The 59,864-nt window shown below is 48.6% G+C and overlaps 5 protein-coding genes and 1 pseudogene across 9 annotated transcripts; 2 read left to right on the forward strand and 4 right to left on the reverse strand.

The window, feature by feature from the left end:
* The first annotated feature begins 4,761 nt into the window (after positions 1–4,761).
* On the forward strand, positions 4,762–6,074 carry SFN (stratifin). The gene has a single exon (XM_002750474.5). The coding sequence runs from the start codon at positions 4,825–4,827 to the stop codon at positions 5,569–5,571; it is 747 nt and encodes a 248-aa protein (XP_002750520.5). The 5' UTR covers positions 4,762–4,824; the 3' UTR covers positions 5,572–6,074.
* A 773-nt stretch (positions 6,075–6,847) lies between these two features.
* LOC118155372 (uncharacterized) lies at positions 6,848–28,496 on the forward strand. Of its 4 annotated transcripts, none has more exons than XR_013519885.1 (4): positions 6,848–6,962; positions 12,936–13,059; positions 19,114–19,156; positions 26,343–28,496. XR_013519885.1 is itself a non-coding variant. In XM_078330832.1 (4 exons), exons 1-4 carry the CDS (start codon positions 7,098–7,100, stop codon positions 21,395–21,397), a joined length of 321 nt encoding a protein of 106 aa, XP_078186958.1. In that variant the 5' UTR covers positions 6,996–7,097; the 3' UTR covers positions 21,398–23,025. The 4 variants fall into 4 exon arrangements, 2 of the variants coding, with proteins under 2 accessions (XP_078186958.1, XP_078186959.1); XM_078330832.1 differs by lacking the exons at positions 6,848–6,962; positions 26,343–28,496 and adding exons at positions 6,996–7,105; positions 21,252–23,025; XR_013519886.1 differs by lacking the exons at positions 19,114–19,156; positions 26,343–28,496 and adding an exon at positions 18,523–19,105.
* On the reverse strand, positions 20,444–36,274 carry GPN2 (GPN-loop GTPase 2). Of its 2 annotated transcripts, none has more exons than XM_035308294.3 (5): positions 35,655–36,274; positions 34,935–35,091; positions 32,971–33,131; positions 31,498–31,628; positions 20,444–24,798 (listed from the first exon to the last, which is right to left on the reverse strand). In XM_035308294.3, the coding sequence occupies exons 1-5, from the start codon at positions 36,063–36,065 to the stop codon at positions 24,726–24,728; spliced, it is 933 nt and encodes a 310-aa protein (XP_035164185.3). In that variant the 5' UTR covers positions 36,066–36,274; the 3' UTR covers positions 20,444–24,725. The 2 variants fall into 2 exon arrangements, with proteins under 2 accessions (XP_035164185.3, XP_035164184.3); XM_035308293.3 differs by having other exon boundaries at positions 34,935–35,121.
* A 487-nt stretch (positions 36,275–36,761) lies between these two features.
* On the reverse strand, positions 36,762–45,244 carry GPATCH3 (G-patch domain containing 3). The gene is made up of 7 exons (XM_009000716.5): positions 44,774–45,244; positions 41,556–41,980; positions 40,068–40,242; positions 39,516–39,575; positions 38,819–38,940; positions 38,560–38,687; positions 36,762–37,519 (listed from the first exon to the last, which is right to left on the reverse strand). Exons 1-7 carry the CDS (start codon positions 45,222–45,224, stop codon positions 37,330–37,332), a joined length of 1,551 nt encoding a protein of 516 aa, XP_008998964.1. The 5' UTR covers positions 45,225–45,244; the 3' UTR covers positions 36,762–37,329.
* Positions 45,245–49,179: 3,935 nt separating this feature from the next.
* Positions 49,180–50,817, reverse strand: LOC144576958 (keratin, type I cytoskeletal 18 pseudogene; annotated as a pseudogene).
* Positions 50,818–56,699: 5,882 nt separating this feature from the next.
* Positions 56,700–59,572, reverse strand: NR0B2 (nuclear receptor subfamily 0 group B member 2). Its single transcript, XM_002750476.4, has 2 exons — positions 59,004–59,572; positions 56,700–57,267 (listed from the first exon to the last, which is right to left on the reverse strand). The coding sequence occupies exons 1-2, from the start codon at positions 59,533–59,535 to the stop codon at positions 57,026–57,028; spliced, it is 774 nt and encodes a 257-aa protein (XP_002750522.1). The 5' UTR covers positions 59,536–59,572; the 3' UTR covers positions 56,700–57,025.
* Positions 59,573–59,864: the final 292 nt, after the last annotated feature.

Consider the following 59,864-nt stretch of genomic DNA (forward strand, 5'->3'; position numbering starts at 1 on the left):
GGGAAATTGAAGCCCAGAGGCAGGAAGGGACCTGCCCAAGGCCTTATAACAGAGCTGGGATGCAGTCCCACACCTGACCTCATTCCATTCTCTCTCCATAAATTCCACACTGTCTCCTAGACTGGACGGGTTTAGGAGACTTGGGATACTCTGAACAGCAGTGCCTTGAGGAGAAAAAGACTCAGAACCACTGAATCACTCAAAAGTAATGTAGGCTACCCTGGGGACACTGCCTGTGGGGTCACCCTGCTCTACAAGGAGCAATTTTTAAAAATCATTTAATATCCCTTCCCAAAGGTAACTAGTAGAGTGAGCTCTTGGCTAGGTAACTGGACTCTTGTTCACAACTATCCAGTGGAAAAAGGTGCTAGAGCTTCCTCTGGCCACCTGTTCAATTTGATCATTCCAAGACAGAAATGTTTCTTAGGAAGTTCTTTCTAGAGTCTACCTGGAGTCCCTCCCACTGCTACCAGGGCCCTGTCCTCTGTCCCCAGTGGCGGTAGATAGCAAGTGCTTGCTGCCTTCTTCATCACAACTGCTCAAAGCCTATTGCCAGCTAAGAAGGATTGGTTGACTATGGGGCCAGAGCCCGTGAGATGCTGTGCTGACCCATTCTGGTAGGATGGATGCTCACTCTTCGGGAGGGTGAGGAAGTAGCAGGCGGGATGAGGAAAGCCCCTTTGGGCTGCAACCCCAGCTCCTGTCCTGCTGACTCAGACAGCTGACTGTGGAGCTCTGTGCCCTGCCAGGGCCTGCTGTCTCCTACCCGTCTGAGCTCCTGAACTTGGGAAATGGAGGCCCGGAGGCAAAGGGAGGTATCTGAGACAGGAACTGAGTCAGGATCAACAGGCCAGAGCGGGCAGGAGGTGTCAGGCAGCCTGGCTCCCAGATGCACCCCTGAGCTCCAGCAGGTGAGGAGTAGGAATGACGGGGCTTCCTTGCCCTTGCTCATGGCTATGCTGGGGGCGTGAACTACCACCTGGCTTAAGTGGCAGGAAACAAATGCTCCCTCCCTGGATTCAGAAGCTCCGAAGTTCCTGGACCTGCCAGGCCCTGCCTTCCATGTTCCCAGTGTCCTGGGATTTCCAGCTTTCCCCCAGGACTTGGGGAAGCCCTGGCTGGATGACGAGAACAAAGGAAGGCCCCTGAGGCTCCAGGGTCTGCTGAGGTCACAGGAATGTCCCAGATCAAGCTTGTCCAACCCATAGCCCACAGGCGGCATGCGGCTTTGAATGCAGCCCAACACAAATTAGTAAACTTTTTAAAACATGAGATTTTTTTTGCAATATATATGTTTTTTTAGCTCATCAGCTATATACAGTGTTAGTGTATTTTATGTATGGCCCAAGACAATTCTTCCGACGTGGCCCAGGGAAGCCAAAAAATTGGACACCCCTGTTCTAGATGGAGAGGAAGGAGGCAGTGCTGAGCACATCTGACCATCCATCTGGAGAAGGCTATAGGCAAACTGCCTCCTCTCCGCTGTAGACACCCAGCTGGGAAGGTCTGGCCTTTGACTAAGTCCTGGCTTAGGGTACTTCCTCATTTCACAGAACCTAGCTCTGTGTTAGTGCTCTGTGAGTACATGATTATCATAATAAAGTTGATGAGATTTTTTCACATGGTAATAATCGTTGCCATCTGGCCAGGCGCGGTAGCTCAAATATGTAATTCCAGCACTTTGGGAGGCTGAGACAGGGTGATCACTTGAACTCAGGAGTTCGAGACCAGTCTGGGCAACATGATGAAATCCTGTCTCTGCTTAAAAAAAAAAAAATCAAAATTAGCTGGGTGTGGTGCACGCCTGTAATCCCAGCTACTCGGGGAGGCTGAGGCAGGAAAATTGCTTCAACTCGGGAGGTAGAGGTTGCAGTGACCCAAGATCATGCCACTGCACTCCAGTCTGGGTGACAAGAGTGAAACTCTGTATCAAAAAAAAAAAAAAAAAAAAGGAAAAAAATAGTTGCCATCCATTCTACTGTGCTTTCCATTAACTCATGTAATTCTCACAAGTCCCATTTTATACATCCAGGAACTAAGGCTCACAGAGCTTAAATCATTTGGCCAAGGCCACAAACAGCTAAGAATTACATTTAGGCAGTCTGATTCCGTAGATACTATGCTACTCTATATCTCATAGAAAAATAATACATATTCACTATTTATAAATTGGAGAGAATAAGAAAATCAAAAGGGCCAGGTGTAGTGACTCACACCTGTAATCGCAGCACTTTGGGAAGCCAAGGAGGGAGGATTGCTTGAACCCAGGAGTTTGAGACTGGCCTGGGCAACATGGTGAGATCCTGTCTCTACAAAAAGTACAGAAATTAGCTGGGCGTGGTGGTGAGCACCTGTAGTCCCAGCTACTTAGGAGGCTGAGGCGGGAGGATCACCTGAGCCCAAGGAGGTTGAGACTGCAGTGAGCCATGATCATATCACTGTACTCTAGCCTGGGTGACAAAGTGAGACCTTATCTCAGAAAAAAAAGAAAAAGAAAAAGAAAAAAATAGAAAAGAAAGAAAATCAAAGGGAAGCAAAATCACTGTCTCACTACCTAAAGATACCCTATAAGTTGGTATTTTAGTTCGTTCCCATCGTTTTCAGCGTCAGTTCTCCGATTTCAGCAAAATCTTTGGGATGTCAAACCTGAAATCCCCTTTACTTCCTTAGAAACCCTGTGTTATTAGCCCAGACATGTCCCTACTCCTTGTGGCAAAGAGAAGGATTTCATCTTTGGTCCTCAGAGTTCTGGCCTAAGCCTCCCTCCAGGAGGGAACATGAGTGTTCAGGCACTCAGGGTACCTGGGGGAGACACAGGCCTGTGAAATTATCCTGGCTCAACTATTAGGCTGGCAGAATCCCAGCAAACGGAGCCCTACCCCTGGGCCCTATCTAAGCTTTGGCTAGGGGTGGGGCAGATAAGCAGGAATCCATCCCTGTAGGCTCAATGCCAACATCCTTAAGTGAAACTCATGATGAAACTTGAGGCCAGGGCCCCAGCAAGCAGGGAAAGAAGGTTGGCAACAGAGGTCTCCATCTCTGAGGACTCTGCCAGGGGTCAGAGGTGGGGCTATGGTCAAAAGGAAGGGACAGGCCGGGCACAGTGGCTCATGCCTATAATCTCAGCACTTTGGGAGGCTGAGGCAGGAGGATCGCTTGAGCCCAGGCAATGTAGTGAGATCCTGTCTCTATTAAAAAAAAAAAAAAAGCCCACGTGCAGTGGTTCACGCCTGTAATCCCAGCACTTTGGGAGGCTGAGGCAGGCAGATTGCCTGAGGTCAGAAATCTGTGACCAGTCTGGCCAACCTGGTGGAACCCTGCCTTTACTAAAAATACAAAAAATTAGCTGGGCATGGTGGTGTGCCTGTAATCCCAGCTCCTCGGGAGGCTGGGGCAGAAGAATTGCTTGAACTGGGAGGGGTGGAGGTTGCAGGGAGCCAAGATTTTGCCACCGCACTCCAGCCTGGGCGACAGAGCGAGACTCCTTCTCAAAAAAAAAGAGAAGGAACAGGGAAACTTCTGAGACAGGCTGGGGGAGGCATCACGTAGCTGGGATTGCTGCCCCATAAAACAGAATGATATGTGTCACTGCCACCTACCTTCCTCAGTCCTCTCCCTCCCCAGGTTGCTAGCGTCCCCCCTGGGGGATCAAACTGGACTGCTTCCCAGCCTCAGACAAGAGGGCAGTCTGAGTCAGGCAGGAAAGTGGGACAGCTGGGGAGCTGGACCCCACCCTCTGGAAGCCCCGCTGGTACCTGATGGCATATGGCTTGGAGAGGGCAGGTGACCTGGCATGGAGGGCCAGAGGGTAAGTCCTCAAACAAGTGGCAACAGGCCACCAACTTGAAAGGGAAAATTGTGTAGTGATGGGAAATGTGTTCAACAAACCTACTGGGTGACTAATTACAAAGGCTGGGCTGGAGCGTCAGAGGCTGCTTGTTAAACACTTTATTAAGTGGCACTCCGAAAGCTGCCACCTGTGCATTCTGGGAGCTCAGAGGGGACCCATCTGGGGGATGGAACTGTCTTCAGGTAGACTGAGGAAGCAGCCTGGATCTCATTTCCAAACACAGCCTGGAGCTCATAGGTCAGAGGCCTCATGGGAGAAAATCTAAAGGAGGTAGGGTGCAGAAAAGAGTTTCAGGGAATTGGTGGCTATGTGACTTTGAGCAAATCTCACCCCTCTCTGAAACTTAGTGTACCCATCTCTATGGTCCTGTGTATGTCACAGAGACATGGAGGGGATTAAAGTTGATCATGAATATAAAAGTGCTTGAGAAACTGTATAGCCCTACCTATACATGAATTATTCTCCCCTGAACCAAGCGGGGGAAGTTACCTCTCCGGATTAGGAACCCCATCCTCCTGAACCTTTATGAGCTCTATCAAGGCTGAAGCAGCCAGGGGCTAAAGCCATCCTTAGCCCCTGGAAGGGCACTGTGAAAGAGGATCTGATATGAGAAGCCAGGCAGCTTCCTGATGTGGGCAGTCATGTAATGCCAGTCCTGAACAAGAGGGGGCAGCGTGGAGCCCAGAAAGGCACCTGTGCAGGTGGGGCCAACGCCCAGATTTCTCCTGCTGACTGTCCTGATGACTCACTCCCACATCCCAACCCTTTTACCTTTCATGCAGAGCCGGAAAGGGTGTGGGGAGGAGAGGAGAGGGAGGCAGGTCTTGGGCCCTGGTCCTGCCCCCTGCTCCTCCCCACCCTTCTCAGGGCCTGGCCACCCAGCCAAAAGGCAGGCCGAAAGCAGGAGAGGCACAGAGTCCGGGATTGGTCCCAGGCAGCAGTTACCCGCCGCCCTCCTGTCTGTTCCCAGAGCCATGGAGAGAGCCAGTCTGATCCAGAAGGCCAAGCTGGCAGAGCAGGCCGAACGCTATGAGGACATGGCAGCCTTCATGAAGGGCGCCGTGGAGAAGGGCGAGGAGCTCTCCTGCGAAGAGCGAAACCTGCTCTCTGTGGCCTACAAGAACGTGGTGGGTGGCCAGAGGGCTGCCTGGAGGGTCCTGTCCAGCATTGAGCAGAAAAGCAATGAGGAGGGCTCGGAGGAGAAGGGCCCCGAGGTGCATGAGTACCGAGAGAAGGTGGAGACTGAGCTCCGGGGCGTGTGCGACACTGTGCTGGGCCTGCTGGACAGACACCTCATCCAGGAGTCTGGGGACGCCGAGAGCCGGGTCTTCTACCTGAAGATGAAGGGCGACTACTACCGCTACCTGGCTGAGGTGGCCACCGGTGACGACAAGAAGCGCATCATTGACTCGGCCCGGTCAGCCTACCAGGAGGCCATGGACATCAGCAAGAAGGAGATGCCGCCCACCAACCCCATCCGCCTGGGCCTGGCCCTGAACTTTTCCGTCTTCCACTACGAGATCGCCAACAGCCCCGAGGAGGCCATCTCGCTGGCCAAGACCACCTTCGACGAGGCCATGGCTGATCTGCACACCCTCAGCGAGGACTCCTACAAAGACAGCACCCTCATCATGCAGCTGCTGCGAGACAACCTGACCCTGTGGACGGCTGACAACGCCGGGGAAGAGGGGGGCGAGGCGCCCCAGGAGCCCCAGAGCTGAGTGTTGCCCGCCACCAGCCGGCCCTGCCCTGCCCCCTCCAGTACCCCACCCTGCCAAGAGGACTAGTATGGGGTGAGAGGCCCCACCCTTCTCCCCCAGGCGCTGTTCTTGCTCCAAAAGGTTCCATGGAAAGGGACTGGCAGAGCCGAGGCCACCTGGGGCTGGGGATCCCACTCTTCTCGCAGCTGTTGAGCACACCTAATCACTGGTCATGCCCCACCCCTGCTCTCTGCACCCGCTTCCTGCCGACCCCACGACCAGGCTACTTCTCCCCGATCTTGCCTCCCTCCTGCCCCTGCTGCCTGATGTTAGGAATTGAGGAGTAAGTGTCCCGCCTTGTGCCTGAGAACTGCACAGTGGTAGGGGCTAGAGATTGTGTGTGTGTGTGTGTGTGTGTGTGTGTGTGTGTGCGTGCGCTTGCCAGTGCAAGATCGAGATTGAGGGAAAGCATGTCGGCTGGGTGTGATCATGTTTCCTCTCAATAAAGTTCCCCTGTAACACTCCTCCTGTCTCTTCCAGTTCTTGGCGATGGGCTGGGAGTGGGACTGGAATCTGATTTAGAGACCCTGAACTTGGACCTGAGTTAGGACCCTGACCTCCCTGGGTGCTCAGTGACCCGCACGCAAGACTTTGAGTCCAGGTGAGGCCGGGGTCCAGCTCTGTCCTTCAGGGAGGCCCCACACTGGACGGGCCCGGAAGGGGCCGGTGAACCCACAGGAGGCGCCAAGGCTCCTCTGCCGGGCTGAGGGGAGGTGAGTGGGAGCCGCGAGGTTGACGAGCTCAGGTGGGGCGGGGCAGGAAACAGTGAAGTCTCCGGCGTGAGATCTAAGGACAGCGCCGCAGTAGCGAGCGGCACTGAGCACCCGATTTGCAAGCAGGTCACAGTCTCATCACGGGCTCCGATCTCAGCGGAGGGGAATACCATCTGAGTGAGGCAGAGGTATAGCGCAACCCTAAAACCCCAGATCTCAGGAGAGAGTCGTGTCCCACAGAGTTCGGAGATGCAGACAAAAGGAAACCGACTGGCGGGGAGGAAGGACAACCTGGGTGAGAAGGGCTGCGGGGAGCACTGCCTGCCGAGCTCGCCGCCTCCGCTCTCGGCAACCAGCAACACGCCAGAACCTGCGAACGCCTTGCTCTGTCCCGCCTTCACAGCCCGGGACTGGAGGCGGGGCCCGGTGCCGATGCCGCCCAATCACAGGAGTGAGCTGCCTCAGGGTGCCGCCCTGGAGGCCCGACTGGCCAATGGAGAAGTGAGCAGCCGAACGCTCGCGGCGAGTCTTCCCGCGGCCAGCCAGGCCTAGCTGACGCATCGACTAGCTGAACTGTCTGAGCAGCGCCGCAGCAGCCCGCTGAGCGCCTAGGGGCGGCGCTTTGCCGGTTTCACTTAGGCAAGTTACCACCCGTCCGGCGCGAGAGCGGGACTCCCTCTAGAGCAGCGGGATGGGGCAGGATCGGAAAACTCAGTGCCCGCCCGTTGAGTCAGCTCACCCAGCTGGGCCTGGGCGGGGTCTGCTGGAAAAAGGATGCCAAGGTATCCTCATCACACTCCGGAGTCCAGACAGCCCTGGACCGGTCTCCGAGAGGTTTGGCTGGCTGTGCGACCTTGGAAAAGCCGTTATACTTACCTGGGCCTCAGTTTCCCTCTTGAATCATAAGGGGATTGGATTTGGCTAACACAAGAGTGAACATTTGGGGTTCTGGATTCAAACCGCCCGGGTTTGACTCCCAGCCTGCCTTGGCCAAGACTCTTTGCTTACCTTTGTGCCCTCATTTATAAACAGGGGGAGTGTTTAGTTGCTGTTAAGTAACCCATAGGACAGGCTCAACAAATGAAGAAATGTTAGCTTTTTTTTTTTTTGAGACACAGTCTCCCTCTGTTGCCCAGGCTGGAGTTCAAGTGATTTTCCTGCCTTAGCTTCCCGAGTAGCTGGGATTACAGGTGCTGGCCACCACACCCAGCTAATATTTTTGTATTTTTAATAGAGACGGGGTTTCACCATATTGGTCAGGCTGGTCTTGAACTACTGACCTCAGATGATCTGCCCGCCTAGACCTCCCAAAGTGCTGGATTACAGGAGTGAGCTACGTTGCCTGGCTTTTTTTTTTTTTTAGACAGGGTCTGGCTCTGTTGCCCAGGAATGACAGTGGCACAATCTCAGCTCACAGCAACCTCGAGCTAGAAGCCAGCCGCCACACCCAGCTAATTTTTTATTTTATTTTTAGTAGATATGAGGTTTCACCATGTTGGGCATGCTGGTCTCAAACTCCTGGGCTCAAGTGATCCCCCTGCCTCGCCTCCCAGAGTGCTAGGGTTACAGGCTTGAGCCACTGCACCCAGCCTCAAATGTCAGCTGTTAAAGAATTCTTCCAGCATCAGTAAGTCTAGGATTTGGCCAGCATTTTATGTACAAAGTAGAATCATAAGGTGGGCCCAGTCCTGAGGGGCTGGAGTGCAGTGGTGCGATTTCAGTTCACTGCAACCTCCTCCTCCTGGGTTCAAGCAATTCTCCGGCCTCAGCCTCTAGAGTAGCCGGGATTACAGGCGCCTGCCACCACACCCAGCTAATGTTTTTGTATTTTTAGTAGAGACAAGGTTTCACCATATTGGCCAGGCTGGTTTTGAACTCGTGACCTCAGGTGATCCACCCACCTCGGCCTCCAAAGTGCTGGGATTACAGGAGTGAGCCTCCTTTTACAGGAATGTGTACTGCCAAAGCTGACCTGCACAGCTGCTGAGCCCCCGGAGAATGCTGAACTTACATCAGGTGGTCACTCCTCCACCTGGCAAGATGGAGGGAGCTGAGTCCAGCCTCATCAGGTCCCCAGGGTCCAAGCTTGGGACTCAGAATGAAAGGGCTTTGTCAGAACTGCTTCTACAGGGGAAGCTGGCAGGACCACTCTGATGCCTTCTGGGTCCCGTTTTCTCCCTTCCTTTCCTGGAGGTGTGTCAGGTTTCAAGGCTCCAAACCAGAGACTCTAAGCAGGGCAAGTAACTCTACTCAGCTCTGGAGGTGACCTGATTTCTCCCACCAGACAGGTCTGGTGACTCTCTATTAATGGGCTAGGTCCTGAGAAAGGAACTTCTTTCTTTTCTCTCAGCCTCTGACTTTAGCCTGTTAGCTCTGGACCACTCATGGTTGCCCCTTATGGGGAGAAGTGAGCTGCCCTAAGGTAGTGTGTTGGTGTTGAAGGATTTTAAACCAGATGCTGATTTAGATCTCTAATTAGACATTTACTAGGGCTAAATGTGAGCTGGTTTAGGCACCAGCTTCTTTTTTTTTTTTTTTTTTTTTTTTAGAGACAGGGTCTTACTTTGTTACCCAGGCTGGAGTGCAGTGCCATGATCTCGGTTTACTGCAGCCTCGACTTCCCAGATTCAAGCTATCCTCCCACCTCAGCCCCTCAAGTAGCTGGCACTGCAGGTGTGTACCATCATGCTTGGCTAATTGTTATATTTTTTGTAGAGACAGAATTTCACCATGTTGCCCAGGTGGATCTTTTTTTTTTTTTTTTTTTGAGACGGAGTTTCGCTCTTGTAACCCAGGCTGGAGTGCAATGGCACGATCTCGGCTCACCGCAACCTCTGCCTTCTGGGTTCAGGCAATTCTCCTGCCTCAGCCTCCTGAGTAGCTGGGATTACAGGCACGCGCCACCATGCCCAGCTAATTTTTTTTTGTATTATTAGTAGAGACGGGGTTTCACCATGTTGACCAGAATGGTCTTGATCTCTTGACCTTGTGATCCACCCGCCTCGGCCTCCCAAAGTGCTGGGATTACAGGCTTGAGCCAGCCCAGGTGGATCTTGAACTCCTCAGCTCAAACAATCCACCCACCTCAGCCTCCCAAACTGCTGAGATTACAGGCATGAGCCACCATGTCTAGGCTCTTTTCCTTTTTAATGTTTAGTTTTTAATGGTATATAATAGTTGTACACAGTAGGTACATAGGGACCACAAGGATCCCAAACCTTTTTGTCCATGACTTTTTTTTTTTTAATCTCTTGGTGAGCATTTCTTGCCATCTTTTCCTGGCCTAGATTTGATATTTGAAAATTTTCAAGGCCAGATGCAGTGGCTCACATCTGTAATCCTAGCACTTTGCAGGGTGAGGCAGGCAGATCACTTGATGCCAGGAGTTTGAGACCAGCCTGGCCAACATGGCAAAACCCCATTGCTACTAAAAATACAAAAATTAGCTGGACATGGCCGCAGTTGCCTGTAGCCCCAGCTACTCTGGAGGCTGAGGTAGAAGAATTGCTTGAACCTGGGAGGCAGAGGTTGCAGTGAGCCAAGATTGTGCCACTGCCACTCCAGCCTGGATGACAGAGTGATCCAAAAAAAAGAAAAGGCACTGGGTGAGGTAACTCACGCCTGTAATCCCAGCACTTTGGGAGGCTGAGGCGGGCGGATCACCTGATGTCGGGATTTTGAGACCAGCCTGACCAAGATGAAGAAACCCTGTCTCTACTAAAAATACAAAATTAGCTGGGTGTGTTGGCACATGCCTGTAATCCCAGCTACTCAGGAGGCTGAGGCAGGAGAATCACTTGAACCTGGGAGGCGGAGATTGCTGTGAGCTGAGATTGCACCATTGCATTCTAGCATGGGCAACAAGAGCAAAACTCTGTGTCAAAAAAAAAAAAAGGCTGGGCAAGGTGGCTCACGCCTGTAATCCCAGCACTTTGGGAGGCTGAGGCAGGTGGATCACCTGAGGTCAGGAGTTCAAGACCATCCTGGCCAACATGGGGAAACTCTGTCTCTACTAACAGTACAAAAAATAGCGAGGTGTGGTGGTGGGCACCTGTAATCCCAGCTACTCAGGAGGCTGAGGCTGGAGAACCACTTGAACCTGGGAGGCGGAGGTTGCAGTGAGCCATGATCCCGCCACTGCACTCCAGCCTAGGCAATGGAATGAGATGGTGTCTCAAAAAAAAAAAAAAGTTTCCATCCCACTGCTAATGGGTACAGAGTTTATTTCGGGGTAATGAAATGTTCTAGATTTTAAATAGATATTGCACAACTTTGTGAATATACTAAAAAGACTGAATTTTACACTTTAAAAGTATGAACTTAAAAAAAAGGCTGGGCGTGGTGGCTCACGCCTGTAATCCCAGCACTTTGGGAGGCAGAGGCAGTCGGATCAACTGAGGTCAGGAGTTCAAGACCAGTCTGATCAACATGGTGAAATTCCATCTTTTTTTTTTTTAAAGGGTGAACTTTATGGTACATGAATTATATCTTAATTTAAAAATCTGTCCCAGAAGAAAAAGCAGGTAAGAATGCTGTTCCACTGGAAATTTCTTCCCTTCCCATTGCCCCTCCACTTGATCACGTTCTTTTAACCTTTTCCAAATTTCTTTCTTTTTTTTTTTTTTTGAGATGGAGTCTCGCTGTTTCCCAGGCTGGAGTGCAGTGGCACGATCTAGGCTCACTGCAACCTCCGCCTCCCAGGTTCAAGTGATTCTGTGTCTCAGCCTCCCAAATAGCTGGGATCATAGGCGCCCACCACCACCCTCAGCGAATTTTTTTTTTTTTTGTATTTTTAGTAGAGATGGGGGTTTCACCATGTTGGCAAGGCTGGTCTTGAACTCCTGACCTCAAGTGATTCGCCTGCCTTGGCCTCCCAAAGTCCTGGGATTACAGGCATGAGCCACTGTGGCTGGCCCCTTCTCCAAATTTCAAAGCCTGTCTCCAGGGCACAACTAGGCTAGCCGCTCCCTTTAACACATGAACAGAGCTTTGGATATGCTGTTTTACAAACACTTTCCATTATGTAGGTACATTTTTTCAGTTCTGATTTCATATCTACTTTTTTATTTTTATTTTTTTTGAGATGGAGTTTTGCTCTTGTCACCCAGGCTGGAGTGCAATGGCACAATCTCAGCTCACCGCAACCTCCGCCTCCTGGGTTCAGGCAATTCTCCTCCCTCAGCCTCCTGAGTAGCTGGGACTACAGGCACGAGCCACCATGCCCAGCTAATTTTTTGTATTTTTAGTAGAGATGGGGTTTCACCATGTTGACCAGGATGGTCTCGATCTCTTGACCTTGTGATTCGCCCGCCTTGGCCTCCCAAAGTGCTGGGATTACAGGCGTGAGCCACCGTGCCCGGTGATTTCATATCTACTTGATCCTACCTCTGGGTTTGCAGCTATCCTGGATTTAATTCTCATCTCCTCAGAGAGCTCCTGGAGGATGGTACCTTTGTCCCATTATTCCTCCTTTTTTCCCACAGTGACTCCCGCAGGAAAGTGCTCAAAACTTGGAGACACACACACACACACACACACTAGAATAGAAAAAAATCATTAAATCATTAAATTGTACAAATTACAAATCTGTTCAAATATATACTTACATTAAATAAAATAAGCATTTCAATAAGAGATCTACAGTGAATGACTATGCATTCTGGGAAGCTTCGCAACATCTAGGCAGGGCCAACATTCGTGAAAGAAGCTAAGAGATTTTGCATCCAATCACAGCTTGTAGCAGGTATCTTACTGGAATCTTCGAATTACACTGAACACATCATTAGCGTCCCTTGTGCAGAAACCAGTTTTGTTTGGGAAAAGGGAAAGCAAGCTCTGGCCTCAATTTTGAGTTCATTACAATTTTTTAAAGAATTTTACCAATAGCCTATACAGTACAAGTTCAAAAAGTAAACATGTTAAGGTAAGCAGACAACTCTTCAGAAGCCCAAACATTTTTTCTTCCTGTATTTATGTTGAATTCTCCAACCACAATGAGCAGACATGAAGATGGTCGTCTTCAGGGCAACATGGTAACAGGACTGAGGCAATCCAGAGGACTGAGAGGGAGCATGAGGACGGGAGACGGGGCTACCTCTTGCCGTTTCACGTTAGCGACAAACTGTAACACAGTCCATGGGCCTGCAATCGTCCCCTTTTATCGCCTGGAAGGCTTGATGTAGTCGTCCACTTTATTCCAGAAGTCCTTCTTGTCCTGCAAATGATGTTCTGCAGCTTCAATACTCAGTGGATCATCAAAATTCAAAAGATCAGTAAACACAGAGTTTAATCCCCAAACAACATCCTTTAATGTTCTTGTGGGAGCCTAGCCAGTGCCGTCAATCGAATGTACTCTCAGTAAACTCAGACGTATTTCCCCTGTCTCTGTGATGCTGGAGTACCAGATCTTGGTCAGGCATTTCACTTTGGGAGGCACCATGTTGTACGCATTTTCAAACTGAAATTTTCCACCCTGGTAGTAACTCTCTTCTGGGGTTACTGTTAGCTGGAAACAATGAAGCTTGTTTGGATCAGGAAAATGCACTTTACATGTACAAGGTAAATTAGCTTCAAGTTCTGCAACCTCTTTAACAAGCAATTTGTCTCTTGCAGAAACCTTCCGAGTGGAGCCGGATGCTGTGGCTGCCATCCGGGACCATTTGAGACCATCGTCACGTTTCAGTTTGCTGCTAGCGTTAGCATTACTGCTGCCTTTACCCTGGGCTCCCCGAGACAGGTGAGGCAGGCCGGGCGCCCAATACCACGCCCGGCCGGGGAGGCTGCTGCGAGATGCTGTCCCTCACAGCGGCACCGGCTCCCGGCGGCGGGACCGGAAGTGGCGGGGGCGGGGACTCGGCCGCTCTCGCCCGCGGCTCAACTTGTATATATTTTTTATTTTTATCTTTGAGACAGGGTCTCGCTCTGTTACCCAAGCTGGAGTGCACTGGCATGATCACAGCTCACTGGAGCCTCAAACTGTGCTCAAGCAATCCCCTGGCCTCAGTCTCCCGAGTAGCTGGGACTATAGATGTGTGCCACTGTGTCTGGCTAATTTTTAAAAACTTTTTTGTAGAGCCAGGGTCTCGCTATATTGTCCAAACTGGTCCACCCTCAGTCTCCTAAAGTGTTGGGATTACAGGTGTGAGCCACTGCACCTGGCCAGAACTTGGGTTTAAAGCTACCCTTTCAAATGTCTCGTAACCAGGTTTAGTTCCAGATCGTTATGGAAATGGAAATACAAGCTGGTCCTGGGATGAAGAAGGACTGTCCACAGATTGGGCAGACACAGGTTCAAGTGACCGTAGCCCTGTCTTTTCTCTTCTTTTCCTTTTTTTTTGAGACGGAGTTTTGCTCTTGTTGCCCAGACTGGAGTACAATGGTGCAGTCTCAGCCTCCCCGGTTGAAGCGATTCTCCTGCCTCAGCTTCCCGAGTAGCCGGGATTACAGGCATACACCACCATGCCTGGCTAATTTTGTATTTTTTAGTAGAGACGGGGTTTCTCCATGTTGGTCAGGCTGGTCTTGAACTCTTGACCTCAGGTGATCCACCTGCCTTGGATCACCTGAGGTCAAGAGTTCAAGACCAGCCTGACCAAAGTGCTGGGACTACTGGCATGAGCCACTGTGCCCAGCCAGCTCTATCTTTTCTATATTGCCAGATTACCTCCCAGTGCTGGCAAATATCTTTTCGCAAGATTTTGAGTGGTATGGAGAAAATGTGCAACCTAAAGTTATCTAGTACAGCTATCTACTCTTCCCTCTGTTATGTATAGTTCAGAAGGCCAAATCCAAATGCCTCTGTAGAATCCACAGGAGTAGGTGATGGAGGCCAAGACTACTTTCTCAGAACCAGCCAGGAACCCCAGCAAAGCCAAGGCCACTGTGCCTCCTTCCAGAAAAGCAAGGTATTCTTCCTTGCCTCCATCTCTCTCTCTCTCTCTCTCTCTCTCTCTCTCTCTCTCTCTCTCTCTCTCTCTCTCTCCTCTCTCTCTCTCACACACACACACACACACACACTCACACACACGATATCCAGAGGCTTGCATCAAGGCTAGTTCTGTGGCTCCTTCCAGAAAAGCAAGGTACATTCCCCCGTCTCCATTTTACACACACACACAGCGTCCAGATGTCCAGAGGCTTGCATCAAGGTTTGCTCTTCTGACCAACAGTATCCCATTTCTGCTTCTTCCTAGAGAACAGACTACAGTATCAGCAGATCAGCAGGGGCAAGATGACAAGCATGTGCCGGGCACTTTCATACCTTAATCCTCAGAGTAATACATGTTATTACTTTTGTTTTACAAATGAAGACTGAAGCTCAGAGCAGCCAAATAACCTAATAATCAAGGTTATATAACTACTCATGTGCTGGGAGTGGAACAGGGTCTGACTCTAAGCCCCACGATTTTTTTTTTTTTTTTTGAGACAGAGTTGCTCTGTCACTGAGGCTGGAGTGCAGTGGCGAGATCTTGGCTCACTGCAACCTTCACCTCCAAGGTTCAAGTGATTCTCTTGTCTCAGCCTCCCAAGTACCTGGGATTATAGGCATGTGCCACCATGCCCGGCTAATTTTTGTGTGAGAGATATAGACACGTGTGTGTGTGTGTGTGTGTGTGTGTGTGTGTGTGGTTTTTTTTTTTTTGGTAGATATGGGGTTTCACCATATTGGTCAGGCTGGTCTCAAACTCCTGACCTTAGGTGATCCAGCCACCTCGGCCTCCCGAAGTGCTGGGATTACAGGTGTGAGCCACTGTGCCCAGCCAGTCTCATGATTTTTAAACTACAATAGTTGTTTTCAAACTGCGTTCAGAAGGTTTCCCAGAAGCTGCCATGGGGCAGGAGCCAAGGGGTCAAAATTTCCTCTTTCCATATATCTTGCCTAAAACAGCCACACGTGTCAGTTTTGTATATCAGAGTTCTACAAGTTTAAAAATATTACATTTGGCCAGGTTCAGTGGCTCACGCCTGTAATCCCAGAACTTTGGGAGGCCAAGGCTGGTGGATCACCTGAGGTCAATCAGTTTGAGACCAGCTTGGCCAGCATGGTGAAACTCCATCTTTACTAAAAAATACAAAAAATGCCTGCCAGATGCAGTGGCTTACACTGGTAATCCCAGCACTTTGGGAGGCTGAGGTGGGTGGATCACCTGAGGTCAAGAGTTCAAGACCAGCCTGACCAACATGGAGAAACCCTGTCTCTACTAAAAATACAAAATTAGCCAGGTGTGGTGGCACATGCCTGTAGTCCCAGCTACTCAGGAGACTAAGGCAGGAGAATCCCTTGACCCTGGGAGGCAGAGCATTGTGGTGAGCCGAGATCACGCCATTGCACTCTAGCCTAGGCAACAAGAGTGAAACTCCGTCTCAAAAAAGTGGTGGTGGGTGCCTATAATCCCAGCTACTTAGGAGGCTGAGACAGGAGAACTACTTGAACCCGAGAGGTGGAGGTTGCAGTTAGCTGAGATTGTGCCATTGCACTCCAGCCTCGGCAACAAGAGCAAGACTATGTATAAAAAAAAAAAAGAATGAAAGGGGAAAAAAAAGTGCTACATTATCCTATGCTGCCCTGCTACTATCTTAGACTTTGTGAGAATCAAGAAAGTCTTCTTCTGGCTGGGTGTGGTGGCTTATGCCTGTAATCGCAGCACTTTGGGAGGCCAAGGTGGGCGTATCACTTGAGATCAGGAGTTTGAGACCAGCCTAGCCACATGGTAAAACCTTGTCTCTACTAAAAATACAAAAATTAGCAAGGTGTCGTGGTGCACACCTATAGTGCCAGCTACTCAGGAAGCTGAGACAGGGGACTCACTTGAACCAGGAGGCGGAGGTTGCAGTGAGCTGAGATTGCACCACTGCACTCCAGCCTGGGCAACAGAGCAAGACTCTGTCTCCAAAAAATAAATAAATACAATTAAAATTTAAAAAAAGCCTTCTTCTTACTCTCCTCTAACTCCACCCTAGTTCTGGCAGAAAATAATTGTCTTAAGAAAAGACTGAACTGGACCGATTTCCAGGCTCACTCACCAAGTTTAGGTTTTCTTTACCTGATTCCACTCTTAGTTCCTTTAAATTCTTCACCCTGTTCACAGGGTCCACCCCATCCCTGCTATGTGGGGAGTGGAAAAGGCAGGTTTCTGCAAGGAAGGTCCTCCACCCCTCAGAACCCCCTAGACCCACCTACCCTCTGAGTCAGGAGCCAGGAATGTCTGTGGGGGCAGCAGACAGGTATGTCACCCTGGGGGTGTCAGAGGCTGACTCATCTCTTATTTCCACCCGATCTTCTCCTCACAGCTCTCTGGAAAATTTAATCCTTTGTCTAGAAATAAAAGAGTGAAATCCAGGACTGAAAAGCATCAAGTCTTCAAATCAGTGGCTAGGTACAGCATTGAATACATATTATGGTATTCAATAAATATTTATTGAAAGAAAAAAGGCAGGGAGACATTTTCTACCTTTTCTCCTCTAGAGTAAAGCTAATCTGAGATTTCCAGTGACTTTTAGCTCCAAAAAATATTATGTAACCAGGTGAGGTGGGTCACACCTGTAATCCCAGCACTTTGGGAGGCCGAGGTAGGCAGTTGCTAGAGCCCAGGAATTTGAGACCAGCCTGGGTAACATAGCGAGACCCCACCTCTATTAAAAAAACAAAAAAATGCTGGGCACTGTGGTTTACACCTGTAATCCCAGCACTTTGGGAGGCTGAGGAGGGCAGATCACGAGGTCAGGAGATCGAGACCATCCTGGCCAACATAGTGAAACCCTGTCTCTACTAAAATACTAAAAATTAGCCAGGCGTGGTGGTGCATGCCTGTAGTCCCAGCTACTCAGGAGGCTGAGGCAGGGAATTGCTCGAACCCAGGTGGTAGAGATTGCAGTGAGCCGAGATCACATCACTGCATTCCAGCCTGGCAACAGAGTGAGACTTCATCTTGGAAAAAAAAAATTATGTGACCTCTGAGATTACTGAGATTGTATGATTTATGAGTTGAGAAATTTTTATTTATTTATTTATTTGAGATAAAGTCTTGCTCTGTCACCCATGCTATAGTGCAGTGGCACGATCTCGGCTCAAGGCATCCTCTGCCTCCCAGGTTCAAGCGATTCCCCTGCCTCAGCCTCCTGAGTAGCTGGGACTACAGGTGCACGCCACCATGCTCGGCTAATTTTTTTGTATTTTAGTAGAGATGGGGTTTCACCATGTTGACCAGGATGGTCTCAATCTCCTGACCTCGTGATCCACCCGCCTCAGCCTCCCAAAGTACTGGGATTACAGGCCTGAGCCACCATGCCTGGCTAAAGTTGAGAAAAATCTTAACCCATGTCCCAATCTCCATTCTTTGCTGCTTCTGACTCCACAAAGCAATGTGGGCTCCGGGATTAATATACAGGAAGAACTTGGAGGTGACAATTCAGTGCAAAGGGAGGCACTAGAGGACATTCCAGGAAGCTAAATTTACATGGCAAGCACACTGTGTTAGACTTCACATTTGGCCGGGTGCCCATGCTTATAATTCCAGCACTCTGGGAGGCCAAGGCAGGAGGATAGCTTGAGCTCAAAAATTCGAGACCAGCCTGGGCAAGACAGCGAAACCCCATCTCTACAAAAAATACAAAAATTAGCCAGGCATGGTGGCATGGGCCTATAGTCCCAGCTACTCAGCAGGCTGAGGTGGGAAATGGCTTGAGTCCAGAAGGTGAAGGTTGCAGTGAGCCTGGGTGAGACTGTGAGATCCTATCTCAACATTTTTTTTTTTTTTCTTTTTTAAGACGGAGTTTCACCATGTTGGTCAGGCTGGTCTTGAACTCCCGACCTCAGATGATCCACCCGCCTTGGCCTCCAAAGTGCTTGGATTACAGGCGTGAGCCACCACGCTCGGCAAAAAAAAAAAGATTTCATGTTTATTTGGCATGGCTGTGATGGCTGTGAAGGGGCCTCTCATGTTCCTCCTCCACAACTGCTTCAGAGTTTTAGAATGAGGAGAAAAAAAAAAAAGACCCTTGCTGTGTATTCTCATCCAGAGCATTTTACACCAATAGTGTCCTTTTCCACCTCAATTGGCTTCTAAATCCCCACCCCATCCCTTCATGGCCCCTGTCTTAGCCCACCTGGGCTTCTCGGGCTGCCTGGATTTAGATCCCTAGCCAGACAAGGTCACAGTGGGCTTGAAATGAGGCACATGGCTTTCCCTGTCTTTGGCAGGCCTGATGCAATGGAGGTATGTGCTGCACCTCCTTCTAAATGGGACAAGAAAAGAGAGTGAACAGCCCAGATCAGGCTGGGTAAGTAAAGGCTCAAAAGCCAGAGACAAGAGAAGAGAGAGAGGAGGGGACTAGTGTTTTGCTAGAGAATTTCCCGGCTGGGCGCGGTGGCTCACGCCTGTAATCCCAGCACTTTGAGAGGCCGAGGTGGGCAGATTATGAGGTCAAGAGATTGAGACTATCCTGGCCAACATGGTGAAACCCCGTCTCTACTAAAAATACAAAAATTAGCCAGGCATGGTGGCACTCGCCTGTGGTCCCAGCTACTCAGGAGGCTGAGGTGGAAGAATCACTTGAACCCAGGAGGTGGATGTTGCCGTGAGCCGAGATTGCTCAAGACTCTGTCTCAAAAAAAAAAAAAAAAATTCCCTCCAGGATTCTGGGATAATTGGGCCTTTTCACTACTTTCAAAATTGGCGTGGGTCTTAATAGTGCTTGGGTGGGTCTGAAGCCACTCCCCTCCCGACTAGGGATTCTTGAGACAAGGGACAGATAATTCTTCAAATCAACCTTCCCTTTCTCTTTCCCACAGCTCCTAATGGGACCATACTTCCTATATTCTCAGCCACCAGCGGGTGAGTGTTTTGCTAATCCAGGCAGACTGGATGAGCTTCAGCTCTGTGGGCTTTAGGGACTCACCCTCACTCCTAAGCCTCTGTCAGGCTGGAAACCTTTCCAATTACCTATGGTCCCTGCTAAGTTCTCTCAATTCTACACTATCTTATAATTGTTGAGGTCCCCAATTCACAGCCAAGAAATGCATATAACCTATGTCGGTGGTTAGTAAGGAGGACCAGGAAGGTCCCTTCTAAGGCATTCAGAGGGGGTTTCCTCCCTCCAGGTGTTGCATAGAATTGTCAAGAAAAAAAAAGTTGTCAAGTGAGGTCTGGAGATGAGAACGATTTCAGTGAGATGTAAAGTGGAACCGTTTTTGGAAAGCATTTTGGCCACATGAATCCAGAACCTGGAACGTGTCAGTTATTTCACTTCTAGGACTATCTCCTAAGTTAAATTCAGACTCAGACAATGATTTGGGTACGAGGATGTTAATCACCACACTATTTACAAAAGTGCAAATTGGTGACGACTTGTAGCCTAGTAGTAGGCTAATCATGGGAGTATGGATAGGTGAACAATGTTATAGCCGAACCATGGACTATTACCATGGTAACATTAGAAAGGTTATTTACTTCCCCTGCCTGTTAAAATTAAAAAAAAAAAGAGGAAAAATAATAAATAAAAGGTTATTTACTTGATTGAGACAGGGTCTCACCCTGTTGCCCAGGCTAGAGTGCAGTGGCACAATCATAGCTTACTGCAGCCTCCAACTCCTGGCTCGAGCAATCCTCCCACTTCAGCCTCCCAATGTGCTGAAATTATAGGAATTCTATTTATTACATGGAATGGTATAAACTGAAAAGGGCAGGATACGACACAATTATAAAATATTTCACTTATATAAATGCAATATCCACCCCTAGGTACACAAAAATAAGACTGGGCCGGGTGTGGTGGCTCAAGCCTGTAATCCCAGCACTTTGGGAGGCCCAGGTGGGTGGATCACGAGGTCAAGAGATCGAGACCATCCTGGTCAACATGGTGAAACCCCGTCTCTACTAAAAATACAAAAAATTAGTTGGACATGGTGGTGTGTGCCTGTAATCCCAGCTACTCAGGAGGCTGAGGCGGGAGAATTGCCTGAACCCAGGAGGCGGAGGATGTGGTGAGCCGAGATCGCACCATTGCACTCCAGCCTGGGTAACAAGAGTGAAACTCTGTCTCAAAAAAAAAGAAAAAGACTGAAAGAATACACAAAATATCTCCAGGTGTCTACAGAAGTGAGACAAAAAATACACAAAATATACATTTGAATATAAATTTTATTTTTCTTTTAAACAGATGACTGCATAAAAGTTTCTGTTATGGGATTCTGGGTGACTCATTTTCTCATTTTTTTTTTTTTTTTGATTTGAGACAGACTTTCATTCTTGTTGCCCAGGCTGCAGTGCAATGAATGGCACAATCTCAGCTCATTGAAACCTCCCACTTCCCGGGTTCAAGTGATTCTCCTGCCTCAGCCTCCTGAGTAGCCAGAATTATAGGTGTGTGCCACCATGCTCTGCTAACTTTTTTGTATTTTTAGTAGAGACGGGTTTTTGCCATGTTGGCCAAGCTTGTCTTGAACCCCTGACCTCAGGTGATCTGCCCACCTTGGCCACCCAAAGCCCCAAGATTACAGGCGTGAGTGACAGTGCCTGGCCTTCTCTTTTCATTTTCTAAGTTTTTTACTTTCCTATATTTATTAGGAAATGAAAAAATAGGCTGGGTGCAATGGCTCACGCCTGTAATCCCAGCACTTTGGGAGGCTGAAGTGGGTGGATCATGAGGTCAAGAGTTTGAAACCATCCTGACCAACACGGGGAAACCCCGTCTCTACTAAAAATACAAAAAATTAGCCAGATGTGGTGGCACATGACTGTAATCTCAGCTATCTAGAAGGCTGAGACAGGAGAATTGCTTGAACCCAGGAGGCGGAGGTTGCGGTGTGTTGAGAATGTGCCATTGCACTACAGCCTGGGCAACAAGAGCAAAACTCCATCTCAAAATAAAAATCTTCAGATGACTGCCACATGCCAGCCATACTGGAGAATGGTCTTTCTTCTACCTTAGACATTTCACACCGAACAGGCCTCAGTTGGAGCCCAGACATCTTCCTTCCTGCATTGTGCTGTCTCTTCTCCATCCCCTCAGGATATGCAGAGAACAGAAAATCATTTTGCTGCCAGTGGAAGGTAGAAAGAAGCTACATTTATTAGGGAAGAAAATACCCTTGGTGTCAAACCATGGCCTGAAAATAAAGGCTTTGGATTATTTCCACCCATCTCTACTCCATGGCTGCAGAAAATAAATGCTGAAGGTGTTTGTGTATGAGGTCATAAAGTTGTAAAGGATGCCTTCAGTGTCTGGCTTGTTTTGGTGATAGCCGGGGCCTCCGTGATGGGCAAGCGTTAAAACCCATGGCCATAGCCATTGGTACTGTTTTCAAAAGCACAGCACCCACCCTCATGCCCTGATGAAGGATTTGTCCAGTAGCCTGGGCGTCAGGATTCCTGGGCTCCAGGACCCACAGGTGATTCACAGCTAGCCCCAGGCTATGCCTCCTGGCCTCAGTTTCCCTGGCATGCTCTACTAGTACTTCCTACCTACTCTGTGGGGTGTTAATAGGGGTGAGGTACTTTGAACTTCTCAGATGAAAGAGGCTGGGAAGCAGCACCCAGTTATTAGATCCTACGGAGCCAGGCGTGGGAGTTGAGGTTGCTTTCATACTGTTCCAGCCAAAGTAGCCTCCTCAAAGTCTTTCATTCATCTGCCTTTGGCTCTGGCTGCCAAAAGCAGAAAGCAAAGCACAGTCCTATTTCAATGCTGTTTCAGAACAGATGTCACTAAAATGAATTTGCCAGCTGCCCATACCACCGGTGAACTATGATTGAGTAGTACTTTATAGGTGCCTTGTTTCCTTCTCCTGATTGGTTGCAAAACCTGTGGGACAAGGGCTGTGACTTTTCACCAATAAGTATACCAAAGGAGGGACACTCACAATGTAGTCAGCAAATGGGTTATGAGAGAGCCAGGCTGACCGAAGTTCAAACCCCTCATCTTTCTACTTTCTCACTGTAGCGTGGGTAATGGCTTATTAATTTTCCCCATCTTGTCCATCTCTAATGAGGATTATGTATGTGGAAGCACTCCAAAAAACCAACAACTTCATATGTGTTAAAAAGTCCAGGCTGGACATGCTGGCTCATGCCTATAATCCCAGCACTTTAGGAGGCCGAGGCGGACGGATCACCTGTGGTCGGGAATTCAAGACCAGCCTGACCAACATGGAGAAACCCCAACTCTACTAAAAATACAAAATTAGCAGGGCATGGTGGCACATGCCTGTAATCCCAGCTACTCTGGAGATTGAGGCAGGAGAATCACTTGAAGCTGGGAGGCGGAGGGTGTGGTGAGCCGAGATCATGCCATTGTACTCCAGCCTGGGAAAGAAGAGTGAAACTCCATCTCAAAAAAAAAGTCCAGCTGGGGCGGTGGCTCATGTCTGTAATCCCAGCACTTTGGGAGGCTGAGGCAGGGAGATCATGAGGTCAAGAGATGGAGACCATCCTGGCCAAGATGGTGAAACCCTGTCTCTACTAAAAATACAGAAATTAGCTGGGTGTGGTGGCAGGCACCTATAATCCCAGCTACTTGGGAGGCTGAGGCAGAAGAATTGCTTGAACCTGGGAGGCAAAGATTGTGGTGAGCCAAGATTGTGCTGTTGAGCCCCAGCCTGGGAGACAGAGTGAGACTCCATCTCAAAAAAAAAAAAAAAAGTCCAAATGCAGGCTGGGCATGGTGGTTTATGCCTGTAATCCCAGCATTTTGGAAAGCAGAGGCTGGCAGATCATGACGTCAGGAGATCAAGACCATCCTGGCTAACATGGTGAAACCCTATCTCTACTAAAAGTACAAAAAATTAGACGGGTATGGTAGTATGCACCTGTAGTCCCAGCTACTCAGGAGGCTGAAGCAGGAGAATCGCTTGAACCCTGGAGGCGGAGGTTGCAGTGAGCCAAGACTGTGCTACTGCACTCTGGCCTGGACGACAGAGTGAGACTGTCTCAAAAACAAAAAACTTCAAATGTATGCATATAAGACTTGGCGTAACAGTCTTTCCCAGGCCATCAGTCCTGCTCCTTCTGCCAAGTGACAACTGCAAAAAATAAGGCTGGGGCGCCACCTACTGGTTGAAATATAAACAGACTCCAACCAGCTGCAAGAAGAGCAAAGAAAACTTCAATCCCTCTTAATTTTTGCCATACTTCCATAGCAACTGCCAAATTATATTAACATTTTTCTTTACAGAACTTATTTTTTTTGAGACGGAGTCTTGCTCCATCGCCCAGGCTGAAGTATAGGGGCACAGTTTGGCTCACTGCAACCTCCACCTCACAGATTCAAGCAATTCTCCTGACTCAGCCTCCCTAGTAGCTGGGATTCTAGGCGTGCACCACTACGCCCAGCTAATTTTGCTTTTTTAGTAGAGGTGTGGATTTCACTATGTTGGCCAGGCTGGTCTTGATCTCCTCACTTCAGGTGGTCCGCCTACCGGGTTCAAGTGATGCTCCTGTCTTAGCCTCCCGAGTAGCTAGTACTGCAGGTACTGCACCCAGCTAATTTTTGTATTTTTTGATAGAGATGGGTTTCACCACGTTGGTCAGGCTGGTCTCGAACTCCTGGCCTCAAGTAATCTGCCTGCCTTGGCCTCCCAAAGTGTTGGGCTTACAGGCGTGAGTCAGTGCAGCCAGCCTTGTATTTCATTTTTGTAAACTTTTAGTCACTACTGTAAATGGAAAACTAGTTAACACTTGCCAAAAATAGAATAAAACCCTAAAACAAATACAATGAATATAAAACATTAATAAAGGTCTAGCTGGGAAGTGTTGTCTGTGAAAGCTGAAACTTGAGACTCTGATAAAACTGAAGATTTGGGGACCTGGTGGCTTGCATCTGTAGTCCCAGCTACTAAGGAGGCTGAGGTGGGAGGATCACTTGAGCCCAGGAGTTTGAGTCTGTCCTGGGCCATATAGCGAGACCCCATCTTTTAAAAAACAAACAAACCTCAAAGCCAAAAACTGAAGATCAATAAAAACACATGACTGGAGACTGAATGTGAATCCTCTACTATGATGAATCCTATGCTTTGGGGAAATACTGATTATTCCAAGGGAAGGTAACATTCCCTCATTCTTACCCAAGGGCCTGGAGGATTCAAGAAAAGTTTGGAAGTCACAAAAAGTAGAAAAGACTCCTGTATTATAGCGCATTCCATCACAGCCTGAGTTGGACCAGTGCTCAACTTTCTGGTGGCAGGTCCCAGAGCTCACGGACACCACTGACAGCAAGGTGGGTGTTCTGCTTGGTCCCATGTCTGGCTTTTGGCCAGAAGTCCTTTGCAGAGCTGAGCGTCCCCTTGCCAACCCGCCAGCTCTGGCTGGGAGGACTTGCTCTTGGGTCTGCAGCCTGTACTTTCTGCAGCCAGGAGCTTCCACTTTCCCAGTGCTGGGTTATGCATCCTGCTCTCCAGAGTCCACCTTGTTGCTATAGCTGCATGGCTTCCTGCTCCACCGACTGGTCCGAGGGTGCCAGGTACTTCTCCTGGATGCCCAGTGTGCTGAGGAAGGGTGTGTCAAGGCTGATAGCATAGGCAGAGGATGGGGAGCTGGTCTGGGCAGGATCTGACCTCCGCTAATGCCTACCCTCCAACCATGTCCATCCCTCTCTTCCACATAATTACAGGGATTGAGTATGAGAAGCCTCCAGAAACATCCAGACTCAAATGCTCCGCTATTTTCCTCTTCCACACACTGCTGAGGATCAAAGGACTGGACAGTGCTAATCTTCCAATGCTGTGTTATGGCACATGCTCTGGATCCAGACCCAGGGGTTCAAATCTTGACAATGTCTGGGTCTGGGGTTTGACAAGTAGACAAGGGTTGCCCATGGCTAGGTTGGCTATGTTAGGAAGCCATGGCTGTTCAAAATGACTCCAAAGTCAGAAATTGAGATTCTACACCAGCAAAACCAAGGTTTGAACACTTCTTCCAACCCATCCCGGGAGAAGGACCTTGGGCCTGTCACTCTCAGAGCCCCTGTTGCCTGGCCTTGAGTGATCCTCCTTTGGGACCCACCTTTGCCTCCCAAAGTGTTGGAATTACAGGCGTGAAGCCATTACACTTGGCCCATGCCATCTTATTTGCAACCCTCGAAACCTGTGACAACTCTGAATCCCTACGCCTTTGCATATAATTCTCTTTAACCTGAATTCCCTTTCCTTCTTCATTACACTGGCTAACCCTCACTTTAAAATGATGCAACTCGCTGGGCGCGGTGGCTCAAGCCTGTAATCCCAGCACTTTGGGAGGCTGAGGTGGGTGGATCACGAGGTCAAGAGATGGAGACCATCCTGGTCAACATGGTGAAACCCCGTCTCTACTAAAAATACAAAAAATTAGCTGCACATGGTGGCACGTGCCTGTAATCCCAGCTACTCAAGAGGCTGAGGCAGGAGAATTGCCTGAACCCAGGAGGCGGAGGTTGCGGTGAGCCGAGATCATGCCATTGCACTCCAGCCTGGGTAACAAGAGCGAAACTCCGTCTCAAAAAAAAAAAAAAAGAAATAAGATGCAATTCACATGCCATGCCTCCATGAAGCTTTTCTTTTTTTTTATTGAGACAGAGAGTCTTGCTCAGTTGCCTAGGCTGTAGTGCAGCAGAACAATCTCAGTTCACGGCATCCTCTACACCTGGGTTCAAGCGATTCCCCTGCCTCAGCCTCCTAAGTAGCTGGGACTACAGGCGCACACCACCACACCCAGCTAATTGTTTTGTATTTTAGTAGAGATGGGGTTTCACCATGTTGACCAGGATGGTCTCGATCTTGACCTCGTGATCTGCCCGCCGCAGCCTCCCAAAGTGCTGGGATTACAGGGGTGAGCCACTGCACCCGGCCTCCATGAAGCTTTTCTTACCCATCTCCCCTTCAGCAGAGCTGACCACTCCCTTCTTTATATCAGTCCCTACTCTCTTACAGAGAGCAGTTGAACCTTAAGGGGGTCAGGCAGAACCTAAAATCAGCACAAATGTATATGGTTAAAAATATGCCTGAAAATTCCTTAAATTATTTGTTAAATGAAGCATGCATGGTTTTGTGAATAGAGAATCCTGTATATAGAGAACGATCCAAGATGGCCGATCGCTAACATCCCAGGATTGCAGCTCTCAGGGAAGGCGCGGAGAACTAGAGGATGCCACACTTTCAGACAAAGTCTGGTCGCTCACGGAGCAGAAGATCCCCCAGTAGTGGAAACACACGAGTCGCCAGCGCGACCCTCGTGGTCGGTGCAGCGGTTCTGCCGGCACCTCGGCACGGCAGCGCTCGGCGCAGAGTAAACGAGACCGGTTCCCCTTCTGACCGAGGTTTGGAGCCCCGGGAAGGCAGAGTCGCCTACTACGGACACAGAAAGGAAGCCCGACAGGAGAATCCTGGGCAGAAAAGCACCATCAGTTTTAACGCCGCTGCTCTGGCCCTGGGAACTAACAACCTGGACGTCCACTCAAGAGACCTAATCTGAAAGTTGGTAACTTCAAAGACAACAGGAGGATAAATTTACAATGACGGGAAGAAACCAGCGTAAAAAAGCTGAGAATACTCAAAGTCAGAACGCCTCCCCCTCTAAAGATGATCACAGTTCCACATCAACAATGGAACAAGGCTTGATGGAGAACGAGCGCCTCCTGATGACAGAATCACTCTTCAAGGAATGGATAATAACAAACTTCGGTGAGTTAAAAGAACATGTTGTAGCCCAATGTAGAGAAACTAGGAACTTTGAAAAAAAGGTTTGATGAAATCCTATTGAGAATAGACAACTTAGAGAGGAGTATGAGTGAATTAATGGAACTGAAGAATACAATACAGGAACTCCGAGAAGTATGCACAGGTTTAAACACTCGAATTGTTCAAGCAGAAGAAGGGATATCAGAGGTCAAAGTCCAACTTAATGAAATAAAATGTGAAGAAAAGATTAGAGAAAAAAGGATAAAAAGGAATGAGCAAAGTCTCCAAGAAATGTGGGACTATGTGAAAAGACCAAATTTACGTTTGATAGGTGTACCTGAATGCGACGGAGAGAATGAATCCAAGCTGGAAAATACCCTTCAGGATATTATTCAGGAAAATTTTCCTAAACTAGCAAAGCAGGTCAACATTCAGGTAATACAGAGAACACCACAAAGATATTCCTCAAGAAGAGCAACCCCAAGGCACATAATCGTTAGATTCACCAGGGTTGAAACGAAGGAGAGGATACTAAGGGCAGCCAGAGAGAAAGGTCAGATAACCCACAAAGGCAAGCCTATCAGACTTACAGCAGATCTCTCGGCAGAAACTCTACAGGCCAGAAGAGAGTGGGGGCCAATATTCAACATCCTCAAAGAACAGAACCTTCAGCCCAGAATTTCATATCCAGCCAAACTAAGCTTCACAACTGAAGGAAAAATAAAATCTTTTATGAACAAGCAAGAACTCAGAGATTTTATTACCACCAGGCCTGCTTTACAAGAGCTTCTGAAAGAAGCATTACACACAGAAAGAAACAACCAGTATTAGCCTTTCTAAAAATACACCAAAAAGTAAAGAGCACCAACATAAAGAAGAATTTACACCAACAAATGGATAAAACAGCCAGTCAACATCAAATGGCAGTAACCCTAAATTTAAATTGACTAAATTCCCAATCAAAAGACACAGCCAAAACCCAACGGCATGTTACATCCAGACCTGTTTCACATGCAAGGATACACAAAGACTCAAAACAAAGGGATGGAGAAAGATTTACCAACCAAATGGAGAGCAAAAATAAATAATAAATAAATAAAAAGCAGGAGTTGCAATTCTTGTATCGGATAAAATAGATTTTAAAGCAACAAAGATATAGTGGTAAAAGGATCAATGCAACAACAAGAGCTAACGATCCTAACACCCAGATAGGAGACTTAGATTCAATGAGACAGAAAATTAATAAGGATATCAAGGACTCGAACTCAGATCCAGAACAAGTAAACTTAATAAATATTTATAGAGCTCTCCACTTCAAATACACAAAATATACATTCTTGTCAATACCACATCACACCTACCCATAAGTTTAAATGAAACATTGATTGGCCATTATTAATACCCAATTTTTTTCAAAATAAAGCAATATTTCCATTTACTCTCCCTCTTTCTCTTCCTCTTTCTTCCTCTCCTTTACTTATTATTATTTTTTTCTTTCCTTCTCTCAATAAAGAAGAAATCAACTTATAAACCTCTAGATCCAGGTCGGCAATGTCTCTTTCATTGCTTGATTTCCTTTCTTCCCTTCCCTCCCTCCCTCCCTCCCTCCCCGCTTCCTCCCTTCCTTCCTCCCTACCGTCCTTCTTCCCTTCCTTCCTGCCTTCCTCCCCCCCAAAAAAAAAAAAAATCCTGTATATATATGTAAATACCATATAACATATAAAGTAATGTACAGACGCTCCTTGACTTACGATGGATTTACATTTTGATAAACTCATCCTAAATCAAAAATATCTTAAGTGGAAAATGCATTTAATACATCTAACCTACCACATATCATAGCTTAGTCTCACCTATCTTAAACATTCTTAGAACACTTATATTAGCCTGCAGTTGGGCAAAATCATCTAACACAAAGCCTATTTTATAATAAAGTATTGAGTATCTCATGTAATTTATTCAAAACTGTACTAAAAGTGAAAGAATGGTTAATAGGTACCCAAAGTATGATTTCTACTCAAGAATATAGCTTTCACAACATCATAAAGTTGAACCATCGTAAGTTGGGAGCCATCTGTATGGTGTACAAAATATTACACTATTTGAATTGCTCCTCCCAGACTAGGCTGCATGGTGAAACCCCATCTCTACAAAAATTAGCTGGCCGTGGTGGAACACGTCTGTAGTCCTAGCCATTTAGGAGGCTGAGGTGGGAGGATCACTTGAGCCCAGAGAGGTCGAGGCTGCAGTGAGCTGTGATTGCGCCATTGCACTCCAGCCTGGGCAACAGAGTGAGACTCTCAAAAAATAAACGGCTGGGCACGGTGGCTCAGGCCTGTAATCCCAGCATTTTGGGAGGCCAAGGTGGGAGGGTCACGAAGTCAGGAGATCAAGACCATCTTGGCCAACATGGTGAAACCCTGTCTCTACTAAAAATACAACTGGCTGGGCATGGTGGTGTGTGCCTGTAGTCCCAGCTACTTGGGAGGCTGAGGCAGGAGAATCGCTTGAACCTGGGAGGTGGAGATTGCAGTGAACCAAGATTTTGCCACTAAATATAAATTGCCCCTCCCAGCTGGGCGCGATGGCTCACGTCTGCAATTCCAGCACTTTGGAGGCTGAGGTGGGAGGATAACGAGCCCAAGAGTTCAAGTTCGCATTAAGCTATGATTGCATCACTGCACTCCAGCCTGGGCAAAGAAGCAAGACCCTGCCTCTAGAAAATAAATATAAAAATTGCAGGCTGGGCGTGGTGGCTCATGCCTGTAATCCCAGCACTTTGGGACAATGAGGGAGGCAGATCACCTGAGATCAAGAGTTGGAGACCAGCCTGGACAACATGGGGAAACCCCGTCTCTACTAAAAATACAAAAAATTAGCTGGGTGTGGTGGTGGGTGCCTATAATCCTAGCTACTTGGGTGGCTGAGGCAGGAGAACTGCTTGAACCTGGGAGGTAGAGGTTGTAGTGAGCTGAGAATGCACCACTGCACTCCATCCTGGGCGACAAGAACAAGACTTGTCTCAGAAAAAAAAAAAAATTGCTCCTCCCCTCTTTTGCTGATCGCATGCAGTCCAATTGGCCCACGTTAACTGTAGGTGTGAGGCAGCTCCTTAGTGCCTTCATCAGGGACTGTACACTCTACTGTCATCGTTTATAACTCGTTCCTCCAACCCCTACCCCGTGAGCTGTTTCCTACATATGACTTGACATAGATCAGTAAGTGTTGGCTGGAATTATTTTCCTGTACACCAAAGGCTCTGCGTCCCTCTTGTCTCCAGCATCCTGTGTAAATGCTGAATCTGTGAGAGCATCAGCCTAGAAAGGCTGGACTTTCCTATCCTGCTTCACGCGTAGCCTCTGTGACCTGATGGACACCTACCCATGACCTTGGCTCCAGCTGCACTAACCCAGCTCCAAAGTCTAGCTGCTTCTTTGACAGCTCTGGATGTCCCATGGACCCCTAAACACAGCACATCTGCCAGCTCCCGTCCCTTTCATCCATGTGACAAACCTGCTCCTTTCTCCTTTTCCTGCCTCAGTGATTAGATCCACCTGCCCACTGTCTAAGCCAGAGATTTGGGAAGCTAAATCTGCTCCAGCACCATCTATCCCATTTAGTCACTGACTGTTATAGTCTATCTCCTTAGTATTTTTCCAATCCATACCTGTCTATTCTCACTACAAATCTTTCAATCCTTCTCACCTAGCAAAACTGTAAAACTCTTCTGCCCCCAATCACATCCCTTCAATGCATTTTCCACAATTGCAAGAGCTTTTCTAAAACATACATCTGATCATGTCACATCATGTTCAACAATACTGGCTCCCAATGCCCACTAATGGACTGAAGTCCATATTCCTTAGTAGGAGACTCAGGCCCCTCCCTCGGCAGCCCTGCTTGCACCCCTGCAACGTCCTTTCCTGTTCGCATGCAACATACCAGGCAACTGGACCTCCTGCATCTCTCTCAAATGACCAATCACCTTTCATATCTGGGCCTCTGTATTTGTTGCTCCTATTGATCAATATCCTCCCTTGTCCTTAGTACAACCAACTCTGAAGGCAAGGAACCACCTTTGCACATGAGAGACAGTCATCAGGAAGCCCAATTGATCAAACCCAATGAAATCAGTCATCCACAGGCAGGCGTGGTGGCTCACACTTTGGGAGGCAGAGGTGGGTGGGTCACCTGAGGTCAGGAGTTTGAGAGCAGCCTGGCCAACATAGTGAAACCTCATCTCTCCTAAAAATATAAAAATTAGCTGGGCATGGTGGCGCACGCCTGTAATCTTAGCTACTCGAGAGGCTGAGGCAGGAGAATTGCTTGAACCTGGGAGGCGGAGGTTGCAGTGAGCTGAGATTGTACCACTGCACTCTGGCCTGGGGGACAAGAGTGAAACTCCCTCTCAAAAAAAAAAAAAAGGAAAAAAGAAATCAGTCATCCACAGGGATGATGACTGCACCTCCTGTGGCCATTCCTGAGCCCCATGTCTCACCCTCTCCGCTATAGCCAGGAAGATGGCAAGGATACGAAGAGAAATGGAAGTCAGCTCCCATTGCAGCAGACATCATGGCCTCCAGGCTTCGCTGCTCTTGGGCTCCAAAACAGTATCCATTGGCTTTATCCACAGCCTGCAGGACTCGCTGGATGCTCTCCTTGTCCTGAGCAGGAAGGAGAGAAACAGATCTGTGAGTGAAACAGAAGTGTGTAAAACTGCTTGCAATCTCTAAATATACCTTCCTCTATCTTGCCTCTGCACATGTAGCTTCCTTGGCCTGGAGTAGTTCTACATGTTCCCAGAGGCTGGATAAACCCCATTTTTTCTGACCACCACTCACTCAGATTAGAACAAATAAGCCCCTCTAAGCACACCCATCGTCCCCTGGGTTTATACCTATGGCACCGGGTATCCCTACCATGTAATAAATGCCTATTAACTCACCTGCCTCCTCTACCTGACTAAGCACCCCTTAGGGCCAGGGAATGTTGTAGTATTCCCCATGCCTGGCACAATACTTCTCTTAAGTAGACATTCAATAAATATGTATGCTTAAATATATAACTGGGCTGCGTGTGGTAGCACCTGTAATCCCAGCACTTTGGGAGACCAAGGTGGGTGGATCACTTGAGGTCAGGACTTCAAGACCAGCCTGGTCAACATGGTGAAACCCCGTCTCTACTAAAAACACAAAAATTAGCCGGGTGTGGTGGCACGTGCCTGTAGTCCCAGCTATTTGGGAGGCTGAGGCAAGAGAATTACTTGAACTCAGGAGGCGGAGGTTGCAGTGCGCTGAGATTGCACCACTGCACTCCAGCCTGGGTGACAGAGTGAGACTCTGTCACACACACACACAAAACTTTTCCTCATCCACATACAGTGATAAGAACAGTCTATATATAACATGGTGAAAAGGACAGAGCAAAATTATGTATGTGTAGTCCTTAGCACAGTGCCCAGCACAGAAAGCCATAAATAGGTAACTGTTATGATTAATATTATAGAGTTCACCTCCTCATATCAGAAAAGTGTGGCATTAGAAAGGGAAGAGACAAGTTAGCTCAAGTCTATCCACTGCAGAAAGGAATCTAACATGCACCTGGATCTCCCAGGTTATTGCTGCAGGGTGGATGAAGGTGAGAGGCACAGCGGTTGGGTACCATTTTGCAAAGTCAACAGGCAGCTGCCCAGTTGAATGGGCTTAAGAGACTTGTCCCTGGTCCTGGTCAAGTTTCTTGCTGATGACTTTCTAAACTCGCCCATTTTCACACTGAGGAGGGAACATGTGAAGAGAGGATCCAGCAACACAGAATAGACAGGGCAAAAGTTTGTCCACTCTCTTTACTGGAATTCTGCCCCTATAGCAGCCCCTGGTCCTATAACTAAGGCTACTTGGTGACAGTCTGACTCAGGGCAAAGACCACTGTTTAAGCCCTCAAAGCTTCCTGTGCCCTTGGCTTGGTGAATCCCAAGCACTGTCAGATTCCTGTCTTAGCCTCCAGTACCTGGATGTTCAGAGGGATAAAGGAGACCAGGCTATAGTCTTCGATGAGCTGCACTAGCTTCTCATTGAGCTGGCGGTAGTGACAGAAGAAAGGGTCAGAAGCCAGATGGTCAAGAAGGTAGGAGAGATCCAGAACCTCTGTGTAGTAGTCCAGGTTGAAGGCTAAAGAGAGAAACCAGTGTTCAGGAACAACTAGTATCAGGATAAAGACCTGAAGACGAGGTTCGTTTTTCTTCTTTTCCTTTGTCTTCATGCACCCAAATATTTGTTGACAGAGTAAAATGAAGTTACTAAGAAAAAAGGCATTTGGCTTTACCTGCTGGCTCTACTATTTTATAGCTATACAGACAGGTACCCACTTCATAGGACTCTTGTGAAGATTAAATGCTATAAACCCCAGTGTCTGGTACAGAGAAGTGCTTGATCAACACTTGCAAATAGGCTGGGCGCAGTGGCTCACGCCTGTAATCCCAGCATTTTGTGAGGCCAAGGCAGGTGGATCACCTGAGGTCAGGAGTTCAAGCCCAGCCTGGCCAACATGGTGAAACCCCATCTTTACTAAAAACATATAAATTAGCCAGGCATTGTGGTGGGAGCCTGTAATCCCAGCTACTTAGGAGGCTGAGGCAGGAGAATCGCTTGAGCCTGAGAGGCGGAGGTTGCAGTGAACCAAGATCACGCCATTGCACTCCAGCCCAGGTGACAGTACAAGATACCATCTACACCATCTCAAAATTAAAATAAAATAAAATATAAAAAATAAAATAAAGGAATAAAAATTAAAGATTAAAAAAAGAAAAAATAAAATATAAAATCAAATAAATAAAAATAAGGCCTACATGATGCTGAGGTCTCTGATTCAGTTTTATAAATCTTTTCCCACTAAAAGAAGTAAGGTGGAACTCCCTCTAGTGGCCTGTTTCTGCCCAGAAAACTTAAGTATCTGGGCTCCTTGGCAGGTCTATCCTAAAGTGAGCTGAGGACTCTATATTACTCTATGTCCAGACTAGAAGCTAGCAGCCCTCCCTGGACAAGTTCCTGACACCTCCCTTTCCCAACAACCTCCCCGCTGCTCATGTGCTGGCCATTTTATCTGTCTTCTCTAGATTCCTTTGTGGCTAAAGATGCTATTTAGAGAATGATGTCCCCAGTTCAGGAGAGTACTAATTTGTCAAGAAAAAAATGCTGGCCACTGGGACTCTAGCCAATTCTCCTGTCTCGTACCAGCCTGCTTCTACCTCAGTCTTCCCTATTTTGTCCCTGGCCTCCCACCCCTTCTCTGTCTCTCTGCCAGGTGAGAATATAGCCTCCTTCTGTGAGGACAGAAGGCGGCTATCTAGGAGCCAGGAAGCAGGCTCTCACCAGACACCAGATCTGCTTGTGTCTTGGTCTTGGACTTACCAGCCTCCATAACTGTGAGAAATAAATATTTATTGGTTAGGCCATCTGGTCTATGGTATTTTTGTGACAGCAGCACAAACTAACTAAGACAAGGCCTTTACCCCTACTGGTTCCTCTGCATAGAACAGTCTTCCCTTGGCCAGCTCCTTCTCACCATTCCAGTCTCAGCTCAGATGCCACTGCCTCAGAGCAGTAGTGAGAAACTGAGGTCCAAACAGATGAACTGATTTACTCAGATCACATGGTAATTCAGTGACAGAGCCAGAATTTAAACTCATGCCTGTTTTACTCCAAAGCTCACTCACCTCACTCCCAAATAGTCACTGTCATATCACTTTAGTTCCTATGTAACACCTAACACCATATGTAGCTCTCTCTTCTCCAAAATCTACAACAGTACCTAGCACAGAGTGGCACAAAATAAATGGGTAAGAGTCTGAACCTGCCTATGGTTACAATCACCAGGTCATGCAAGGCACTAGAGGCAGCTACCTTCAGCTGAGATGTCTGCTTCATTCTAGCCCAGCTGCTGCCCTGCTCTTTGCCTGGAACAGGAGCTCTTACCCAGCTTCCCATAATGCTCAATGAGGTCCATCTTGGATAGGAGGTTGACATGGGGCAGCTCCACGTGCAGCATGGTGGCTAGGGAGGTACACAGTACTGAAATGAACTTGGCAGGGTCTGTGCAGTAGTGAGAATCCACGAGGTGGACAGCAGTCAGCTGGGATGGAAGAGACAGGGTGAGAGTGGCCTAGAGAAGCAGGGATCAACAGTCCCTCATCAAAATGAGAGCTTGAGGAAAAGTCTAAGCTTTTCCTATTAGTCTCCTCCTGCCTCTGTTTCATTCTAATAACTACACTGGTTTCCTTCTCCCAGAAAATAGGAAGCATTTTTTTTTCATACAAGATGTCTTGCACTGAGCCTCCCAGTGGGCAAGATGTTTAAATCCCACGGTATCTGATTCCACTCTTTCATTTACTTTTGCTCACAAACTTAAAACAATCTCCATGCCACTATCTACATTAACCCCTTCCATACTTCAAAAATCGCCAAGTTGGCTGCTAACACATCCATTTTACACGTGAGGAAACTAAGGTTCAGAGTGATGAACAGACTTACCCAGACCACACTGAGTCAGTAGTAGAGCCAGATTTTGGACTCAAGCCTGTTTTACTCCAAAGCAACTCAGCCCCTCCCTCCCTGTGTGACATGGGGGCGTGGCATCTTTCCTCCCTGTCCCAGTTCCTCCATCTGCAAAATGGCCCTCCCCGCCCTGAGACGCACCCTGAGATCCCACTGAGCCATTTGGGAAAAGATGCTGCGCAGGGCGCCGTGATGCGTGCATAGCTCCACCTGGCCTGGGCAGTCGAAGAGGAAGTAGTGGCCGCGGAGGGGGTCGAGCTTGGCACGCAGCCAGTCTAGGTTGGCTTCCAGGTACTCCATGCAGTAGAGCAGGCCACCATTGGGCCCCAGCCGCAGCGCGTCCATCACGTCGCCCAGCCCCACCAGCTCGCCCACGTCCACGGCGCACTCGTACGGCAGCCCTTCGTTGGCTGGGTCCAGGTTCACCACTGCCACGCGCCGGCCCAGCGCGCGCAGGAACTCACTCATGCCCAGGCAGTACGTGGTCTTCCCCGAGCCCGGAGGGCCGATCACCGCTTGCCCAAAGGCCGTGGTCGGAGCGGCCCCTGCCATGGGCGGCCCGCAGCAGGTCAGCTCAGAGGGAAAACGGGGCAGGCAGCCGTGCAGGAAACCAGACTGAAGGCAAAGGACCCAGGACGTATGCCTCCTTCGCGGCCAACTTCACTGGCCTCAGACGGAACAGCTGGGACCGCGTAGCGCAAGGGAAACTAACGGAGCTGGTACTAACTAGACCAACTCGACTTCCGGACGGGGTCGGAAACGGCGGGCCAAGGAGAGGAAGTCCCGCCCTCAGAGTGGAGACGCAGCTCGACGCCAAGGGGCGTGGCGGCGCAACCGCACTTCTCTGGTGGGGAGTGGGTCGAGTGTGGGGTCTTCGAGCGGAAATCTCTCGGCGTTTCCCTGACTTTTATTTTATTTTTTGGAGACGGAGTTTCGTTCTTGTTACCCAGGCTGGAGTGCAATGGCGCGATCTCGGCTCACCGCAACCTCCGCCTCCTGCGTTCAAGCAATTCTCCTGCCTCAGCCGCCCGAGTAGCTGGGACTACAGGCGCGCGCCACCATGCCCAGCTAATTTTTGTATATTTAGTAGAGACGGGGTTTCACCTGGTTTGACCAGGATGGTCTCGATCTCTTGACCTCGTGATCCACCCGCCTCGGCCTCCCAAAGTGCTGGGATTAGAGGCGTGAGCCACCGCGCCCGACCCTCCCTGACCTTTCTTGAGACTCGAATTAGAAGAGAAAGGGAGATCCAGTAGTAAACGTCTTTATTCTTCCATGACCTCGCACACCTGGGCCACCCCCCCTCCCCCCCCCGCCCACGGACTCTCCGCTGCAGTTCCACCAGGTGAAGAGTAGAGTGTAGGGCCCGCCCAAGGCCGGCTCTTCGAAGCACCACAAATCCTCTCCTCGCACAGGTCCCTTTCCCCTTCTTTCTGGCCTTCGTGGTGACACCTTCAGAGTCCCCAAGGAAGGCTGTCTGATAGCCTCACTCAAAACAGTTTTCAAGGTTTGCAAGAGGCAAAGGGCAAGCCCAGAGACTAGGGTAGAGACCAAAGACAAGTAGTCATTACTCCTATCCGATGGGAGTGGAGGGGTTTTTTTGTAAAAATGCCCCTGAGGTAGAGAACTGGCAGGCAAGCTCAGAGCAAAGCACCCTGAACCAGCCATGAAAACTGGTTCCCAGACTCCTTTCTGCTTCAGTGGTAGATAAGGCCGAGGCGGAGGGTTCTCATCACGTAGCTATGAGTGATTCTGACCAAGAAAGCCCCCAACCCCGTGAATCAGGCAATGAGGGGTTGTCTGAAGCACAACTGTCTCAAGCACTGGAACCCCTCACAAAGGCCATGTCTCTCCGAAACTTCATGCTAGTGGGTGGCTGGCGGCGGAGCAGTGACTCTGTCTGGTCCTGGGGCAGAGGCTCATCATAGATGGTGGAGATGAGTCCCAAGCCATTTCCACGGGGCCTCTTCAGTTGCCCAAATGGCTGTAGCTTCTCTCCATGGTACCTGGATAAAAACAGGCTCTCAATGAGAAGGCTGCTCTTAAACTCCAGTAAAGGGGTTGGGAAAGGACGGGAAAATAGCTACTACATATCTGGTTTTTCCAAAGACAGAGGTTTTAAATCTGGTTCTTTGCTCTCCAGCTCTCTTATCTATCCATTGACAAAAGTGCCAGCAAGAAGGGGCCTCAGATAAAATTTTCCTTCTGTCACTACAGACTTCCTAGCAATCATCAAGTCCAAACTCCTCCAACAAAAGGTATGAATGCTCTTGTTAAGCCTTAAAGTCTTTTTCTTTTTTTAAATTTGTTTTAGCAGGGTTTCTCCATATTGGTCAGGCTGGTCTTGAACTCCCGACCTCTGCTGATCTGCCTGCCTTGGCCTCCCAAAGTGCTGGAATTACAAGCATGAGCCACCGTGCCCAGCCAGGTCTAAGTTTTTTTTTTTTTTTTTTGGATGCTTCATATTTTATTTCTTCTCTGCCCTCCCATCCCACCCTTGGTGCATTTCTGAGCACATGACCATAAGTCAATTTTGAGAGAGGAGCAGAATTCTTGTCTAAAGAGTAACCGAAGGGGATGAGCTGCAAGGATAGCATAACTGTTATGCAGGAACAGAAGCTTGCATGGTGGCTCACGACTGTAATCTTAGCACTTTGGGAGGCAGAGTTGGGCAGATCGCCTGAGGTTGGGAGTTCGAAACCAGCCTGACCAACATGGTGAAATCTTGTCTCTACTAAAAAGAAAAACGTTAGCCAGGCATGGTGGCTACACCTATAATCCCAGATACTCAGGAGGCTGAGGCAGAATTGCTTGAACCTAGGAGGCGGAGGTTGCAGTGAGCTGAGATTGCACCACTGCACTCCAGTCTGGACAACAGAGCGAGACTCTGTCTCAAAAAAAAAAAAGTGTCAGATCTACTTTTTAAATTTTATTTATTTATTGAAATAATAGTACCCAGCACCCATGCCAAAACCAGTGGGAAGAGGGAAACCAGGCCATAGCTGAAAGGCTTGGGCTCCCAGGGAAGTCCCTCGGCCACACTTACCCCAATCCACGCTTGCATCTGGGGTGCTGGCCATCACCATCCAGGGCCTCAGGTACCCCTGAGCACCTGCTGCCCAGGCCCTGGCCCTCGGCCCAGCCCTGCCGCTCCATCACCTTCCGCCCGATGCCCTGCCGAGTGAAGGGATAAGACTCAAGAAATGGGGCTCCTGCTGGGAGCAGGGGGAATACAGATGGGAGAAGGAATGAAAGTAGAGAAGGAAAATAGTGGGGTCCATGGGGTGGGCACAGTGCTCACTCACCTTGGTGTGGCGCTCAAAGGTGCCCATCTGGCGTTGGATCACAGAGCCATCTTCCTGCCCATCTCGGAGTCTCTGTTCCAGGCGCATTTGGACAGAGTCTCGGGCATCCTTGTCTCCACCATCTGAGGAACCAGAGATGTTTATGAAAGCGTCCCTCTCAGAAGGAGGGGGAAGAATCAGGTTTCTAGGACCCCCTGATAAGATTGACTTATTCATTTTAATGGTGTGTTATCTCTCTCATTTAACTAGGAGCTCCCCAAAAGTAGGAACCATGGCTCTCCCAATATACAGATGAGAAGATTGTGGTGCAGAAAAGTAACAGAGCCAACGAATGACAGAGATGATTAGAACCCAGGTCTTCTTCCCTCACCCACGTGGCTATTTCCCCCACCCAGGTCATTTTCTCTTCTAAAATCTAAACCCTTACTAGAGCCTGAGCTCCTGACCATCCCACCTACTAGAACCTGACCATCGGACCCAGAGCTCCTAAGGACTATCAGTCCCTCCTCCTCCTCCAAGAAAGGAAGAAGGCTCTGTTCAAAACTAGCACTTAATGTACATAACCAAAGATGTTTTAAGAGGAACCCTCTCAGTGGGAATGGTCCCTTGTTTCAGCCTTTGCTAGCTCTGACAAAGTGTCACTGCAAGGCCAGGACACCTGTTTCACCTCCCAGTGTTGCCATTCCTTGCCCAGTACCTCTGTCATAGTACACACTCATGTCCACATCCCAGTCATCGGCTGTCTGTTCATCAAAATCTGTAGGGATATAAAAGCATCCAACAGAGTGCATTAAGGACTCTCAGTTCTATTCAGAGTTAAACCTAGACTTAGACACAAACTTAGGGCATTTGTTTGTTTTACAGAAGGTCTCACTCTGTCACCCAGGCTGGAGTAAAGTGGTGTGATCATAGCTCACTGCAGCCTTGAACTCCTGGGCTCAAGTGATCTTCCTGCCTCAGTCTCTTGAGTAGTTGGGACTATAAGCATGAGCCACTGCACCCAGCTTGTTTGTATTTTAAAATCCTTCCTCTGGGAGGGTTATTCAGAATTGGAGGGGGCGCATTTTCTCTCCATCTCACTGATTCCCCCTCTTCAAAAGGATAATTGGTCTCTCATATACAATAAAGGTCAGCCTGTTCCCTAGCCTTTTGTTTGGGCTCACCACTAGGGAATCTACCGTATGGAACAGAGAACCCCAAGAGAAGGCAGCAGGGGTCACTCCTGCCTTTGCCCAGGTACCAGCATTACCTCCTCCTTCCTCCTGCCAGAACTGGGCATCGGTATAGAACACCAGGCCAGAGCCACCCTTCTCCCACTTTAGCTCAATCTCCTCCTCAAAGAGCCGCTCAGTGGTCCGCTCCTGCCCGGTCACGTCCTCATGCAGTGCTTCATGCCGTTCCCATTCCTCACCCCGGTCATCATCCTAAAAGGCAGGGAGGGAAGCTGAGGGCACAGGAGGCATGTGAGGCTGGCCTTAGCTCCAGTCCTTCAAATTTCTCCAACAGCAGCACATATTTGGCTGTTGACCAGCATGTCTCCATCTTCTGATAATTCTCAACATAGTTTGCTCCAGTCTCCACAAGCCCAACTCACCTCTGTGCTTTTGGCCATGTCTTTCCCCTACCTAAAATACCCACTTTCCTCTCCCACATCCTGTTCTTCTCCACTTGGTTAAATCCTCCTTGTCCCTCGAGTCCTACAGCCTACATGAAGGCCCCGACGCGTAGGCCCACAGCTCTCTCACCAGTCTCTGAACTCTCAGTACTAATCAGTACACACTGTTTAGGCCTTTTTATGTGACGTCACAAAGAACGGACAAGAACGCTTACTGTCTCCGTAAGGCCCTTACTGTGTGTCAGTAATAGCTGAGCTCCGTTAATTAATCACAACCACCCTGTGAGATAAGTACCATTATTCTCATTCTACAGATGACAAAACCTGGATTCAGAGGACTAAAAAGTTATTTGTCCAAAAGAGGACACTGAGGGAGCAGCAAGCCAGCAATGCAAACCCAGGTGGCCACACTGTGCAGTGTCTCCAGATGCTGGTTCTTTCTCTTCGGGGAGATTTTAGGCTCTCTGAGGACAGGAAATGCGTCTTAGAATGCCTTTGGAATCCTACACTAGCCCTTGACTTGACTGGACTTGTGGAATGATAGAATGACTCCTGGCTTGAAACGCTGCAGGCCCTCAGGCGCTGAAGAAAAGTCAGAATGTGAAGTCAGGAGTTCGAGACCAGCCTGGCCAACATGGTGAAACCCTGCCTCTACTAAGAATACAAAAATTAGCCAGGTGTGGTGGTATATGCCTGTAATCCCAGCTACTGGGGAGGCTGAGGCAGGAAAATTGCTTGAACTTGGGAGGCAGAGGTTGCAGTGAGCCAAGATCGCACCATTGCACTCCAGCCTGGGCGACAGAGCAAAACTCCGTCTCAAAAAGAGAAGAAAAGTAAAAATGAATAAAAAGGAACTTTCCTTATATCCCTTCCAAGGGAATGAAAAATAAGACCCATCTACAAATCTTCTGGTAAAAGCTCTGGACCATCTCCATAAAGAAATACAGATACACACATGCAAATGCAGTTTTACATTCCTTGTGAGAGAGTTCTCAGACTCCTTGGAACCCTCCTGAGGACCCAGGTTGAGAACTCTTGTAATAGACAACTGAAGAGTGGTATCATTAATGCCTTTGGCCTCTTTCAGTTGCCAGCAAGGACAGAGTAGCACACTGTACTCACATCATCTGAGTGAGACTCTTCTTCCTCTTCCTTCCTTGCTTCTTCCTCAGGTTCTTCACAGGGGCTAGCTGGTATATCTGCCAGGCAGGTTCCCTGGGGTATTTCCTCACCCTCTGCTGTATACACAAACTCTTCATGCTTCACAGTCTCTGAGTCCTCATACTCAAAAGGCACATTGCCGTAGCGCCGAGAAGAACCTGTCTTGGGGAACTGGAGCTGCAGCTGGGTGATGATCCGAGGGGGTAGACGGCAGGCCCGGATTAACTCCAGAAAGACCCGCAGGGGAGTCCCCACGTTCCCATTGGGCATCAGCACTGGTGGGTTCAGCTCTGGCAGTTGCTTCAGGTCAGCCAGGGTGAAGGCTTCATTCTCAGCCTTCCGACTCTGCATTTCCTTCCGGGTCTTGAAAGGAAAGGAGCTCAAAGCTTGGGAAAGAGGGAGAAGAATGGATCTTGAAACCCAGAAGCCTCCAATAACACTTGAGCCAGAAATCAATTGAGCCAATGTTTAAAGATGTTAGCCTTTCCCTACTAAGCAGATTTAGACAAAATAAAAATAAATAAATCCAGGCTGGCACAGTGGCTCACATTTCTAATCCCAGCACTTTGGGAAGCTGAGGCACAAAGATTGCTTGAGCTGAGGAGTTTGAGACCAGCCTAGGAAACATGGAGAGACCCTTATCTCTCCAAAAAATAAAAAAATTGGCACCCTGTGATCCCATCTCCTTGGGAGGCTGAGGCAAGAGGACTGCTTGAGCCTGGGAGGTGAGGCTGGAGTGAGTTGAGATTGCACCACTGCACTCTATCTTGGGCAACAGAGTTCTCTGTCTCAAACATAAATAAATAATAAATCCATTAGCCTAGTGCTGTTCCTCTCTTTCAAATTTCCCCAGGTCTCTTCATCTCTCCCCAAGCAGATCTACAGAACTACCTAGTAGCTTCATGTCATTTCTCATCACCTTGGCTGGGCAGACAAGTTTCTTCCAGCTCTGGCTCCTGATGACCCGTTTTTTCTTTGAGACAGAGTCTCACTGTCACCTAGACTGGAGTATGCAGTGGTGCATCTCAGCTCACTGCAACCTCCACGTCCCAGGTTCAAGTGATTCCCGTGCTTCAGCCTCCCAAATAGCTGGGATTACAGGCATGTGTCACCATGCCCAGCTGAGTTTTGTATTTCTAGTAGAGACAGGGTTACACTATGTTGTCCAGGCTGGTCTTGGCCTCAAGCAATCCAACCGTGACTAATTACCTTTTGATTCTCAATTGGCACCAACTCCCACCTCCTGTATGTCTTCATACAATGTGATCCAGGCATACCAAACAATTTTTTCTCTTTTTTCTTCTAATTTCTTTCTATTCTTCCTTCTCCTCTTCTTCTTCTTCTTTTTTTTTTTTTTTTGAGAGATGGTCTTGTTCTGTCACCCTGGCTGGAGTACAGTGGCATGATCTTGACTCACTGCCACCTCCACCTCCACCTCCTGGGCTCAAGCGATCCCCCCACCTCAACCTCCCAAGTACTGGGACTACAGGCACATGCCACCACAACTGGCTAATTTTTTGTATTTTTGGTAGAGATGGGGTTTCACCATGTTGTCCAGGCTGGTCTTGAACTTCTGAGCTCAAGAGATCCGCCTACCTGGGCCTCCCAAAGTGCTGAGATTACAGGCAGGAGCCAATGCACTCAGCCCACACTGAACAATTTAATATTCCCTGAAAGTTTAATGGGCTTTCAAAATGCCATTTACCTTGAAACTCAGAAACGCCATTCTCTATGAACTCCTATTTATTTTTCAAGACCCAGATGGAAAGCTACATTTCATGATCCATCTAGGAAGTTAGTTTTGTAATAACCTAACCTAAATTAACCTAACTGACTCCATCTTAGCTGCCAACCTGACAAGCTCTCTGGAGCCTCTCCCTCCCAGGGCATTACTGGGTCATGCTACTGCACTCATTAAAAGTGGTTCACACTGTTCACAGTACCTGTAACCATTGTAACCGCATCCTGCTTGGCAAGTCTATCTGCCATTGTGAATACCTTCCTTGGTAATTGATTGTATGGGAAGTTCGCCCTGCTACACCACTTAGTGATTGTATGGAAATACCCTTAGCAACCAACAATCCTGGGAACCTCCTGCCCCCTGGTTACCAGCCTCCTCCTACTAACTTGCTTTTTCCACTTCTGTAAAATTCTGCTTCAGTTACGCAGCCCCCTCCCCTACCTAAATCAAGGTATAAAAGGAAATCAAGCCAAGAGATTCTGAGCGTTAGCTGACTCTCGGATGCCCGCTAAATAAAGGGCTCATAATTTGAACTCAGAGTGTGGCGTTTCCTTCTAACTCGCTCATTTATTACGGTTTCTCCCTTCTTTGTCATCTCACAGCACTTGGTGATAAACAGTATAGGCTCTGGAACAGAATGCCTAGGTTTGTGGTAGCTCTGACACTGGCTCTGTAACCTCAGGCAAGTCATATACCTTTTGGATCCCTCAGTTTCTTCACCTATAAAATGGAAGTAACAATAGCTCTTATCTCATAGGAATGTTGTGAGGGGTCAATAAGAAAACAAAAAGCTTACAACAATGCCTACTAAATACACAGACAGTGCGGTAGGGGAATGCTAATAATTAGAATGACATCTCTGTGGCAATTACCTTTTTCCAAATCTCTTCCTTTGTGGATTCTGAACACACACTAAATCCAACTGTTCTCTGCAAATCCAGCTAGTCACACTAAGTTTAGCAATATAAGCATTTGTTGAATGTGTGAACTGGGAGGGCTCTGTACTGTCGTATTTCCCCATCAAAGTGATTTCCCATGAAAGTGGGAGCTGTCCAGAGAAAAGAGATTGTCTCTTCATTCGAATCTTACTGAAAGGACTGGGTAGGAAGCACAAAGAGCAGGAGAGAAAGACAGTAAGAGGGTTAGAAACTGGATTTCCTTTTTTCCTTCTGCGTTAGCGCGAAATCAACCCCTTGCATAGAGAAAGGGTCTCAGAAGGGACCTAACAAAATGAAGACTCTTCCGAATAAGCCTCTCCGGGATTTTTTTCTCCCTGCATTGAATTAACTCCCTGCAAGTTGAGCCGGAAGCTCTGTCTAAAATATGACCTAAACTCCTGGAGTCGTAACCAGAGGCCTGACTTATCCTCACCACTCCTCTGAAAAGTGGCCTCTGTTCCAGGCCTGTAGGCCCAGTCTGTTAACTTTCTCACTCTTACCTGATGCCTCTGTAGGAAGCCGAAGTCTGCGGATAAGACAGCGACCCGGTAGCCAAGTCCCGTGAGAATCCAGCCACCGGCGGCCCGAGTACATGCGAAGAAACCTCTGAGCTTGAGCTAATCCCCGTACTGAGATGACGCAGCAGCAGGTGCGGGACTGGACTGGAGTAGAGTCTCGAGAGGAGACACGCCGGGCATCGGTGGCCGAAGTCTGGGCGAGAAGCTGGCCCTCAGCGGCTGGGCAGGTAGGAGTTAGGGCAGAGTCAGGAGCGGCCTGCTGAGGGGCCCGCTCAGGTCGATGCCGGTAGTGGAAACAGAGGAAGCCACCGCCGCGCTCTTCTCGGAACTGGCTAAAGTAGCTCCGTAAATGGGCCGAGCGCAACACGGAGGGGATACTGCTCACTACTAGGTAAACTGTCGTCTCCTCCTCCGCCTCGCCGGGCAACGCCATCTTGGATTGTCACATGATCTGCTGGAAGCAACTCTCGCGAGAACAATGAGAGCAACGCTCCAGCGTCTGCGAGATTGTGAAAATTGTAACTAGTCCGTTGGGGTTGGGGTTGTAGAACCTGGAGCTGGAAGATCTGAAGTCGTCCGTGTTCCTTTCCCACAGAGGGAAACCGGGGATGATGGAAAAACTCACCTGGAAAATGGGGTTATAGAGTTCTTTCATAAAGCGCTCATGAAGACCAACTAAGAAGCCTGCGGCAGGGGTTGTTTTTGTGATACTTAGTTGTGGATCTTGCACACCTAATCTCAGCCTTCCTCCGTTCCGAACATTTTAGTTGTTCTTCCATTTATGTTTCCAAAACGTGTTGATGAACTCCCACAAATCGGTAAGGAAAAGATAACCCAGTAGAAAAACGGGCCACAGGTACTTCACAAGAGAGGAAACAAGCAGGTCTAATTTACAATGAAAGTGCTATAGTTGGCCGGGCGCGGTGGCTCAGGCCTGTAATCCCAGCACTTTGGGAGGCCGAGGCGGGTGGATCACGAGGTCAAGAGATCGAGACCATCTTGGTCAACGTGGTGAAACCCCGTCTCTACTAAAAGTACGAAAAATTAGCTGGGCATAGTGGCGCGTGCCTGTAATCCCAGCTACTCCGGAGGCTGAGGCAGGAGAATTGCCTGAACCCAGGAGGTGGAGGTTGCGGTGAGCCGAGATCGCGCCATTGCACTCCAGCCTGGGTAACAAGAGCGAAACTCTGTCTCAAAAAAAAAAAAAAAAAAAAAAGTGCTATAGTTGCTAAAGGCTTACGTTAAAGAAAAGATGCACAACTCAGTAATAAAGGAAATGCAGCGAGACCCACTTTACATTTACCACGTTGCAAACTTCAAAACCCTCAAGTCAGCCGGGCGCGGTGGCTCACGCCTGTAATCCCAGACATTTGGGAGGCTGAGGTGGGCGGATCACCTGAGGTCGGGAGTTCGAGACCAGCCTGACCAATATGGAGAAACCCCAACTCTACTAAAAATACAAAAAAAAAAAAAAAAAGTTGGGCGTCGTGGTGCACACTTGTAATCCCAGCTACTCGGGAGGCTGAGGCAGGAGAATCGCTTGAACCCGGGAGGCAGAGGTTGCGGTGAGCCAAGATCGTGCCATTGCACTCTAGTCTGGGCAAAAAGAGCGAAACTCAGTCTCAAATAAATAAATAAATAAATAAATAAAATCTCTCCTTACCAAGTCTGGATTTGCTTTTTATTTCACAGTATATATGAATATTCATAGCTACAGTCTTTGGAAGAGCAAAAAACTGGCATTTTGTACTAATAATCTCAAGCAAAGCTAGTCAGAAAACACAGAATTGCTTCATTTATGCAAAGTTCCAGAAATTCTAAAAAATATTCCTAGGACTATGTAAATAAATATGCTTTAAAATCAGAAAGAAAAGCAAATAAATGATTAACAAAATTCAGGGTAGTTGTTACCTTTGGAGCAAAATGATAGCTTTAGAAAGGGACTTTAAAGTTGATGGTAATAATGACCTATGAAACAATAATACAGTTCATTTTACTGTTACTCTTTATACTTCCCACATATTTCATGAATATTATTTTGCTTTACTCAATATTTAAAATGTAAAAATCAGCTGGGCGCGGTGGCTCACGCCTGTAATCCCAGCACTTCGGGAGGCTGAGGCAGGAGAATCACTTGAATCTGGGAGGCAGAGATTGCAGTGAGCCAAGATTATGCTACTGTACTCCAGCCTGGGTGTCAGAGTAAGACTCTGTCTTTTAAAAAAAATTTTTTTCTAATGAGTGGGAAACTGCAGATAGGACAATTATGTCTGGGTTTAAACCCACATCATCTGGATCTTATTTATTTTTTATTTTATTACATACTTGTTGTTGGCCAGGCTGATCTCGATCTCATGGCCTCAAGTGATCCACCTGCCTCCTTATTACAGACACATTTTTTAGAGATACTGTCTCACTGTGTCACCCAGCTGGAGTCCAATGTCACAATCATTGCTAACTGCAGCTTTGAACTCCTGGCATCAAGCCATCCCCCTACCTCAGCCTCCCCAGTAGCTGGGATAACAGACTTGAAACACTGCGCCTGGCTCACCCTTGACTTACAAGTACAGTGTTTAAAAGCATGGGCCCTGAAGACAGACAATCTAAGCTCAAATCCTGACTTTGCTACTTATTAACTGTATAACCTCCAGCACTTTACTTAACCTCTCTATACCTCTATTCGTCAGGAGAGTGAGATAACCTCCAACCCACCTTAGCTCTCTCTTTTTTTTTTGAGACGAAGTCTCGCTCTGTCACCCAGGCTGGAGTACAGTGGGACGATCTCGGCTCACTGCAACCTCTACCTCTTGAATTAAAGTGATTCTTCTGCCTCAGCCTCTCAAGTAGTTGGGACTACAGTTGCGCGCTATCACACCCGGCTAATTTTTGTATTTTTCGTAGAGACAGGGTTTCACCTTGTAGGCCAGGCTGGACTTAAATTCCTGACTTTGAGTGATCCGCCCACCTCAGCTTCCCAAAATGCTGGGATTACAGGCATGAGCCACTGCACCTGGCCTATTATTCTATAACATTTTAACATTATATAATATTTTATTAGTTTTATATGTACATGGGGATCTTCACAAAAGAGTGAAGTCTGAAGAAGTGGTCAAAACAAGATGCTTTTGTTTTTTGAGATGGAGTCTCGCTCTGTCACCCAGGCTGGAGTCCAGTGGCATGACCTTGGCTCACTGCAACCTCCGCCTCCTGGGTTCGAGTGATTCTTCTGCCTTAGCTTCCTGAATAGCTGGGATTATGGGCGCCTGCCAACAAGCCTGGCTAATTTTTGCATTTTTAGTAAAGATGGGGTTTAACCATGCTGGCCAGGCTCATCTTGAACTCCCGCCTTGGCCTCCCAAAGTACTGGGATTACAGGCATAAGCTGTATAACCATGCCCAGCCATGAGATGTTTTTATACTTTTTAGACACCAATAAATTGAGAAGTGACAGGACATCTGGTAGGGGCAGTAAATTTCTAGGTGAGTGATGAGGAGATATTTGAGGTGGAAGTGTAAAACTAGTGGAAAATAAGAGTTACTTTGGAAAGTATGTTTATTCAGGTCCATTGCAGCCCCCAGTTCCCAGTCTCTGGTAATCAGGGCTACCGTTTTGCCCTGGAACAGGGAGGGCATCCCTCACAGAGGAATCCTGATGGTTTTCTGCATGCAGGAAGAGGCAGGTCAGCTCGCCCTTTCTGAAACTACGATTTCTCCAGTGTTTTCAATTCATAGTGATCAAGATACCAGATTGGCATATTGGCATGTCCTTCACTCCTTGAGTTTCTTTGTCTATAAATGGATAGAGGCTGGGCACAGTGGCTCAAGCCTGTAATCCCAGCACTTTGGGAGGCTGAGGTGGGCAGATCACCTGAGGTTGGGACTTTGAGACCAGCCTGGCCAACGTAGTGAAACCCTGTCTCTACTAAAAAAATGCAAACAAAACAAAACAAAACAAAAAACCCGGGTGTGGTGGCACATGTCTGTAATCCCAGCTACTCAGGAGGCTGAGGCATGAGAACCACTTGAATCCAGGAGGTAGAGAAGCCGAGATGGTGGAGCCACTGCACTCCACCCTGGGAAACAGAGTGAGACTCTGTCTCAAAAAGAAAGATAAAGTGGATGGAGATAATGATTGTACTTCCAGCACAGAGTTGTGAGAATGAAATATATATTTAGGGCATAAACCATGAAATATGTTTAGAGCACAGCTCTCAATAAATGTTATGTGGTTATAGTTTACTAGCTACCCAAAGTGAGCAGCCACAGCCTGGGGTTTCCTCTGTCCATACCCTACCAGGAAGAAGAAGCTCCTTTTTTTTTTTTTTTTTTTAACCTATGAACTTTTTATTGGCCTCCTGCTCCCCAAAGGGTCCCCTGCTTCTGCTGGCTTAATGTCTTAGAACTTTGGTATTGTTGGTCTCACACACTGATTTGCCATCGACTATCTGGCAGGTGGTGGTCTTTTGCATGGTTTGCATGGAGTTGCTGCTGTCTAGGATATCAGCAAGATTGAAGTTCTTGCCATCTTCCAGCAGGTGGCGGTAGATGGTGACCTCAGCTTCCACCTTTACCTTGATGTTCAGCAGGGCCTCATACTCCTGGGCCTGGCGCTGTCCTTCTGCCCGGGTCTGTGCCAGCCCTGACTCCAGGTGCAGCAAGATCCTGTTGAGCTGCTCCATCTTCAGGGCGTAGCAGGTCTCGACCTCCCTCAGGCTGTTCTCCAAGCTGGCCTTCAGATTTCTCATGGAGTACAGGTCAGTCTCCAAGGACTGGACTGTATGTCTCAACTCCGTGAGCATCATCTCAGCAGCTCCAACCTCAGCAGACTGCATGGTGACCACTATGGTGCTCTCCTCAATCTGCTGAGATCAGTGCTTGTCTAGCTCCTCTTGGTTCTTCCAAGCCAGCTTGTCATATTGGGCCCAGATGTCTGCTATGATCTTGGTGAGGTCCTGAGATTGGGGGCATCTACCTCCATGGTCAATGCAGAGCTGGCAGTCTGGGCTTGTAGGCCTTTTACTTCCTTTTCGTGGTTCTTCTTCATGAAGAGCAAGCAGCTCCTCCTTAAGAGCCTCGATCTCTGTCTCCATCTGCAGCCAAGTGACATTAATGTCATCAGTGACCTTGCAGAGCTCATGGATGTCACTTTCCACAGGCTGGCACATAACCAGCTCTGTCTCATACTTGACTCTAAAGTCATCAGCAGCAAGATGGGCATTATTGATCTACAGAATGATGTGGGCATTTGTGAAGATCTGAGACTTCAGGTCCTCGATGGTCTTGAAGTAATGGCTCCAGTCTCTGACCTGGGGTCCCTTCTTCTCCAGGTTCTCCCAGATTTTGCTCTCCAGCTTCTGGTTCTCGGTCTCCAGGCTCTTCACTGTGTCCAGGTAGGAGGCCAGGCAGTCGTTCAGGCTTTGCATGGTCTCTTTCTTGTTGTGGATGCCTACCATTCCTGCCAGACCCCCAGCCATCCCCCTGGTCAGGCCCATGGACTGAAGCTGGTGGAGCAGGACACAGAGATATGGGAACCAAAGCCATGGGCACCTGCATAGATGCTGGCTGCACTGCTGATCGGCTTGGTGCTGTAGCTGGGTGCCTGGACAGAGCCCAGGGACTGGCAGTTGGGGGAGAAGGTGGAGCAAGTGGTGAAGCGCATGCTGGCCGGGGAAGAGAGCGAGAGGACAGGATTCAGGCTTTGCTGACTGGAGGTCTTCTTTTTTTAACTCTGACTCCCCTGAGACCTTAGCATTGTCACCTCCATCAGTTTCCTTAGGATTTCCTTTCTCTGCTCTCTTGTTCTGTGAGGTGCTTCCTGTTATCTCTCCAGGCCTATTTCCTGCTACCCTGGGCCCCACACATCACTTGCAGTTAGCTCAGTACCCGTTGCTCTCTGACATCTCTGTGCCTTTGCATATATCTGTTTGTAATGCCCATCCTTTGGTTTGCCTAGCAAAACCCTATTGATTCTCTTTAGCTCAAACCAGTCACCACTTGGGTGAAGGATTTTTCCCACCTTCAGGCAGACTTAATCTCTCCTGTTGCCTATTGTATATCCCCCATCACAGTTCAGATCACTCTATGTTACAATTACTTATGTGTCTTCCTCTGCCACAGAGGAGATGTTTCATGAGTAGGAAATGTATCTTATTTATTCTGTGCCCCCTGCTCCAGCATCTAGCATAGGGGTTGGTATAAGTGGAGGTTGAGAGTTGTTGAGTGACGAAATGAATGGATGGATAGTGGGTGTGGGCTTTTCGATGGCATCACAGGTTCTAGGATATTTGAATGCCCCAAGGACAGGGTGGGGTTATTTCGAGGCACAGCATGCGTCAGCTGTCTGACTACTTAATAGGCAGTCAACGATTTGGCTAATGAAGATAGAGATAATAATGGCAATAAAATGGTACTTTAGGCTGACCCAGAGCCACAGCCATTCTCCTGCTTTCCAGTGAGTCATCCCTAGCTGGGCCTGAGGTCAGGGATCATGGCTGAGAGATAGATGGTCAGTAGACAGTGGCTGAGCTGGCTCCAGACTGCCTGATCTTGGCCACGATTCACTCCAGCTTATGCTGCTGGCAAGAACCCTCCAGAATCACACAGGTTTGAGTTCAAGTCTCAGCACAGGCCAGGTGCGGTGGTTCATGCCTGTAATCCCAGCACTTTGGGAGGCTGAGGAAGGTGGATCACCTGAGGTCAGGAGTTCAAGACCAGCGTGGCCAACATGGTGAAACCCCATCTCTACTAAAAATACAAAAATTAGACAAGTATGGTGGTGGGCACCTGTAATCCCAGCTACTTGGGAGGCTGAGGCAGGAGAATCTCTTGAACCCAGGAGGCAGAGGTTGCAGTGAACCAAGATTGTACCATTGTGCTCCAGGCTGGGCAACAAGAGCGAAACTCTGTCTAAAAAAAAAAAAAATCTCAGCACAGACCTTAAGTTACATAGTTAAATACTCTGTCTGAGCCTGTTTCCTCCTCTTCCCTCCCTGGCAATGACACAGGTCCCAGCCCAGGATGCTGATCATGGAGACATACTTCCCCACTTTTGGAAAGCCTGTAGTCTCATAGAGAGAGCACAATTGCCCTTACCACATTATATCATAATTATCTCTTTAGTTTTTTTACTTCTTGAGAAGGAATCTCGAACTATTGCCTGGGCTGGAGTGAAATGGCATGATTTTGGCTCACTGCAATCTCTGCCTCCCTGGTTCAAGCAATTTTCCTGCCTCAGCCTCCCAAGTAGCTGGGATTACAGGTGCATGCCACCACGCCTGGCTAATTATATTTTTAGTAGAGACAGGGTTTCCCCATGTTGGCCAGGCTGGTCTCGAACTCCTGACCTCCTGATCTGCCCGCCTCGGCCTCCCAAAGTGCTGGGATTACAGGTGTGAGCCACCGTGCCTAGCCTCTTTTGTTTTACCATATTGGTCTTTATGTTCCTTGCACAAGGCAATGAAGTAGGGCACAGGGGAATGACTCAAGAAATGCAGACAAGAAACAGAAGTATAGCTCCCCAACCATGTGGACTGGTAGGGAAGAAATTTGAAAAGGATCAAGGTAGATATTTTTCTTGTTTGTTTATTTGTTTTGAGACAGGGTCTTGCTCTGTTTCCCAGGCTGGATGGAGTACAGTGACGCTACCATGCTCACTGCAGCCTCCAACCTCCAGTTCAAGTGATCCTCCCACTTCAGCCTCTCAAATGGCTGGGACTACGGGCATGAGCCACCATACCTAGCTAATTTTATTTTATTTTATTTATTAATTATTTTTTTGAGACAGAGTCTTACTCTGTCGCCCAGGCTGGAGTGCAGTGGTGCAATCTCGGCTCACTGCAACCTCTGCCGCCCAAGTTCAAGTGATTTTCCTGCCTCAGCCCCCCAAGTAGCTGGGATTATAGGTGCCTGCCATTTAGACTGGCTAATTTTTGTAAGTTTAGTAGAGATGGGGTTTCACCATCTTGGCCAGGCTGGTCTTGAACTCCTGACCTCATGATCTGCCTGCCTTGGCCTCCTAAAATGCTGGGATTACAGGTGTGAGCCACCATGCCCAGCCTTATTTATTATTATTATTTTTGAGATGGAGTCTTGCTCTGTGGCCCAGGCTGGAGTGTAGTGGCAGGATCTCAGCTCACTGCAACCTCTCCCTCCGGGTTCAAGCAATTCTCCTGGCTCAGCCTCACAAGTAGTTGGGATTACAGGCGAGTACCACCACGCCCAGCTAATTTTTGTATTTTTAGTGGGGGTTTCACCATTGTTGGCCAGACTAGTCTCAAACCCCAGGCTGGTCTCGAACTCCAGGCTGGTCTCGAACTCCTGATCTCAAGTGATCTGCCCACCTTGGCCTCCCAAAGTGGTGGCATTACAGGAATGAGCCACTGCGCCCAGGCCCTAGCTAATTTTATAATTTTTTGTAGAAACAGGAGTCTCACTACATTGCTCGGGCTGATCTTGAACTCCTGGGCTCAAGCAATCTTACCACCTCAGCCTCCTAAAGTGCTGGGATTACAGGCATGAACACCAGTGGTGCCTGTCAAGGTAGAGTTAATAAGGGAAGCTATTTGGATGATGGAAAAAATTAAATAAGTTGAGGAAAAAAGGCTGTTGTGAGGCATGGAGAGGAATGCTTCCTAATGGTTGTTCAGGACTGGAGAAGGGGAAGGGTAAGAGGTGGGAAGACCCAACCTGAGGATTCAGAGAGGTGTGGCAGTTAACTAATAGAGGCAGAAACTGGAAGGGCATAAAAGATGTAGAATGGGCCAAGCCCGGTGACTCATGCCTGTAATCCTGCGCTTTGGGAGGCTAGGCAGGCAAATCACCTGAGGTTGGGAGTTCGAGACCAGCCTGACCAACATGGAGAAACCATCTCTACTAAAAATACAAAATTAGGCCGGGCGCGGTGGCTCAAGTCTGTAATCCCAGCACTTTGGGAGGCCAAGGCGGGTGGATCACGAGGTCAAGAGATCGAGACCATCCTGGTCAACATGGTGAAACCCCGTCTCTACTAAAGATACAAAAAATTAGCTGGGCGTGGTAGCGCGTGCCTGTAATCCCAGCTACTCGGGAGGCTGAGGCAGGAGAATTGCCTGAACCCAGGAGGTGGAGGTTGCGGTGAGCCGAGATCGCGCCATTGCACTCCAGCCTGGGTAACAAGAGCGAAACTCCGTCTCGGAAAAAAAAAAAAAAAAAAAATACAAAATTAGCAGGGTGTGGTGGCGCATGCCTGTGATCCCAACTACTCAGGAGGCTGAGGCAGGAGAATTGCTTGAATCTGGAAGGCGGGAGTTGTAGTGAGCCACTGCAGTCCAGCCTGGGCAACAAGAGCAAAACTCCATCTCAAAAAAATTTTTTTTTTCTTAACACATCTTATAAAAAAAAAGAAAAGCCAGATGCGGTGGCTCACACCTGTAATCCCAGCACTTTGGAAGGCTGAGGTGGGCGAATCACAAGGTCAGGAGTTTGAGACTAGCCTGACCAACATGGTGAAACCACATCTCTACTAAAAATACAAAATTAACTGGGCATGGTGGCGTGTGCCTGTAATCCCAGCTGCTTGGGAGGCTGAGGCAGGAGAATCACTTGAACCCGGGAGGCGGAGGCTGCAATGAGCCAAGATCACACCACTGCACTCCGGCCTGGGTGACAGAGAGAGATTCTGTCTCAAAAAAAAAAAAAAAAAAAAAAAAAATATATATATATATATATATATATATATAACGGCCCTAATGTCCTGAATCTTCTAGATTTGGGTCCTATGTAGGAAACAGGGCTTCTGCTCTTGAAAAAGTGGCTTCATGCATCTATAAGGTTACAAGTGGTGGTGTGTGCCAGAGGGATGGGGAGGGCAGGTCAGAGAGAAGCCTGGGGGCCTGAGGTCTAAGTTTGGGGCACCTGGTGGGAGGTGGAGGGATGCAGGGCTTGTTCTGGGCCCTGAAGGATGCCTTCATTGGGGATTGATTAAGTCTCAGCTGGGGAGAGTTGTTGAGCTGAGTGGAGTATGGACATTGAAGTCACTGTGGGGAAAGGGGATGATTGGTTAGTTGGGTCCCAAATGCCAGGCAGAGCAGTGTGGCCTGGGCTCACAGGCTCCGAGTGGATTCTGAAGATGTGCAGACACAGGTCTGCCTACTTGGGGGGGAACACTTTTCCCTTTACTGTGACACAGGGAAAATGAACACAGTCTGGTCTGAGGGTGTCTCCACACTGTGTGACCTACCCTCAGGTGCAGGGGTGTGTGCCTCTACTGTGTGAACATGTCAGGGTCTGCAGTACATTGCTGAGTGACTGTATCTGGGCAGTGCTTTTCTGGACTGTGAGTGGGTGGATGGAGAGTCTATTTTATGGGTCTGTGTATGTGTGCCTGAGTTGTACATCTTAGTGTGTGTGGGAGCAGAGGTCTCAGTTGTGTTGTTTGTATTTGTGTGGGATCTCAGCTGTGTTTTTGTCTCTATCTGGTGTCTGACTTGTGAATGAGAGGCTGGGTAAGGGACAGGGTTCCCCTTGCTGGTGGCACTGGGTCACCATAATGGGTACAAGGCCAGTCAGCTGTAGTCCTAACCTGGGGGACTTAGAGAAAGGCCAGAATGATGACTCCTAGACTGTTATCCCCAAGTGAATGGCCTCTTCTTGAGCAATAATTAACTTGGCCCCTGTAAGAAGAATCCAAACTGTGGTGGTGAAGCAGGTGGGACTGGTCAGGGCAGGACTTACTGCCGGTGAAAGGAGGAGGCCGGAAAATCCTATAGGCATGTGTGTTGTTATCACTCCTTCCTGCCCACCCTTCAGGTTACTCACCCTGACCTGAGACTGGGTCAAAATATTTAACAAACATTGAGACACAGACATTGACCAATCAGAACAGACACAAGTCATACTCTGAATGGAGCAGTCAAGGAGGTCATGGCTGTGCCAAGAGTTGCCTCTCTAGGCCCGGTGTGATGGCTTACATCTGTAATCCCAGCACTTTGGGAGGCCAAGGCAGGCGGATCATGAGGTCAGGAGATCGAGACCATACTGGGTAACACAGTGAAACCCCATCTCTACTAAAAATACAAAAAACTAGCCAGACGTGATAGAGTGCCCCTGTAGTGCCAGCTACTCCGGAGGTTGGGGTAGGGGAATTGCTTGAACCAGGTGGGTGGAGGTTGCAATGAGTTGACATTATGCCACTGCACTCTAGCCTGGGCGACAGAGCAAGACTTGGTCTTAAAAAAAAAAAAAAAAAAAAGAGTTGCCTCTCTAATTGCTAGACAGTGGAAATGTCTGGGAGGAGGATCCCAGAGGGGTGGGGCAGAGGGGAAGGGAAGGAAACTTGGGTGGCCTCAGGGCAGTGGCTATGAACCAAGTGTCTTGGAAGGGTTTCAGACTTTAACAACTGATGTAGCCATACCCTGGTGGTCCAGCTAAACCTTGGTCTGCCTTGACCCTCAAGCAGTTGCTGGGCCAGCCCTGGTACCCTTGTCCTTTCATGTTGGGAGAATAATGGACCACCTTCTTTTGTCATCTGCAGGAATGGGGGAAGTGAATGATCTCAAACTGCAAAAATTGCAGTGACCTTGTCTGTTTCAATTTGGGAATGGGCTGCTTCCTGATTGGCTGAGACTGGGCTTTCACTGTGGTGAGAGGGAGCCAGGGGAGGGGTTAGTGAAGGGTTTGGGAACAGGAGAGTAACCTTCTCCTGAGGATAAAGGCAAGGAGGTGATGGGATTGTGAATACTGCTCCCCGGACTCAGACCCAGATGCCAAATAAATCTCATCTCCAGAAACGAAATTACCATACCACCCTGCAAGATTAGCTCTAGCACCCCTGTGGATTTTTTTCCACTGGCTACCTCTAATAGGGGCAGGGTGGGCCCTGGAGGTGAGACAGTCCCTTCTGTCTGCACAAACAACAGTATCAGGCTGCAAGTGCTTCATACTTTTTATTACAAAAATCAATAACTTAATTCAGTTCTGTATAAAGTTGGTAGGACTTCTGGTCCAATGAGCAGCCTAAGCTTTCATTCCCATCCCAAGAAAGGACAGGAGTCTCGGCCCAGAAGCTGTGGGGACCACCAAGAGCCTGCCAGGCAGCTGGAGCACTGTGTCCAAATGAAGGAAGTCCAATGTGGGGTGTGGCTGGCTGTCTATACAGCCTTGCCCCCTCCAGGAGCACTGGGTCACCTCTGGGGATGTCCAGGCTGAATCAGCACTACCAGCCTCTGCCCTCCTGATCTCCGCCTGGGCTGGAGCAGGTCACCTCAGCAAAAGCATGTCCCCAAGAAGGCCAGCGATGTCAACATCTCCAATGATAGGGCGAAAGAAGAGGTCCTCAAGCAGGCTGGTTGGAATGGACTTGAGGGTGGAGGCCATGAGGAGGACACGGGCCAGACGGCCTTGGGCTGCTGGGCACCAGGGCTCCAGGACATCATATAGCGCCCAGTGAGCCTCCTGCTGCAGGTGCTCAATGTGGGAGGAGGCGTGGAGGCCTGGCAAATCTGTGGGCAGAGAGGGAGAAGAGGACTGGTGAGTAACCTATTCCCAGCCACCAAAGGACAAGACTGGCCCCAGATCTGAGCCATCAGAGACACCCCTCTGCCTCCTCTGCTCGGCCTTTGAGGTCTGTCGTGTGAATGTGTCAGGATCTGCAGTACATTGCTGAGTGACTGTATCTAGGCAGTGCTTTTCTGGGCTGTGAGTGGGTGGATAGAGAGTCTTTTAATTTTTATTATTTTATTTTTAATTTTATATATATGTATTTTTTATAGAGAGCATCATTATCATTTCTTTTTCTAAGTATTTGTTATCATTTCTTTCTCTATTTCTTTCTCTCAGACTTCTCTAAGATAGAGAGTCTGTTTCATGGGTCCGTGTACATGTGCCTGAGTTGTACATCTTAGTGTGTGTGGGGGTGGGGGTCCGAGTTGTGTGGTTTGTATTTGTGTCTCAGCTGTGTTTCTGTCTCTATCTGGTGTCTGACTTGTGAGTGAGAGACTGGGTAAGGGAGAGGGTTCCCCTTGCTGCTGGCACTGGGTCACAATAATGGGTACAAGGCCAATCAGCTATAGTTCTAACCTGGGGGGTTTAGAGAATGGCCTGAATGATAACTCCTAGACTATTATCCCCAAGTGAATGGCCTCTTCTTGAGCAATAATTAACTTGGCCCCTGTGAGAAGAATCCAAACTGTGGTGGTGAAGGGGGTGGGGCTGGTCTGGTCAGGGCAGGATTTACTGCCTCCTGTGGAGGAGGTAATTTATTTATTTTCATTTTAGTTATCCATTTATTTATGAAGAGGCAGCATGGAATAATGGTTAAGAATCAGACTTCTGGCTGGGCATGGTGGCTCACGCCTGTAATCCCAGCACTTTGGGAGACCGAGGTGGACGAATCACTTGAGGTCGGGAGTTTGAGACCAGCCTGATCAACATAGAGAAACCCTGTCTCTACTAAAAATACAAAATTAGCTGGGTCTGGTGGCGCACGCCTGTAATCCCAGCTACTTGGGAGGCTGAGGCAGAAGAATTGCTTGAACCTGGGAGGTGGAGATTGTGGTGAGCTGAGACTGGTCCACTGCACTTCAGCCTGAGCAACAGAGTGAGACTCTGTCTCAAAAAACGGTTAGAGCAAGTTTCTCAGGCAGAGTGACAAGGGCCAGTCTCTGGAGTGACTAGACCTGAGTTGCCATCCTAGTCTGTCCCTACCTGGCTGTGTAACCTTCAGCTAGTCACTTAGCTTTTCTGTGCCTCTTCTGTGAGATGGCTATTTGATGAAAATGAGGACCAAGCCAGGTAGGGTGGCTCACACCTGTAATCCCAACACTTTGGGAGGCTGAGGCGGGTAGATCACCTGAGGGGTCAGGAGTTTAAGACCAGCTTGAGCAACATGTCAAAACCCCATATCAACTAAAAAATACAAAAATTAGCCAGGCATGGTGGTGGACGCCTGTAAATCCCAGCTACTCAGGAGGCTGAGGCAGAGGTTGCAGTGAGCCAAGATCATGCCACGGCACTCCAGCCTGGGCAACAGAGTGAGACTCTGTCTCAGAAAAAGAAAGAAGGAAGGAAGGAAGGAAGGAAGGAAGGAAGGAAGGAAGGAAGGAAGGAAGGAAGGAAGGAAGGAAATGAGGACCCAATGAGATAACAAATATCAAATCCTTAGAAGTTAAAAGTTACTTCCCTGGCTGGCCCCTGCTTCAGCCTTGGTCCCCCACCCCAGAAGTGCCTGGGAGCTCACCAGGGTTGAAGAGGATGGTCCCTTTTAGGCAGGCATATTCCTTGGGGCTCAGCTCCAGGCTCCAGAAGGATTCCAGACAGCATTGAAGCCACTGCACGGCAGCCAGCGAGGGCTGGGGTCTGTCCGGCAGCTGGCCACTGCCCCCACTGCTGCTGGGATCCTCCAGCAGAATCTTCTTAAGTATACTGGGCACCGGGGCCTCAGCCACCTCAAAGGTCACAGCGTCTTGGGCCAACCCAAGCAGAAAGAGGGGGCCCCAGCCACCCTGCAGCAGCTGCCGCTTGTCCTGGGGAGGCAGCTGGCAGAAGGATGGCAGGTTCCTGAGGAAGGCCACTGTCTTGGCCAGAACATCCAAGGCCTCCCGGCAGGTGCGATAAGGCGCACATAGCTGGACAGGCCGGTGCTGCCTACACAGGCAGCTACTACGGGGCTGGGGGACAGCCCTGAGGCTGGAGCTCAGAAGTGTGTAGAGAATAGCTGGGCGGCTTGCAGCTCCCTGGCATGGGCAGGCCCCTGGCTGGCTGGTGCTCATGGTTGGGGATCTGCTCTTACTTCCAGCTCTCTGATCCTCTGTTCTGTGCTGTAGGTGCTATTTATATTCCCAGTGAGTGGAAAAGGAGGAATGGCCTGACAACCTTGACTCCAGAAGTCATGTTCATTGAAAAAAACACACAGACACTGCCCCTGGCAGGACTGGTGGGGAAGTGGTGGGGGAGGGGTTTGGGAACCCCACGTGGCGCTGATATCATTTCAGTCAATGAAGTGGCCGGTGCAGGGCACAGGGCTACCTGCCGCTCACTCAGCTGCTGATTATCGGATGACTCAAGTGGATAAACAAGGTCATTAACCCAGGCTGTACCA

Source organism: Callithrix jacchus, chromosome 7 (genome assembly GCF_049354715.1).
Source record: "Callithrix jacchus isolate 240 chromosome 7, calJac240_pri, whole genome shotgun sequence".
Lineage (NCBI taxonomy): Eukaryota > Metazoa > Chordata > Mammalia > Primates > Cebidae > Callithrix > Callithrix jacchus.

What these genes read in the sequence shown, in the direction of transcription:
- GPN2 (XM_035308293.3), bottom strand. Translation starts at nt 36,065, where the DNA reads ATGGCAGGGGCCGCTCCGACCACGGCCTTTGGGCAAGCGGTGATCGGC. An exon ending in TGGCTCAGTGGGATCTCAGG is followed by an intron (nt 35,122 to 35,654) that starts GTGCGTCTCAGG and finishes CTGCTTCTCTAG; the next exon opens with GCCACTCTCACCCTGTCTCT. An exon ending in TGAGCATTATGGGAAGCTGG is followed by an intron (nt 33,132 to 34,934) that starts GTAAGAGCTCCT and finishes TTCTCTCTTTAG; the next exon opens with CCTTCAACCTGGACTACTAC.
- SFN (XM_002750474.5), top strand. Translation starts at nt 4,825, where the DNA reads ATGGAGAGAGCCAGTCTGATCCAGAAGGCCAAGCTGGCAGAGCAGGCC.
- LOC118155372 (XM_078330832.1), top strand. An exon ending in CCCTGGGCTCCCCGAGACAG is followed by an intron (nt 13,060 to 19,113) that starts GTGAGGCAGGCC and finishes TCTTTCCCACAG; the next exon opens with CTCCTAATGGGACCATACTT. An exon ending in ATATTCTCAGCCACCAGCGG is followed by an intron (nt 19,157 to 21,251) that starts GTGAGTGTTTTG and finishes CTTCTACCTTAG; the next exon opens with ACATTTCACACCGAACAGGC.
- GPATCH3 (XM_009000716.5), bottom strand. Translation starts at nt 45,224, where the DNA reads ATGGCGTTGCCCGGCGAGGCGGAGGAGGAGACGACAGTTTACCTAGTA. An exon ending in CTGGCAGGAGGAAGGAGGAG is followed by an intron (nt 39,576 to 40,067) that starts GTAATGCTGGTA and finishes ATATCCCTACAG; the next exon opens with ATTTTGATGAACAGACAGCC. An exon ending in GAGTGTGTACTATGACAGAG is followed by an intron (nt 38,941 to 39,515) that starts GTACTGGGCAAG and finishes CTGGTTCCTCAG; the next exon opens with ATGGTGGAGACAAGGATGCC.
- NR0B2 (XM_002750476.4), bottom strand. Translation starts at nt 59,535, where the DNA reads ATGAGCACCAGCCAGCCAGGGGCCTGCCCATGCCAGGGAGCTGCAAGC. An exon ending in GACCATCCTCTTCAACCCTG is followed by an intron (nt 57,268 to 59,003) that starts GTGAGCTCCCAG and finishes CTCTGCCCACAG; the next exon opens with ATTTGCCAGGCCTCCACGCC.